This window comes from Mytilus trossulus, chromosome 7 (genome assembly GCF_036588685.1).
Source record: "Mytilus trossulus isolate FHL-02 chromosome 7, PNRI_Mtr1.1.1.hap1, whole genome shotgun sequence".
Classification (NCBI taxonomy): domain Eukaryota; kingdom Metazoa; phylum Mollusca; class Bivalvia; order Mytilida; family Mytilidae; genus Mytilus; species Mytilus trossulus.
This window is the reverse complement of record NC_086379.1, coordinates 46,226,352-46,298,440: the sequence shown is the minus strand read 5'-3', so window position 1 is coordinate 46,298,440 and position 72,089 is coordinate 46,226,352. Positions and strand designations below refer to the sequence as shown.

The following is a 72,089-nucleotide window of genomic DNA, read 5'->3' as shown; positions in this document are numbered from 1 at the left end:
AGCAGTTAGGTAATACAGCTGCTTTTGGATAATAAAAATAGTGTGTGTGTGTCAAGATCGGTTAAATAGGGTAGCAATTGGAAACAACGAAATTAAAATGTTGATTCTTCTTGAAAAATTAGTTTTAAATATTAGGTATTCCGTTTCTTTAATGTCATATAGTAGTATATAACCCTATAACTCGTCAATCTCGGTTGTATAAAAATATGTCTTCATGTCGGACCCTATAATAGATTGCTATAGGTGTCAGACACCAATTACTCCCTCCAATTTCGAACGTATGTAAAAGTAGCCCTACTCTGACACAAAATAGTGCTTTTGATTTCCTTGTTTACTTAAACTAACCAACAAATATGCAGAAATGAAACTTTGGGTGAAAGAGACACATATCTAGATCATTGTGAGCCACAATTTACCTGTCTATGAGTTTGCATTTAAAAATTGAGGATTAATGCGCTCCATAGTATACTAATTTAAGATTTCCAGAAAACCATATTTTTTTAAGTATCTCTGTTTGAATGTCAGTTAATTTGTTAGGAGGCTTTAAAGGTATGATGAAAATTGGCATGTAGAATGCTGATACATGTACTATTCAGGATATACCTGGTTTCTATGAAATTCAACTTAAGGTAAAATATATAGAAAGCTGTGAAAATTGCAAAATTTGGTTGTACAGATAGGGATTTTTAATTGGTGGTCTGACATCAACAGACTTCTCATTTCTTTAGAAGGAAGAACGGTGACCTATAGTTGCTTACATATACGTCTTTTGGTCGCTAGAAGGAAATTTATCTCGTTGGCAATTATAACACAACTTATTGGCATACTGATATATTTCTATTATAATTTTTAAATATAAAACTTACTTTTCTTTTAGATAAAGCAATTCTCTTATCTCTTACTTTATCTGCCTCACCAGGAGTTGGTTTTATCCAAATTATGTATCCTATGTGAATGTATACACATATCATTATTAGTAAAGGCATGAAATACTGAAGCAGTAGTAGTATAACGCTGTAGATGTGTTGAAGTTGCTGATCGTCCCATAATTCAATGCAGAGCCCATGTGATCCTGGCGTATACTGTAGATATATGACTTGAGAGTACCAGGCTGAGGGCAACGCAATAATAAATGCAAGTATCCAGAGAAGAAGCACTAGTAATCTGGCTGTTTTCTTGGTCATTCTCTGTTTCAGCGGTCTAGAAATTACAAAATGCCGATCACATGTTATGGCTACAACTGAAAATGCCCTTTGTAAAACTGCTACAAGTTGAAGATAATGTAGCACATGGCACATGAAGGAACCAAGTACCCAATGTTTATAAATGATATCGCTGATGATAGTAGTCGGAATGCAAAGAATCGTCATCAGAATGTCACTGACAGAAAGACTTGCGAGAAAAAAGTTTGTCACTGTAAGCAGAACTTTGCCATTGCATAAGGTGTAACAAACGGCAATATTCCCGCCAAAACTGATGACAGCTACAATGCCATATAATAACAACACCAGAACAATGAATGATAACGGTAAATCGTAAGTTTCGAAGAATACATCTTCTGCTGGACTCAATAGATCATCATAATTGTCCCAAAAAGATTTATTTTCTAAAGTCAAATTCGATCCTCTAAAATTCATTACATAACTTTGGTTCAAAAAGAAATTTGACATTACTGGTTTCTTTTCCTTGATTTTTCTTTTTTTTTTTTATAAAACAACGTCTTGTCCTTTGGAATTTTTCAAACTAGTATGGAGACAACCTGTGTTTTTATAGTACAGATAGTTTTCTTAAATCAAAAGTTCAAAATACACAATCCTAAGTGTCAATGCTTTACGTCACCTATCATTTTCTTTTTCAAATGTCAGGTAGGTGCCAAGGTCAGCATAATAATTTCTAGATTGAATTATCAGTTGTTGTCAAGACAAAAAAAAAGATAATTGATAACAATTTTCTACGCAACAAAATGCATGTACCAAGTCAGAAATATGACAGCTGTTATCCATTCGCTTGATGTGTTTGAGCTTTTGATTATGCCATTTAGGGACTTTCCTTTCTGAATTTTCCTAGGAGTTCAGTATTTTCGTTATTTTGTTCTGCCAAATGTTTGTATTGCGGTAAATTAAACTCAGTATCTATATACATTATGTACGTAAAGGTTATTGGTAGTCAAAATATTTTAAAAAATCAATTGAATCTCGAAACAAGTTTTTTGTAGTTTCATTCTTTTCAATACATGAAATTTCAAGATAAATACCACATTCACTTTTGTAAATTTCTTTCAAAAATACTTTATGACGGATCTATGCAATTAGTTATGAACGCATTTTGATGAAAAAAAGAGGGATGAAAGATACCAAAGGGACAGCCAAACTCCTAAATCTAAAATAAATTGACAACGCCATGGCTAAAAATGAAAGAGACAAACAGACAAACAATAATACACATGACACAACATAGAAAACTAAAGAATAACCAACACGAAGCCCACCAAACACTAGGGCTGATCTCAGGTGCTCCGCAAGGGTAAGCAGATCCTGCTCTACATGGGACACCCGTAGTGTTGCTTATGTGATAACAAATCCGGTGAATAATCCAAATCCGGTAAATGTCTTATTTGGTAGGTCACATTCATGAAAGGGTAGGGGATTGTAGTTACGACGTAAGGAACATATCCGATATCATTTGTAAAACGGTTATTCTATAACGGTCAACCAACTCGTCATGGCGTCCGTAAAATTTTACGAAGGGATGATTTCAACTTCACCGTTTGGAACTTTTGGTTTGAGGTGTAATACCACCATTAATTTTCCTCTTTTAGTCTTTGTTAAATTTGCACTTTTCATGGCATGAATTAAGTTTTATCCTGTCCAGCACTATAGAAAAAAATACATAACCTTTCAATGCATATAAGAAAATAACCATCATAGGAAGTTAACCAATCAAATTTCTTCCCTTATTTTATCTGTGTACAAGGTTTAGTCACCATGTAACCACAAAATTACAAAATATTCTATAGAAATCCCCCCCCCCCCAAAAAAAAAAAACTAAATGATGTTTTGAAATACCCAAGACATATGTTTATGACACAGAAATGTTTTACTGCAATAACATGTAGGATTAATTACCAACAACTGTCAAATTCAAGGGAATGGTTTTTTCGACTAGACTATTTTTCGACCTACCTTCGTATACAACCGGATATGACGTACCATAATTTAATGGTATTGCACCTTAATAGCTTCCTTGTGAGCAGGAAACTTCTGTCAAAAAAATCATGATAGGAAATGCAAGCACGGGAATATCGTATCAATTGGGAGATATATACCCCGTATGCAGGTGCTGATGGAATTTTGCTACTAAGAAATGAAAAGTTCACAATTGTAAAGCTGAAATCATCTCTTTTGTCGTAAAGTTTTCTTTTCAAACGACCCTCATTATCAATTTCTAGATGTAAGTCAACTTGAAGGTATGAGGCAGACTTAACTGTATCTGTAGTATACAGATGAACCTTCTCATTAGGTTCTTGAAAATAATGTGATTACATGGCCGATTTTATATCAATACTTTGATAACCAGACAAAATATTTCGTGATTATTTGAATATTCGATAATCTAGGACTGTATTTTTTATGTTTGATTATCTTGTTAAAAAAAAGTTAATACGATAAAATTGGCAAACAATTTGTGAATATGTAATAACTTGCTCATCCCTTTGAGGGACCTCTTTAATGTTTACGCAGCCATGTGATACATTAATTGTAATGCGAAATGTTTATCAATTCTGTGTCTCTTATTTGGGAATACATATCAACTTAATTACCTGCGGTTAATAGCAATACCGTGTTATCTATATACCGTTATTTCAGAGCCACATCCTTCTCCTATCTTGTTGGCATTGTATGTACATATTGCTGAGAAAAAATCTAAAAAATGTTAAACCAAGAAAGTGTTTCAGTAGTGGAAAAATTTCATAATAGCTTAATGTTTATTACATTTAAAAAAAAACGACATTAATAGCAGAACCTTGGTCGTTTCACTTAATAACAAATTTGTTTTTTTTTTATACAGAAAGTCATTCTCTATATGAAAAAATAAATTAAAACGGTCGATATATTACAGACTTAAAAATCAAACAAACGTTCGCCTTCAATCCCTGGAAGATTTAATATATCACAATATACGAAGCTGCAAATGTCAGCTTAGAACTTCACTTCAAAAACAAAGTATTAGCCTTATGGTCAACAACCTATTTTAAATAGTCAACCAGTAATGATGTCTTCGGTTAAACACGACACAATTATTATGAAAAACAAACTTGGACAAAAGGTAGAAGAACGTATCCAAAACTCCCACTTGATTCTGTTGGTAAAAAATGAATACTTTGAACATGTTGAAAGATCTGTGATATTCAAAAATTCAAACTAACATGACTAAGTAAACTAAATCAAGAAAGAGTAGAAGAAGAACAAGAAAAAAGTTTGGACTTTAAAATTCACAGTTTGAATTATACCTAGAAAGAAATGATTTGATATGAAATCTGAAATAACTGTAATGTGTTTAAACATTTATTTTTCTTCAAAAAGGCACATCTTACAACAATTCAATGGAAATACAGGGATTCTTGCTTATTAAGAACTAATATAAATCCATCTCCTTTAACAAAATGACAATATTGGGAACATTAAATAAGTAAATCCGAAATACTATAATTGTTAATTACATTACATGTTTATTTGGTAACTTAATCTTAAATCACCGAAATGGGTAGAGACTTGGACGAATGCCAATGAAAGACACGAAAACAACCAGGAGAGACTTACAAGAATAACAATGAACTACACGAAAACAACCAGGAGAGACTTACAAGAATAACAATGAACTACACGAATACAACCAGGAGAGACTTACAAGAATAACAATGAACTACACGAATACAACCAGGAGAGACTTACAAGAATAACAATGAACTACATGAATACAACCCGGAGAGACTTACAAGAATAACAATGAACTACACGAATACAACCAGGAGAGACTTACAAGAATAACAATGAACTACACGAATACAACCAGGAGAGACTTACAAGAATAACAATGAACTACACGAATACAACCAGGAGAGACTTACCAGAATAACAATGAACTACACGAATACAACCAGTAGACACTTACAAGAATAACAATGAACTACACGAATACAACCAGGAGAGACTTACAAGAATAACAATGAACTACACGAATACAACCAGGAGAGACTTACAAGAATAACAATGAACTACACGAATACAACCAGGAGAGACTTACAAGAATAACAATGAACAACATGAATACAACAAAGAAAGACTTACAAGAATAACAATGAACTACATGAATACAACCAGGAGAGACTTACAAGAATAACAATGAACAACATGAATACAACCAGGAAAGACTAACAAGAATAAAAAAGAACTACACGAAAACAAACAGGAGAGAATTACAAGAATAACAATGAACTACACGAATACAACCAGGAGAGACTTACAAGAATAACAATGAACTACACGAATACAACCAGGAGAGACTTACCAGAATAACAATGAACTACACGAATACAACCAGGAGAGACTTACCAGAATAACAATGAACTACACGAATACAACCAGGAGAGACTTACAAGAATAACAATGAACTACATGAATACAACCAGGAGAGACTTACAAGAATAACAATGAACTATCCGAATACAACCAGGAGAGACTTACAAGAATAACAATGAACTACACGAAAACAACCAGGAGAGACTTACATGAATTACAATGAACTACATGAATACAACCCGGAGAGACTTACAAGAATAACAATGAACTACACGAATACAAGCAGGAGAGACTTACAAGAATAACAATGAACTACACGAAAACAACCAGGAGAGACTTACATGAATAACAATGAACTACATGAATACAACCAGGAGAGACTTACAAGAATAACAATGAACTACACGAATACAACCAGGAGAGACTTACAAGAATAACATGAACTACACGAATACAACCAGGAGAGACTTACAAGAATAACAATGAACTACATGAATACAACCCGGAGAGACTTACAAGAATAACAATGAACTACACGAATACAACCAGGAGAGACTTACAAGAATAACAATGAACTACGCGAATACAACCAGGAGAGACTTACAAGAATAACAATGAACTACACGAATCCAACCAGGAGAGACTTACCAGAATAACAATGAACTACACGAATACAACCAGGAGACACTTACAAGAATAAAAATGAACTACACGAATACAACCAGGAGAGACTTACATGAATAACAATGAACTACACGAATACAACCAGGAGAGACTTACAAGAATAACAATGAACTACACGAATACAACCAGGAGAGACTTACAAGAATAACAATGAACTACATGAATACAACCCAGAGAGACTTACAAGAATAACAATGAACTACACGAATACAACCAGGAGAGACTTACAAGAATAACAATGAACAACATGAATACAACCCGGAGAGACTTACAAGAATAACAATGAACAACATGAATACAACCAGGAAAGACTTACAAGAATAACAATGAACTACATGAATACAACCAGGAGAGACTTACAAGAATAACAATGAACAACATGAAAACAAACAGGAGAGACTTACAAGAATAACAATGAACTACACGAATACAACCAGGAGAGACTTACAAGAATAACAATGAACTACACGAATACAACCAGGAGAGACTTACCAGAATAACAATGAACTACACGAATACAACAGGAGAGACTTACAAGAATAACAATGAACTACACGAAAACAACCAGTAGAGACTTACATGAATAACAATGAACTACATGAATACAACCAGGAGAGACTTACAAGAATAACAATGAACTACACGAATACAACCAGGAGAGACTTACAAGAATAACAATGAACTACACGAATACAACCAGGAGAGACTTACAAGAATAACAATGAACTACATGAATACAACCCGGAGAGACTTACAAGAATAACAATGAACTACACGAATACAACCCGGAGAGACTTACAAGAATAACAATGAACTACACGAATACAACCAGGAGAGACTTACAAGAATAACAATGAACTACACGAATACAACCAGGAGAGACTTACCAGAATAACAATGAACTACACGAATACAACCAGGACAGACTTACAAGAATAAAAATGAACTACACGAATACAACCAGGAGAGACTTACAAGAATAACAATGAACTACACGAATACAACCAGGAGAGACTTACAAGAATAACAATGAACTACACAAATACAACCAGGAGAGACTTACAAGAATAACAATGAACTACATGAATACAACCCGGAGAGACTTACAAGAATAAAAATGAACTACACGAATACAACCAGGAGGGACTTACAAGAATAACAATGAACAACATGAATACAACCAGGAAAGACTTACAAGAATAACAATGAACTACATGAATACAACCAGGAGAGACTTACAAGAATAACAATGAACAACATGAATACAACCAGGAAAGACTTACAAGATTAAAAAAGAACTACACGAAAACAAACAGGAGAGACTTACAAGAATAACAATGAACTACACGAATACAACCAGGAGAGACTTACCAGAATAACAATGAACTACACGAATACAACCAGGAGAGACTTACCAGAATAACAATGAACTACACGAATACAACCAGGAGAGACTTACCAGAATAACAATGAACTACATGAATACAACCAGGAGAGACTTACAAGAATAACAATGAACTACACGAATACAAGCAGGAGAGACTTACAAGAATAACAATGAACTACACGAAAACAACCAGGAGAGACTTACATGAATAACAATGAACTACATGAATACAACCAGGAGAGACTTACAAGAATAAAAATGAACTACACGAATACAACCAGGAGGGACTTACAAGAATAACAATGAACAACATGAATACAACCAGGAAAGACTTACAAGAATAACAATGAACTACATGAATACAACCAGGAGAGACTTACAAGAATAACAATGAACAACACGAATACAACCAGGAAAGACTTACAAGATTAAAAAAGAACTACACGAAAACAAACAGAAGAGACTTACAAGAATAACAATGAACTACACGAATACAACCAGGAGAGACTTACAAGAATAACAATGAACTACATGAATACAACCAGGAGAGACTTACAAGAATAACAATGAACAACATGAATACAACCAGGAAAGACTTACAAGATTAAAAAAGAACTACACGAAAACAAACAGGAGAGACTTACAAGAATAACAATGAACTACACGAATACAACCAGGAGAGACTTACAAGAATAACAATGAACTATCCGAATACAACCAGGAGAGACTTACAAGAATAACAATGAACTACACGAAAACAACCAGGAGAGACTTACATGAATAACAATGAACTACATGAATACAACCCGGAGAGACTTACAAGAATAACAATGAACTACACGAAAACAAGCAGGAGAGACTTACAAGAATAACAATGAACTACACGAAAACAACCAGGAGAGACTTACATGAATAACAATGAACTACATGAATATAACCAGGAGAGACTTACAAGAATAACAATGAACAACACGAATACAACCAGGAGAGACTTACAAGAATAACAATGAACTACATGAATACAACCAGGAGAGACTTACAAGAATAACAATGAACTACACGAATACATCCAGGAGAGACTTACAAGAATAACAATGAACTACACGTAAACAACCAGGAGAAACTTACAAGAATAACAATGAACTACACGAATACAACCAGGAGAGACTTACAAGAATAACAATGAACTACACGAATACAACCAGGAGAGACTTACCAGAATAACAATGAACTACATGAATACAACCAGGAGAGACTTACAAGAATAACAATGAACTACACGAATACAACCAGGAGAGACTTACAAGAATAACAATGAACAACATGAATACAACCAGGAAAGACTTACAAGAATAACAATGAACTACACGAATACAACCAGGAGAGACTTACAAGAATAACAATGAACTACACGAATACAACCAGGAGAGACTTACAGGAATAACAATGAACTACACGAATACAACCAGGAGAGACTTACAAGAATAACAATGAACTACACGAATTTAACCAGGAGAGACTTACAAGAATAACAATGAACTACACGAATACAACCAGGAGAGACTTACAAGAATATTAATGAACTACACGAATACAACCAGGAGAGACTTACAAGAATAACAATGAACTACACGAATGCAACCAGGAGAGACTTACAAGAATAACAATGAACTACACGAATAATAAATAAAGACAACAGTAGTATACGGCTGTTCAAAACTCATAAATCCATGGACAAGAAACAAAATCGGGGTAATAAACTAAAACCGAGGGAAACGCATTAAATATAAGAGAAGAACAACGACACAACACTAAAATGTAACACACACAGAAACGGACCAAGCATCAGACAAAATACCACGAGAATAACAAATATAACATCAAAACCAAATACATGAATTTGGGATAGACAAGTCAAGATTCGGTCGATGCTAACCTAACACTCGCGGGAATTACTATGGCAGCAGAAATTAAGAAACAACCACCCCGAAAGGCATTTTACCGATTTTGACAGGTATTGGAAAAAAATAGAGATGTAATAACGTTGGAAAACCAAACCAATTATATGCAGATTCAAAACTATAAGAACAGAGAAATAGTACGGAAATATGCAACTAAGCTTAAGGAAAAACCAATTTGCTGTTTAAGGTGGAATGGGTGTCTTCCTCCATCTTGGATTGTAAAAAACAGAGAACCAAAGGTCCATATTTTCCATCAAGTTAGCAAAATTTGATGCAGGAATGCAGATATTTAATGTGAATTCTCATTTATAAGAACCAATATCTCAGAATAGAACTAATAAATATTAATATTTTTAGAAATGTTAACTATTTTTGGTTGTTTTTATTTTTTTGGTAACTCTAAAACTGCATTTTCTGAAGGATTCTACATGGAATTTTCCTATTTTGTATCTAGCTGGAAACAACGTACGGTGACCCTATCTTTTCTTTGAATATTCTCAAAGCATTGTCTGAAAGCTATCTTTTCCTGAAGTATTTAACAATTCTATCATTTTGTTTGGTTTCTAATCACAAAATGGTGTTTTTCCTGTATAATCCATGCAAAATGTGTCATTTTGTCCCGTCCTGTAGCTTGAGAAAATTCGCGGTGACCTATCAATTGTATTATATTTTTCACAAGAGACCAAAATGACACAGAAATTAACAAATATAAAACATCGTACGGCATTCAACAATGAGCAAAGCCCGTACCGCATAGTAATCTCTAAAAAAAATCAAACGGGAAAAGTGTTTCGGGTTGCTGTCAGATTCCACTTCACAGAGAACGAGAACAAGTATACTAAAACAGTATTGTTAAACTATTATTTTATTCGACATTTAAATATTTAATAAATAGATGGAACTATTGTTTGTTAACCAGAAATATAACGTGATAATATAAACATTAAAGCTTGTGAAAACTTTATTTTCAAGTATAGAAATAGAAATAAAACTGAGAACTACAATTCTGGTAGTATTGCTATAGGTTATAAAAATATGCAGAATGTTGCATATCTGTAAAAGAACCGGAAATTCTATTAAGGTTTAAACCACTTATTCGGGAAGGAAATACAAGAAATTACATATTTTTTAATGAAAATGGTTCCTACGCATAGCTTATCTTTGACAATAGGTGAAATATTTGGGTAGTTTTTGGTTTCAAATAAAAACTTGGGGACTTGGAATCACTGTTGAACCTTTTCTTAAATGTCTCTTGAAGTGAACAAAAACAAATATATAGGATCCTAATAGATGGGCATATTAATCATATTGTTCAGATAACAAGTACCTGTTCTTGTAGTATAAATCTTCCGGGAGCCAGTAAACTATAATATGCAATACAAGATATATTGGAATTTTCATGCATACATCATGTTAAGGTTTAGCTTTTACATAAAAACCATAGTTTATTTAGTATTGGTTTCTGGTTTTATGATAAAAAGGATTTTTCTTTTATTTTCTGGGTCAATTACATTTGCCATTATTTATATAACCCCATGAAATTACAATGCAATCATTATTGACGCCTTTTCCGATACTGTCTTACAATGACAAAATTTGTAAAAATACTGATTTTATCTGTTTATGTGGCGATTTCAATAGTCAAAAAATGTAACACCCAAATATTTCCATCAAACCAATATATATGAAATTCCTGATATAATATAAATGTATTTTTAGACACAATGTTTATGTATTCTTGATAAATTCAAGGTCTATAACAAAAAATTCTGGCACTATTGTTAATAAGTATGTGAGACAACTGATTGAATTTTGTTGAAAAAGAAATATGATTATCTTAAATGGTATGTTTGGGAAAGATGGTATTCATAGAATGACTTACAAAAAGTGTAATTGATTATATGATATGGACTTGTTAGTATGTCTTTTCTTTTAAATATGTTTTGTAAACTTTTTTTCAGATGTTCACTCACCTATTTCATTCACTTTAAACTGTATGAAAAGGAAACTTTCAGATTTGGAGTTAAAAAAAATTCACTGTAAGGACAAGAAGATATACATGTATCAATCATTCTTTCGGGTGACTTTTGTAAAGATTTGAATACAAAAAAGGTCATTCATATGATTTTGAAAATTCAGATGAAGTAAATAAAATAACAAGGAAGTAATGTAGCAGCAAACTGAATCGGAAAGTAGAAAAATCATACAAAACAGGTCTCCTTAAATGAATACATTACATATTCCTTTGATTCTTTAATTGACATTTATATTTATTTATTTAAATTGATTTTTGTTACAGATATTTTACCAATAACATGACTTTTTCGAACTGTTTAATTCTTTTCTTTTAGGATGAGAGTGAAATTGGCCGAAGAAAATATTAACCCATAAGACTTCTGTTTTGTATTTAGGAGATATTCACATCTATTTTGATTGATAGATTAACCCGAATTTTTTTTTGCTTTATCACATTATGACTATTGAACAGCATTATAAAACTGTTGAGTTTATTTAACTACATCTGCATCATTTAAAATGAAATTACAGAAATATTAAGCTGGATTCAGATCCTGATAGTCTATTGACGACAATCATTTTTCTCTGTATGTGTGATTTCAAAAAATGTCATTAAAGATTATCATAATTCTACAGCACAATATAAACGTAGAAAGTATTGTTCAGATACATAATAATGAAAAGTCTAACTTCTTTGCTCGGATTTAGGAGTTTGACAATAGTGAGTAACTCTTCTATTTGTGTTTTTTTCTGAAACCACTTAGACGCCTTTCTCAACACCAGTACTACAAATGGTAACGGTAAGAAAATTTAAGTGTAGATCTGTTATTGTATGGTGACTATTTTGTTGTCCCGATCAAGGTGAGATTTACAATAGATGCTTCACTTAATTTGTACTGTAGTCAATGGAAACTGATAATAAATGTGCTTAAAATAAGTTTTATGATATTCTCAAAAGGTTGACTGCGAAAAAAGTTGATGTTCAACATTAATAATCACGAAATAGAGAAAGCAAATGAATATGAATATCTTCAAATTATACATTTTTTTAAAAGTTGCTAATTTTGAAGGCAAGAACATATTTACAAGAAAAAGCTACAAAATTAATATAAAAGGTTGTTACCAAAATTATGAAAATAAAACCAATCTTTCTTTTGAACATCAATAATACATTGTCGGTGTTCATATGGGAACCAACTGTGTACCTCTCATAAAGTCGAACTATTTTTAATTTCATATGAGTACATGTTCTTTCAGAAACAGGTCAAAAGCTAGAAACCAGATCATTCAATTTCACATTCAGATATATTAATGATGTTCTTTCCATTTACAATCCTTACTTTTATGATTGGGCTACATTAATATATTCTCCAGAAATTACAAATAAAATAAACAAAATACACTTTTCTTCTGCCTCATTTTCAAAACTAATTACATCGAATGTGGCACAAGCGGTCATCTAAATACTAAATCTACGACAATCAACACGATTACAATTTTGAAAAATTATCAATTTCCCCCGCCTTAGTAGCAATGTACCAACTTTACCTATATATGGGATATACATTTTCAAACTCTATCGGTATTTGAGATCTTGCAGCTGCTTCTCAGATTATGTAAAACATCCTTAGTGTCTGAGCAGAAGATGATAAATCAGGACTATATTACAGAACGTCTTGTCCTTTTTGTAAACCAGTTTATCAGAAAATACCACGCTTAAGACATTGTTGATTTAAATTCCGTATCCACTTCACAAATTAAATAATACATGACGGTCTTGAAGCATATTTTCTATGTTCTTACGTTGTTTATCATCTTAAATCCGTATTAAAGTGTTATTAATTTGTCTTTGAAAATTATTACTTTTACTGTTTTGGTAATATCCATTAGACTTTGCTCAGTACCTAAACATCTCGTCATTGTGTAATTGTGTCATAATACAAATTTTGTTTTCTTGTCTTTCGATTTTGCTAATGTATTTTGTTTTATAAGCTTTTTTGTTCTTCTTTGCTGGTATATTTTTTTTATTTTTTATAGTGATTAAGATTATAACACAATGTTGAATGGTGCACCCCTATTTTTGACATTTTAACCGGTTATGTCTGTTTGCTTTGTTCACACGTCGTTGTCAATATCATGGAAATTCATGCGACTGTCATACTTGTGAGATGTTTATCTATCTATAAACCCAGGTTTAATCTACTATTTACTACATTAGAAATTGCTACAACCAAGTCATGAATATAACAGTTGTTTTTCTTTCGTTTGATGTTGATGAGTTTTTGATTAATTATTGCAATTTGATTTGGGCTTTCTGTTTTGAATTTTCAAAGGAGTTCGTTGTTTTTTTTTATTTTACTGGTTACCTTTACTCTTGTATGGGTGTGCTTCATTTGACTTATTCAACACTTACTATTATGATAAACGGAGAGCTGAGTATATATCCCATTTCAGTTCATACTCGAGATCGTATGGATGGAAAATGTTGGTGTCGCCTTTTACAGGGAAAAGAATGTTAACTATCCTTTCTATCATATACTTTTCAATTTGTATTTACAATCTCAATCATTAAAACATTGTACCAACATTGAAACAGTCGATTTTTCGCTCTTTATACCACTATTCCACATACTAAACTTAAAGCTCGACTGAAAGAACAAGTCAGCTTGAGTCAAAAAGGGCACTAGACGTTTTGAATATCTAGTTTTGGGCAGGAATTCAGCTGACTTTGTGGAAAATCATACAGAGTCAAACAAAAAAAAACCCGAAAAAGATATCACTTCCACGCTGAACTTTTTAATTGACAACATATTTGTTGAATATGGAGGTCTGGTCTTCCTACAGACTATTGGAATCGCAATTGGTACCAGTTGCGCTCCTCTTCTTGCAGATTTGTTTTTGTATTCCTATGTATCAGAATTTATCCAAGGGCTTGTAAAGAAATGAGAAAGGAAATTAGCCCAGTCTTTTAATTTCACCTTTCGGTATACTGATGATGTGCTGTCTCTAAATAATAATAGATTCAGTGATCACTCACATTTAATATATCCAGGTGAACTTGAAATAAAAGATACTACCTACAAAGATAAATCTGCTTCATATTTAGACCTTTTTGTCGAAATGACTACTGATTGTAGGTTAAATGTAAAAATTGATGACAAACGCGATGATTTTAAGTTTCCCATAGTCAACTTTCTATTTATGTGTAGCAACATACCATCGGCGCCACCATATGGAGTATATGCGTCTCAATTGATACTGAGATACAGAGGAATACTGTTTTCTCAAAAGTTCTAAGACAGGGCTATGAATCAATCAAACTAACGTCATTTTGAAGGTCGTAATCATGAGCTAATTGGCCATTATGACTAGATTATCAGAAATCATATCTTATATTCTTTCTCAGTCATAATAACCTTCCATCATTACCGAACTGAACAAAGAAATAACACGACGGGTACCGTATATACGGTGCATAAAATGCTCACCCTACCAGAACACCTGTTTTTACAACCGGTTTTTGGTGAAGTTAGCTTAAACATATATATTTATAGTGTATTGAGAAACAAGTTTTGCCACTTATATTAGTCCCTTTTCACTCTGCAGTTGCGAGTGCTGTCTTGAAGCGGCATTAGCCTACTCTTTTTTTAAATCTGCAAGGGTGTCTTTTACGTGCAAAAGATATGGCTCTCTCTTAACACGAGTCAGAGTTGGTAGAGTTCGTGTTGTTTCTTTTTTATTATTTTTAACTGTTGATGTAAATGTCCTTTGGTTTTGTGAGTCTTTGTTTACTCCTTGTTTTGATTGTTATTGTTTTATCTTCTGTTTACTGGTCGCTTATTAAACAATACATCATTATTTCACACATGATCTAGATTTGTGCATTATATTGTGGTATATATTTATCATGCTTATTATTCCTTCAACTACGACATTTGTTTGAGAATAAAAACTTTCAATTGTCATTTGATTATATTTGTCGTTGGTTTGCTGTTCCAATCCATCATTTTTTCCTTTCCTTAAAATGTCCTATATTAAGTTAGGAATATGGCAGTTTATGCAAAGTAGTCCGTTTCTATGTCCGTTGGCATTTGTTTTGCTGCACTTCAGTGTTTCTGTTGTTCTGTTGTTTTCCTCTTATAGTTTCCTTCGATTTTAGTTTGTTACCCTTATATGTTTTCTCTCAATCGGTTCATGATTTTTTAACTTATTACTGTTGCCTTTATTATTCATGGAATTTATTCTTAATATACATCAAAATAGTATGTATGACAAACTTAATAATTGCAACTTTCCAATTGTTAACTTCTAGTTCCCCAAATTATTACTGACAACGACATGTCAAAATAATAAAAAGACCAAAAGACATATATAAGTATCAAAACACAACAAAAAACTTTTCTATCATTCTTGAAGTAAGGTCTTTGGATTGGGCAAAAGATGCCCTTCTTTCGAGGTCTCGAATACAGTAGAGCATGTATAAAGGTTATTACTGTACTGTGCTTCTAGGAAAGTTATCAGATTGTATTGTACGTGCTTCTTTCGAAATAATGGTAGATTTTGAAGATTCATTTAAACGAAAATATCGATGTCCACATAAGTAGACTTATTATTGGAAATATATCTTATTAGAAGATAAATATCGGACGTCCTTGCAATTAACTGTCAATATCCTGTCAATATTTGGATTTGTTACCAAGATGACATTTTGAGAAAGTATAAAGGTCCTTCTTTTACATCTAAACCTTTTACAGCTTTTAATTTCCCTTTTCAAATTGAAAATTTAAAAGTTCAAATAACATCCTGCAGATGTTCACAAGACATAAGTCATCAGTACTTTTTATTTTTATTTTGTTATATATTTGCTTCTGGCTTCATAGATGAGTATTTGATGCGGAAAAAAAGTAAAGAAAATCGCAAAAATACAGAATTCCGCGAAAATTCAGAACGGAAAGTTCCTAATCAATTGACAAAATCAAAACCTCGAACACATCAAACGAATGAACAAAATCAAAACCTCAAACACATCAAACGAATGGACAAAATCAAACCTCAAACACATCAAACGTATGGAAAAAAACTGTCATAAGCCTGATTAGGTACATATCTTTTTCTTGTGTAGAAAATTGTGAATTACACCTGAATTTGTAGCTAGCTAAACCTGTCACTTGTATGCCAGTCGCCTGAAATATGTTAAAATCCCTAATGTTTATATCTTCGTTTATAGAGTAAGTGTTGATCAATATATATAAAAAAAGAAGATGTGGTATGATTACCAATGAGACAACTGTCCGCAAGAGACCAAAATGACACAGACATTACCATCTATAAGTCACTGTACGGCCTTCAACAATGAGCAAAGCCCATACAGCATAGTAAGCTATAGTTTTCTATGTTGTGTTTTGTTAACTGCTGTTTGTCTTAGTTTGTGTTTCATTTTATTCTAAATATTCAGATATAATGCAAACCTATACATAACAAATACTTTGTAACTTGTCTTTTTCAAGGATTAGAATGTAGTAAAAATATCTTTTTTAGTGATACAACCATGTTTAATTTTGTAAAATATCATCATAAATGACTATTTTGGATTTCAATATGGCACTTATGACATCACAACTGACATTCTGTATAATAAATCAATGATAAAACATATTCAATCTTTTTAAAAATAAGCATTATTTCGAAAAATCTGAAAAAGAGAGGCAAAGGGTACAAATGGGATGTTCAAACTCCTGAGTCAAACAACAACTAATAATGCCATGGATAAATACGAAAACAAATTAACCAAAAGACACAGATTATACAACACAACACAGAAAGCTACTTAACAAACCAGTCATACCAAAAATCAAGAATTGTCTCAGGTATTCCAGAAGTTTTACCAGGTCTTGTTGGACATTGGGCACTGTTGATTTTTGTTCAAACACTGAAATTTAACCAATTGTGAAAATGAAACATGTTTTTCATGGCTATTGATACACAAGATAGAAGAAATTAGCAATGGTATTTTTGCCATTTCTGAAGATAGATTATGACACATGTCATACTTTTTTCTGTTTCTACATATGGTATCACTAGATTTATTTCACTTGACTGGGCAGAGTTTAAGAAGTTCGCTCATTTAAGACCAGTCCATCTATAGACAGGTGTGTCGGGAAAAGCTTATCAATGAAGTGTCCATTTATTTGTCCCATATTATACAATTAGTTTTGGAAATGCATTTGGTAACACTGATTAGTGATTAGAATTCAATTAGTATTATTACGGCAATCCTACTTATCACACACATTTGCAAACAGGCTGTCCTTATGCAAATTAAAACATAAGCTCCGCCCAATCAGTTGAAATAACATTGGTAATATCTAAGCAGACTTTGTTACAAAAGTAAAGAATAAGACATATGTCAAGCATGATATTTATTTGACAGATCAACAATGCATATGTAAAAGTAAAAAACAAAATCCTTTTAACGGGATTCCTATAAAATATAAAGCATGATAGAATTATAAATAAAAACAAATCACAGCACCAGTCTGGAAAATTGCTACATTTCCCTAAAAATGACAATAAATCAATGGTCCCTTTCTTAACTGTAAAAAGTAACAATAAATTTTAAAATTTACCTTTTCAGAAGAATAGAATTTTGAAAGACCTTGACAAACATTAGAACTAACTTTACAAAATAGCTAGATAGCTAGATATATAAAATTATATAACTTTAAAAAAAATAATACTTTATTCGATATGCAAATGGATATGGTACAGGCAAAAAAAATTTTTTGATCCACAGCACTAGTCTGGATAATAACTTTTCCTTGACAATATAGCAAATGGTCCCCATGATAAACTTTTTCTTATTTTTTTTTATATGACTTTTTTCTTTGAAAAGAACAAATAGAAGCGTTAAAGTCAACATTCAATTCTCTGAAGACATTTGTAATATACAAATAAACAGCTTCATAGCACTATTCTATGAGGAGTAAATACATTTTGTTTTTATATCTAAAGCACTTATTCATGTTGAGTTAAATGTGGTTCCATTTTCATCAATTGATTATACTCAGTGGAAACCATACAAAGATTGTAATTGTGAAAATTTTTTTTTATGAAACACAAAACATATGTTTAAAATAAAACACATTGAACAAGAACTACAAAATGTTTCTGTTTTTCATAAACCTTATTTTAGCCTAATATGAATCTTTTATATTTCAGCAAAAAATAAGTTTTTAGATTATGAAAAGAATCAATAATTTGCATTTGCCATTAAAACGTTTCTTCCTTTTTCCATTTCCTATAGTTTGTCCTTTTTTTTTTTCATTGTCTATGGCTTTACAGCAATTTTCCTTTTTTCTTGTTCTTTTTCTTTTTCTTGGAATATGAAGCTTCTGTAGATTGGATTGTCACATGACCACTTTCTTGTGTGAGTGCTATAAAGAAAAAGAAACATATATCACTAATTGTTATCAAAAGTACCAGGATTATAAATAATTATATAGAATAACATACAAATCTCCAGTCTAAATATATGATAATAAAGTAAAATCTAAAAAAAACAGAACTCTGCGGAAAATTCAAAAAGGAAATCCTTAAATAGTTATTAAATAGTCATCCTGAAACAAAAAGCAAAATCATAAGCTCAAACACATCAGACAAATGAGTAACAACTGTAATATTCCTGACTTGGTACATGCATTTTCTTATTTAGAAAATGTTGGATTGAACCTAAAAGCTCTCAGACCTTATGGGCAATTAGTAAAACTCAATTTTGACCACTGAACACTGAACATACTTTTTGTTCATAAGTTATTTTTGGCTTTAAATTGGCATACAGTAGCTGTTATAACTCTCAGATCTGTACTTTGTACCTTTTATGATTTTGTAAGTTGTCTAAGGTTTTGGAAGAGGATAAGAAGCCTCAATATATGTTTAACCAGTCACATGCTCCATGAGCCAGTTCCAAGTCGGGGGCCTGTAATTCAGTGATTGTGGTTTGTTGGTTTGTTGGTGTACATAATTTTAGTTTTTAATCTATTGTTTTCTCCACAAATCCGGCCTTCTGTTTTCTAATTTGAATTGATTTAGATTATAATTTTAAGGACTTAGAGCAGGTTGTGTCCTATGGGTTGTGCTCATTGTTGAAAGTCATGTTTTGACATATAGCTGCTACTTGGCAATCAAACCATCCTAAATGTTCATTTGATCTACTTCTAATGTTAAAAGAAATCTATGTTTTTCATTAGTAAATCACAGTAAAGTTACCATGATTTCATACTTATAAATACAAATATCACATCTAAAAAAACTCTCACATAAAAATGTCAAGGTTTTTTATAAAAAATACAACATTATGAACATGCACGAATCAAGGTGACAAAACAAACTGTTATTTTTTTTATTGGAAAAGGTCTTTGTAACAATGTTATGTTGAAATAGGGAGAGTACAGTTGTTGTTTTTTTAGTAAATTGGAGAAAATAGAAAAGTTTAGTTTAAAACAAATTATATAATCAGAATTAATCAGATCATGTTACTGTTTTAATAAACTGTAGACACAGAGATGTGTCTCAACTGTATATCATTTTGAAGGTATAATGCAAATATTGAGCTTTCCAAATTAATGTAAATGAACAAGATTTATAATAATTATGACTTTCTAAGCATTTTTTCTAGTACTGAGTCAATACATCTGCTAGTGGTCACTCACTTTCATTGAAGGCCACAAGAGGGAATAACTTAAAGAGCAAAACTTTTTTTTTATTTGTCCTAAGATCCATTTTGTGGAAGAAGTGTGTACACAACAGTCCAAAATCTATAAAAGCCATTTCTTAGCTTCAAAATATTTTGGATATTCAAGATTCCTGAAAATCAATTTGTTTTTTATAAAAGTTCACCATTTACAAATGTATAAGATAAAATTAGAGAAATTTAATATGAACTGCTTTTTAATATCAGTGTTTTAATAAAAAAAAAAAATTTGAAATTAGTGAATGTGAAAACAAAATTGAGTTGGAAATCTCTCAACATATGTTGCTAATTTGATAATTCCATACTACTAACAAGCTCCCATGCAGGGATGTGCTTTGGTAATAAGTTGCTCAATGAGATGAACAGGGTCCATTATGTGTCCAATTATCTCTTAAACAAAGCAAAACCTAAAGTTTACTTTGGTACTGAAAAGAATGTATTCATAAAAAAAAAACATGAATCCAAAGAACACAAAGATCATCCCTCCCACTCTTATGCTATGTTCAGTGAACCATGAAAACTGGGTCAAAAACCTAATTTGGTATACATTAAGTTTCAATGTGATGTGACCACAAACTTGTAACTCTCAACCAACACTTTAAACTTCGTCAAACCATAACATTAACTTGATCTGGGATAGATGTACTCACAGATCAGAAAATACTCCATTACTTTCATACATTGGACATAAAAATGGGAAAATAAAATTATCCTGAAGGTACAGTTAGTTGGTGATTCATGCAAATTTTTGTGAAATTTTCAACTTGTTAGCTGTAGGTAAAGAGTTCAAATTTACCTGCTTTTAAATGTCATTTACTTTGCCATGAATTGAATCAAAAATCTTAAAACTGTTAAGCAACACATATTCCTCCTTTTATGTGCATTTGTTTTATCTTAAATTAAAGAATGAGATTGATAAGGATGTGGACGTACATTCATAATAATCAAATCAAATAGCAACATGACTTAATCATCAAGGAGACAACTACCCAACAAAACAATAAATCCAATTATGATCATATCTGAAGGTTATTTTTTATGGACATGTGCCTTATCAAGCTAATACAATTGTGACTTCAACTAAAGACTGCATACATCTAACCAGTACACACAAGTAGACCCTAAATACCATTTCTGTATAAACAAATTTTGTTGACACAGAGATATGTCTCCTGTTTTGTAATTTTGATGGAATATTTATTTTGTTGAAATTAAAATGTCAATACTAACATGTAAACTGTGTAACTCATTCAAAGTCAATAAACTTAAATATATATTGCTTATCAAATACCAGTGACTTATCATAAAGTAACCTAAACACAAACTCCCACTGAGAGCAAATTATGTAAAAGTTTCAATGTCAAAGAACTATACCGAGGGTGTGTGGCCATATCTACACGGAGATAAGACTTGTAAATCTTAATACAACTGGATACCTTATATCATTGACCTACCATTACACAGTCATCTTAAGCTAACGTAACCTTTAATATGTAAATAATACAAAACATTCAGAGATAATGAACCAATGTATTACCATATTATGTAGGTCACTTAAGAAATAATTTTTCATACCATACCTCAAAACACCATGAAATGTGACTGACCTAATCATTGCAATTTTTTTTAATATATGTAGGTCACATCTTAAATATTTTTTTCATATCTGACCTCAATTTATATCACAACAAAACACCCTGATATGTGATCAGTGAGTTACTTTTTTTTCACAACATGTAGGTCACTTAACAAATATTTTTCATTTGTCACCTATAAACATAATGAAGTGAGAGTGACACAGTTAATGCCCTTGTTCTCTTTACTATTTGAAGGTCATTTGACAATAGTGATTCATCCAAATATCCAGTTTTTGATTTTGTTTGAGATATAAACACAATAAATGTTGAGTGACACATACAGTTAGGGACATCATCAAAACTTCAATGTAGGATAAAAAACTTAATTCATATAGTTTTTTCACTGACCCCTCTACCCCCCTTCTTAACTTAATTTTGGAAAATTGATTGACCAATAAGGATATATATAAAATTGACATCAATTAAATGAAACTTGCAGTAATTTTGACACCCCCCCTCCCCTCCCCAAACTATTTGAATTGAGTTTTTTATCCTTTGATGATGATTTTTTTATGTCGTCCCTTATTGCTATTTTTTGACATATTTAGTTAAATAATAAAATTGTGTTTTATATCTCAGCTCAAGTATTATCAACAGTTTTTGTTCACTATTGACTATTGATATCAAATTTTTTTAGCAGTCTCTTTGAAAAATTAGTTCAATGGAGAAAAAGATAAAACAACTGTGTGTGAGACAGACAAAAAAAAACTCATTTCAAGTAGGCATATAAGATCATGTAACAAAACTCTGTAATTTATTCTAAAAAGTCTACAAGGACCCAAATAAAATTTACACAGGAGTCATAAAGCACTAATAAAGAAATCTGCATGGCTGTAAATTTGTATTGTGCTCTTACATAAACATGACAAAGTATTCTAGCAATCTACTGGTCAAAGCTTTGTTTAAGGTGTACAATATTGTTCATTGTCAGTTCAAGAAGGCATGCAGAATTATTTAAAAGTTCTATAAGAATTAAACAGTGGAAGCAAGATTGCAATTTCAATTACTTTTGATATTAAATCTACTAGGCTTTGTATGATGCAATATAATGTAATTCAAAATGAAATTTGAGTTTTGGGAAAAGCATAATTATTCTATTGATGAATATAAGCTTACCCTTTACTTTCATAAAATCTATGAAATAAGATTTAAGTTTTATATATATATATGTCATCTATTAAAACATTTGGAACTAAGAAAATCCAACATCATGTGCATTTGCAACTTGTCATCATCATCTCATGCATGCTTTTATTTGTCACTACTTGAGGTTTGGAAGTACAATGTTCCAGTAACATGCATGCAATGACATGTAGATATATTGATTTTAATGGTAATCAGTACTTTTTATCATTTCAAGAAGGTTTGCCATTTGATCAGCATGACAAATAATAAAGAACATTTTTTGTAACAACTATATGTACATACTTCTATAAAATTCAATTGATTTGGCCATTCAGTTTCAGAATACATGAAATTTGGACTTAAAACAGATGGCCAATCTGTATGAAAAATGGAATTTTTTTTAAAATAAATATTAGATAAAACAAAACTTATGACTTCTGAAAAACAATAATTTAGATTGAGGATTTGGTCAAATTGAACACAAGTTTTAAGAGAAAAGAGCATTTAAATTTGCATATGATGATATGATTGAACCACAGCCCCATATATATATATATATAGTCCCCCTCAAACACACAAATGAATTTAAATACAGATTTTACCTGCCATCATTCTGTAAAGTGGCAATGAACTGACATAAGCTTTAGGGAAGAAATTTTAATAATGGAACATTCAGCATTTTTTTTTTGAAGCATAGAAGGATCAGGTATTTTTTTCTTTCTAAGTATGCAACATTTTATTATTGAGATGATCTAAGTCAAACACGGTCTTGCAATGAAATCAAGACCTTTTATTTGCCATTTTACACCTTTTTTTTCTTTTTATTTTACTGTACACATTTGTTGAACAGTTATAAAACCATATGAAACGTTTAACACTTAAAAGTGTGATCTTCCCTTTGTCACATATTTTAACATTTGGTCCATTCCCTCTAAAGACCAGATAGGAGAGCCTTGCACTTTAAACATGTCTTTATCTATATCACTATTATTATCACCTCACTGTTAAAAGATGGGCGAAAGATACCAGAGGGACAGTCAAACTCTTAAATCAAAAAGTAGATATCTTGTCTTGTAAAATTTGACATCATATACAACTTCAAAATTAACGCTTTTTTCTCTCTGCATATTTAGCATGTTTAGCACAAGCTGACAGTAAGACCATGGACCAAGAACTTAATCTTATATGACATCACTGACAAATCCAATATGTGTCAATTAATTTAAAAACCAAGAAGAGTAATATTCGGGTCATTGCATAGAAAAAGTTTCCAACCAAGTGTAAACTAATTCAAAAACTAAAAAGTTAAATACAACATATATTTGGGGTCATTGTTCAGTAACAGTTTTGTATAAGAGGGTTGGTGTGAAATGGTGTGTTTTTTCGCTAACATTAATGTCAAATTAGTCAAAATTTTATAGTGATTCATCTGAATATCCTTATCAAGATTTGTCTGAGGTCTTAAATAATTATCAGTTATTGCCATTCATGGAAAGAATTTAAAGTGATGAGTCAAAATCAGTCTGCACCACAATCTTTTCCAATTGGTAGTCCAAATTTAAGCAATATTCCCGCATTTATCTAACGGGTACAAACAAAGTTTTGCAAAAACTGACTAGGTTAAATAAAACATAACTAGTCTGAGGCATTGGACTAGTGGCTATGTAAAATGTATTATTTGTCATGAAGGTCAGCCCAAATTGACCCTAAAAAAAGTGTCAAAGAATTCAAAAACTGATAAAGGGAGGGTTAATTTACAATATATATTTATTTGATGTAGCTGTTGTGTGTCAATAAATTTAAAAAAAACCCAGAGGTGATCAGTATAACATGAATATGAGTTCAACTTGCAGTAACAACTTTTTTTCATACATTTAGGTGTAAATTATCTGCAAGGGAGGGTTATACATGTATTTGATGTCACTGTACTACAGCTGTTTTATGTGTGTCAATAAATTTAAAAAAACTAAAATGGTGAAAATTTATTTCATAACTGCATGGGAGGGCAATATATTTATTTGATGTCATTGTACTACAGCTGTTTGTGTTTTATGTGTGTCAATCAATTAAAAACTAAATTAAAACTAAAAAGGTCAGTACAACATCTAAATAAGGTCACTGTGCTGTACACGAGTCAAATAAGGATGTTGGCTGATCTTGCCAAGTCTTAGTAATACTCTGGTTTTATCCATATAAGTGCCTTTGAAAATGTTGCATGCTAACCAAATCTTTTCTTTAATTATATTATCATATCAATTTAAATTTAAATTGAAAATGGGAATGTGGAATGTGTCAAAGAGAAAATAACCCAACCAAAGAGAAAACAACAGCCTAAGGCCACCAGTGGGTCTTTAAACAAATCATTTTTTTTTATCTTCAAAAATTCTTGTTATTTTTTCAAAAAGAATGAAAAATAAGGTGCCAATGGTAAATGTATAATAATTCAAGAGAGAATCATATCCCAACAATACAGCTTGATTTATTACAAGCTGTCAACAAATTTTCTTCCAAAAGGCCATGCATGTGTAAGAACCAATAATGTTAATTTTCTGGAAATTTTGCATGAACTAACTTATTATTGTGATTGTTCATGGAATATGGGCAAAATTTGTAGGGTTAATTGTTGCGACTTAAAAAAACTCAGCATACAAATCATGTTATAATGTCTGTAAAACCAATTCTGTAACAATTAAAGCAATGGAGACTTTTTTTATGAATTTACAGTAACTGAATCCATAAACTGTCAACCAATTCATTTTCGTGAGTGATTTATTTTCATGACTTTCAAAAATTTAATAGGACTTTAACGCAAAATTTGAAACCTAGGTCTTGTCCAATAACATGATGATAATTTAAAAATTACCATACCATATTGTTGCTAATATAATTGGGAGAGAAAAAGCTAAATGCCAAAAAAGTATCCATGAAAATAAGTTGGTTTGTAGTTTATGACACCATTGACAATATCTTTTATATCAATACCATTAGAGCCATAAAAACTAAAATGATTGTATGTCAAAATATCTTGTAAGGCCAAAGCAATACATAAAAACTAAAATGATTGTATGTCAAAATACCTTGTAAGGCCAAAGCAATATATTTAAACTAAAATGATTGTATGTCAAAATACCTTGTAAGGCCAGAGCAATATCTTTATCTTCTTCTTCATATCTGAAAATAGATTAAAATAAAAGTTGTTTTACAGCTGTTTTACAGAAAATTCAGATCAAATTGTTGAACTCTCTGTCCAAGAAAATCTAGATATAAAATGTATCATGGTACGAAGTGATGTTACATGGAATAACAGGTCAGAAACATAAATTCTGGATTACAGAATGACCTGGGTGGGTCATTGAGTCAATCTCACATGAGCTTATAAATTCCCTGCAGGTTACACTTGCATACTTTCTATGATTTAGATCAGACTAAGATCAAATTCATCTTGTTTAATGAAATCTATAAAAATAAATTTGACAATTCCTAGGCCAAGGTAAACAAATATGAGGATGAAACAGAAGTTAGCAGTCACAATTAGGAAATCATTAACCTTGTGCTATTCATATTGCACTTATATATCGATAATGTATATAGAAATGTTTTGATAAAAGGTATATCAGACTCATTGTCATTCTACAAAAGATTTGATTTACTTTTCATTACATTTCATTCATGGTCTTCCAATTGGTGTTTTTTAAGGTCACAGAGAAAACATAATCATGTCACAATATCCAATGTTGTGTTTTATGACAAATGACCCCAAGTCCCAAGTTCATTAATAAATATGTATTTGGAATCCTATCTATTGTATCTTAACCTATCTTAAATAATACCTCTTGTTTTATTTTATAGGGTTTCACCTAAACCTTGTGTTTCACCTGCATTTACTGTAAAAATGTAATGTGGATTTTTTGTTTATTTATGTCTAAATTTTTTCTTCATCAATTTTTTCTTGTGTTGAAGATTAGCTTTCGTCCAATCTTTTTAACAATAAACAAAAGTTTAAAATTTGATCAGATAAAATAGGAATTCAAGGCTGTCTGTAAATGTTAATTGCAAAAAAAAGGCCCATATATCAGTTAATTTATAAAAAAGATAAAAAAAATCGTAATTTTGTTTCATCTCTTATCATAAAAAAACATGTGCAAAATTAATAAGGTTCTATGAAGGTTAGACAGTAATTGATGTCTAGCAAACACAAGATTGCATCTACAAATAGCATAGTACTTTTATAAAAGTTTTTTTCTTAAAGGATATTTATTTAATCACATGTTATATAAGTAGGCTAACACTCTCTTATTTAACATGTGTCCTGCGTAATAAAAAATTGACTTTTTTAAAGGGTATAGCTAACGATATTTAGCACTGTAATAACTTTTCAATATTAGGAAAATGACATCAGAAAGACAAATTAACACTTTTTCTAAGTTGATATTGCATTGCTGGTCATTTTTTTCAGTATAGACATTTTTTTGTTTACTAAATATTTTCGACTAAATATATTTATTCTTTTATTTTTCGGCTGAAAACTGACATATTTATAGTTCTTGTCATTCTTATCATTTTTGATAGTAACATTTGTTCCCATTTCCATTCTTTTCCCAAAAAACACAAACATGAGAGAGAAAAAAGGGATGACAACACTGAATTACAACAGACAACAGAAGATGGTCACCTAGAGCCAGCAAAAGTTCATTCTGGCTCTTTGGACCAGATAAGCTTTAAAAATGTTGTTTCCCTTTCAGCTCCTTATCATTATAATGGTGTCAGACCACCAATTAATGAGAAAGAAGCCCTACTCTGACATCTTTGTTTACTTAAACTAACCAACAAATCTGCAGAAATGAAACTTTTTTGTGAAAAAGAAATATATTTAGATCAATATGACCCAATATTTACTTTTCAACGAGTTTGCAGGATTAATGGGCTCCATAATATATGAATTTAAGATTCTCAGAAAACCTGGGGTTATTATTATGGTAGTACATGTGTGTTCTTATTTTTCCTTATAAGATTTAGATTTAAGATAAGGTAGGTTGAAAATTGGCATGTAGAAAAGTGATACATGAAAAATTCAGGATATACCTGGTTTCTTAGAAGTTAAACTTAAGGTTGAATATTCAGATCACTGAGAAAATTGCAAAATTTGGTTGAACAGATAGGGATTTTTAATTGGTGGTCTGACACCTATAAAGAATTACTGAAACAAATAATATACATGTTTGGTGTCCAGCACCACTTTCAGTTCTATTGACTATTTTGCATCAGCCTGTTTTTATTGGTGGAGAAAGTACTAGAGTATCTAGAGGAATAACCTACCATCAGCAGGAAATACGGCAATCCTAGTCAATTAACAGGACGTTAATCTTTTGGACTTAATCAATTAAGATTAAAAGATAAAGTTATAATAAATACATTTATAAAAATGATTTGATGAAACATTTAAAAAAAATCGTCAGAACTACGTTGCATGAACAAGTATATGTGTGCGCATGTGCACAGGTATGAAATTTCGGGAAATTTAAATATATGCATCCTACATTTCTTCAGAAATGCTAAAATTATAATTGATACCTGTATCTAACGCTCATTTCAAGTATTTTGTTGAAGAAATAACGTGGAAAGAGCTTCTTCGCTCAGTGGTGCTTTGTTAACGTACACGGATTTTACTTATCTGATTTTGTTCCATGTTTTACCATTGACAAGTCAACATCCGGTTTGGGAAAATGTGACTTTAAAAACCAAATAAAGTTGTTATTTTGCACAAACAAAGAGCTTAAGGCAGATATGAGCACGCTGATGTGTACACTTTGAATGAATTGCACTGCCAATTTTAACAGTTTACTTCCTAACATCGAATCCATATCAAAGTAAAGTGTAATATCGGTTTTTTTTTAATCTAGATTAATGTCAATCATTGGGATGGCCATCTGATTACCATAATTGCCTTTTGTGACGTAGTCTTAGATACTAAAATCGGGATCATAAATAAAATGTCCGGCTGGCTCAAAAATATTTTGGAAGCCTTGGTGTGGTGTACCACTTTTGGGACACAAATGATATAAATCTGCACAAGCTCTTACTCAAAATATGCATAATTTTATGTTTGTCAAGGGGGTTTTGAATTCATTTTGTCAGCTTTGGACGTACTAATTTTGAACCTTTTTCAAATTGATAAAATCACTGCTTCACCTAAAAAATTCATTACCCATGCATTGTTTTCAGTGTAATTTCACACCCCTTTTTGGTTCAAGAAGTATAAATAATGAAAAAATAATGTAACCACAAAATCCATAAATTAGTATCCCACAGATAATAATGAATGGTACATGAACTAAATACCATTTATTTATTTCTTACCTGATTCTATCTTCATCAATACTGTCAACAATTATATTTCTTTGGTTTACAACATCTAGTAACTTCTGTATTAATTGCTCTTCTTCAACTTTATCTTTTTCAGTTTTGTATTTTTCTACAATAAAAAAGAATAACATTAATAATTTCAAATGAATTTAAATGCTTTACAAATTGTGAAATGATAAAAAGTAAAATCGAACTTGAACTACAGATTGTATACTGTGGATTCATTATTTTTTGTTGGATACCAATTTTCAAGGATTTTGTTGATTTTGTGTTAACAAGTCAACCACAAATTTCAATGGTCAAAAGATTTCAAATTTTCCATATCATTAACTTGTATGCAGATTTTGGCAGAACCATGAGATTAAATGTTTTCAAAAGTGTAAGCTTTGTTCAATCAACCAAAATTTGTATTCACAAAAATAAATGAATCGACAGTAGAGAAAGTAAAAAAGACCATTACTTAGTCAAGACCTGTGTTGTTGTGTGTGATTGATTTAAATTTCAAACAAAATCAGCTGCATGGCAGATCTAAAACTTGCTTCTATCCTACAACTCAATATGGATCAACCCCCAAATCAATATAAGATACATTTATAACTAGAGTGGGATGCTCATTTTTGCCATATCTTTCCATGTTTTCTACAGTTTATGTTCAGGTCTTTATGTTTTTTGAAGTATACTGATATTTCTATATGAAGATAACTTCAAATGCAAAACATTCCTAAGCTTGAAAACATGTTTGTGTGAAAAAAAATCATCTGTAAAGTTGGGTTAAAGGGTGTTTGAAATTTCCTGATATTTTGTCAATGGGGGACACATATTCGCCGTTTTTACACATCTTTTTAAAACCAAATAACTGCAGCTTCATATAATATTTATCAAATAAATTTCATTATAGATGAACAGCACCCATTCAAAGGTGTAAAAAACAGAAATGTAGGCCAATCAGTAAAAAAAATACAGAGAAAAAGTTCTTTGAAAAACCTGTTTTCTTTCAGGAAATTGACCGAAATTCGTTGTCCGTATTTCGACCCTTTTGCAGTAAGTGCCGTAATCTTATCTAAGTTTAAAAAATAATCATATTTGTTATAAAATCCTAATTAATCGGCATATTTATTCCATTTCAGCCATCCTTTGACATTTTTACACCTCAAAATCATAAAAAGGCGAAATTGTGTCCCCGGCGAATATGAGCCCCCCACTCTACATGTCAGAAATACCACCTCTCGTTCCATTATTGTATCTTAATTTACTTAACTAGATGCATAATTTCTAAGATAATAAAAATTGGTTCAGTATTTATCATCTCGCTCATTACTGTGAATTCATTTACTTTGGCTGGTATTATTTTCATGGATTGAGGAAAACTGGCATTATCACGGAAAGTTGTTTCTGTAGTTTTGCCAATCTTTGCATACAAAGCCTATAGAAAATTTTATGAATTTGTTTTCCATGGAACATGTAAATTCGATTTTCACCTGTACCCACAAAACCCACAAAAATTTGGTATTCCATAAATAATAATAAATTTCCAGTATAGAATTCATCATTAACTTTTAAAACCTACATTCCTTTGCAATTTAAATTTAATCAATTATCACTGTAGGCATGTATGTACATTTACAATTAACACTTGTCATCATTTGTAGAAAAAAAATTAATTTGTATCTCTGCATATGTTAATTTTTAAGACTTAACATCTGTTGTATTGAATAATTTCAATTTTAATTTTCACCTCAGCATTTGTTTACCAACATTTAAATTTGGGAGATAACATTTGTCATACTAAATATGTATATTTTCTAGACCTCAGCATGTTTACATAAGTTGCATGTATCTTTTCAGGGACTAATTTTAATTGACACCTCAGCATTTATCTATTGACACCTCAGCATTTATCTACATCACCAACATTTATTTATATTCATGATATTTGGGATCTAGCATCTATTATTTTGAATGCATTTATATCTTAATTACCCTTAGGACCTATTTTATACATCAGTACCAGGTGAATTTTAGACCTTACATTTCTTATATTCAATACAAATAGATTCCACAACTGCAACAAGTGTGTTACAATATTTCTCCAATCAAGACAGTTAAATTTTAATATTTAAAGCGTGAGGCTTTGCCGAGCTTTTTAAATAGTTAAAATTTAACTGTTGAGAGTGGAGAAATATCATAATACACGAGTTATAGTGGTGGAATCTGTTTCTCTAATGATTTGTATTCTTCTTTTTCAAAGATTTGAAGAAAGTTGTGTACTTTTTATGTGACGTCATCAGGCATGTTATGCATTTTCTTTTCCACATTGGCTAGAGGTATAGGGGGAGGGTTGAGATCTCATTAACATGTTTAACCCAGCCGCATTTTTGCACCTGTCCCAAGTCAGAAGCCTCTGGTCTTTGTTAGTCTTGTATTATTCTAATTTTAGTTTCTTGTGTACAATTTGGAAATTAGTATGGCATTCATTATCACTGGACTAGTATATATTTGTAATGGGGACAGCTGAAGGACGCCTCCGGGTGCAGGAATTTTTGGTTACATTGAAGACCTGTTGGTGACCTTCTGCTGTTGTTTTTTCTATGGTCGGGTTGTTGTCTCTTTGATACATTCCCCATATCCATTCTCAATTTTATGGTCACTTTTTATCATGACGTCACAATAGGAAACAAAGAAAATTTAACATCACAATAAAATCTCGACCAATCATTTGCTGAGAACAAATTTTGCACTAGAGATTAGAAATATTTTTCTCACACCATTCAGGAAATGTGAAAATAGCATGAAAATTAGAGAAATGCATATCCAGACCTGAACATTGTTGGACATCTTTTTACATTCAGTAGAATTGTATTAAACCTTTTATATCTTAGCATTAGGATCATTTTACATTAGTAGCAAGTATACGTACGTACGTTGGACCCAAGATCTGTTCTACTACATATATTGAGATTTAGACCTGAGTGCCTTTTAAATGAGTAGCATGTGTATTTTGGACCTAACTTTTGTTATATTCAATAAATTTATATTAAGATTAAAACATCTTATTACATCAGTAGAAGTGTTTTTCTTTTAGGTCCTACCAGTAACAACTGTTGTATTGAGTAAAAAAATAGTTTTAAATCTTAGTCTTAGGATCTGTTTTAACCTCAGTTGCAAAGTATATTTTGAACCTAACATATTGTTTGGTGTAATAAATAAATTCCTATCAAGGCATTAACATCTTTTTACATCAGTAGACTTGTTTTCCTTTTGTGAACTAACAACTGTTGTATATATTGGTATATATACTATATTTTTAAACTGTTGTATTAAACCTTGATACCTTAGCCTTAGGATCTGTTTCAAGTATATTTTGGACCTAACATTTATATTGTTGTATTATGTTAAGATTTGGACTTTGGTATCTGTTTTCATTTGACAGTAGAATATTTTTCTTTTGAGTACTTTCAACTGTGAATTCAATCTTCATATTTAGACTTGAATATTTGTTTACATCAGTAGAAATGAGGGGTTTATTTTGGGACCTTACAACTGTTGTATGACACCTTTTATATTTACACCTTGGTATCTGTTGACAGTTTACACAGCAAAATTTATATTTAGGAACTAACAATTATTGTATTAATAAAAACTGTTGTATTAATAAAAATTACCATTTACACCTTATCATGTTTTTACAATTTAGTAGGAAGTATATTTGGGAACTAACATTTATCCAATTAAACACATTTATATCTAGACCCAAACATTTGTTAACATCAGTAAAACATATTTTGGGACCTAATATCATGTAGCTAGTATTTAATATGCTTATAATTAGACCTAAGAATCTGTTCATATCAGCAGCATGTATTTTGGAACCAAACATTGTTGTATTAAATGAATTTATACCTAGACCTTAATATCTGTTTGTAGTCATGAACCTGTTGTTCAGTGGTTCATGAGTGTTTCGCGTTGCTTGTTTGTTTATATAGATTAAACTGTATGATTTGTTATAGATGTAGTTAATTTTTTGGGCCCTTTATAGCTTGCTGTTCAATGTGAGCCGGGGGCCCTTTATAGCTTGCTGTTCAATGTGAGCCAATACTCTGTGAGTCTGTGTTGCAGACCTTACTTTGACCTATAATTGTTTACTTTTTACACATTGTGGCTTGAATGGAGGGTTGTCTCATTGGCACTCATACCACATCTTCTTATATCTATATAGTATACACAGCATTGTTTATATTTGGAACCTAGGTTCATTTTGCATCCTACTTTTTTAAGTATCAGCCTCCTATTTTATTATTGTCATCCAGAACAAGGAACCTACCATTCTTTAGTAATAATTCCCTCAGCTGTCTGTCGATTTCATTCTGTTCACCTTCCAGTTCTTGAGCTCTGGATCTGTAATTAAATATGTAAAATTGATAACAAATATCTGGAGAAATTGTAAAGCTTTTATTGTGGTTTTTTTTACAAGGACAGTGGCAAAAAAGATTTTGTTTGATGATATTGTTGCATAATTGTTTCTAGCTTTTGTTTATATTTTATACAAATTAGATCGTTGGGTTTCCTGTTTGAATGGTTTTACACTAGTCATTTTTTTAGCCTTTTATGGACAGCCTTACTTTGTCCTACTCTTTTAACTAGTTGTGACTTGGATGGAGAGTTGTCTCATTGGCACTCATACCAACTCTTCTTATATCTATTTGAATTTAATTCAAAGTCAAGCATTTGATTTTAATTTTATGTTTTTTTTTTATATATTTCAGAGTTTAGAATGACGTCCATTATCCCTGAACTACATGTAGTACATATCTTTGATTAGGGGCTAGCAGAAGCACGCCCCAAGATGTAGAATTTTTCTTGCTGTATTGAAGACCCATTGGGTGGCCTTGGACTGTTTCTGCTCTTTGGTAGGGTTGTTGTCTCTTTAACACATTCCCATTCTCAATTTTATCTCAATGTGATTAGTTATAATATCTAGCTCAAGTGTAAAACCTAATAAAAATGTATTTGCATTAAAAAAAATCTAACAGATTTTTTTTTACAAATTATCTAAAATGAGCCATGGTTTCCTCTATTCAGTTATGTCTTTGTCATTGAAGAGACATTTCTTGTCTAAATGTGCACCTGGTTCAGTGAAAATAGAACCATTAATTGTGTTATACTGTATCATTGTCCCCCTTAACATGCTAAAGGAAAATTAAATGACTGACTTTTCAAAAGGTAGTTATTATTCTTCTGTGCTTATTTTAAAAATTCCAATAGAGAACATATTTTACATTATTGTAATTATAAACCAATTTTCAAGAAATTTCGGCAATTAATCTTCTGTGTACAAAGATTGCTGACAAGAGTTATTTCTCTTACTTACAGGAATGTCAAGAGTTATTTCCCTTACTTACAAATATGTCAAGTTATTTCCCTTACTTACAGATGTGTATAGTTATTTCCCTTACTTACAGATGTGTCAAGAGTTATTTCCCTTACTTACAGGAATGTCAAGAGTTATTTCCCTTACTTACATATATGTCAAAAGTTTTTTTCCCTTACTTACAGGAATGTCAAGAGTTATTTCCCTTACTTACAGCAATGTCAAGAGTTATTTCCCTTACTTACAGATATGTCAAAAGTTATTTCCCTTACTTACAGGAATGTCAAGAGTTATTTCCCTTACTGACAGGAATGTCAAGAGTTATTTCCCTTACTTACAGGAATGTCAAGAGTTATTTCCCTTACTGACAGGAATGTCAAGAGTTATTTCCCATACTTACTGATATGTCAAGTTTTATTTCCCTTACTTACAGAAATGCCAAGAGTTATTTCCCTTACTTACAGATATGTCGAGATATTTCCCTTACTTACAGATATGTCAAGAGTTATTTCCCTTACTTACAGTTATGTCAAGAGTAATTTCCCTTACTCACAGTTATGTCAAGAGTAATTTCCCTTACTTACAGTTATGTCAAGAGTTATTTCCCTTACTTACAGTAATGTCAAGAGTAATTTCCCTTACTTACAGTTATGTCAAGATATATTTCCCTTACTTACAGTTATGTCAAGAGTTATTTACCTTACTAACAGATATGTCAAGAGTTATTTCCCTTACTTACAGATATGTCAAGAGTTATTTCCCTTACTTACAGTTATGTCAAGATATATTTCCCTTACTTACAGTTATGTCAAGAGTTATTTCCCTTACTTACAGATATGTCAAGAGTTATTTCCCTTACTTACAGTTATGTCAAGATATATTTCCCTTACTTACAGTTATGTCAAGAGTTATTTACCTTACTAACAGATATGTCAAGAGTAATTTCCCTTACTTACAGTTATGTCAAGATATATTTCCCTTACTTACAGTTATGTCAAGAGTTATTTACCTTACTAACAGATATGTCAAGAGTTATTTCCCTTACTTACAGATATGTCAAGAGTTATTTCCCTTACTTACAGTTATGTCAAGATATATTTCCCTTACTTACAGTTATGTCAAGAGTTATTTACCTTACTAACAGATATGTCAAGATATATTTCCCTTACTTACAGTTATGTCAAGAGTTATTTCCCTTACTTACAGATATGTCAAGAGTTATTTCCCTTACTTACAGGAATGTCAAGAGTTATTTCCCTTACTTACAGGAATGTCAAGAGTTATTTCCCTTACTTACAGATATGTCAAGAGTTATTTCCCTTATTACAGATATGTCAAGAGTTATTTCCCTTACTTACAGATATGTCAAGAGTTATTTCCCTTACTAACAGATATGTCAAGAGTTATTTCCCTTACTTACAGATATATCAGATCAGCCTCCTTCCTGACCAGCTCATTTTTGTTGTTGACCAATTCAAACCATTCTACCATCATCTTATCATCTTCTTCTTCTTGAACTGAAAAAAATATATATTTCAATGACTCTAAGAATAAGGGCAAAAACATTTTCTTTTATTTCCCCTTAATTAATTGCTCTGTATACTTTAGGACATTAAAGCTGTCAATGATTTGGCCCATGAAATATATACTGCATTCTGTTTTAAAATGTTTTTAATTCATTGTGAAAACAATGTAGTATCTAGACATTAACTTACATTAAGGTTTTGTAACACACTTAATTTGTCTTTTCAAATGGAAGGAACCACGTTATTAATTAAAATGAAAGATTTTTAAGGTATAAATTCTGGTTTATTTGTGACAAATTAAAAGGCTTTTTTATTTTATTTTAACCCAAATACTTTGAAGGGTTTGAAAACCATACACATTTAAAATATGCAAGAAATATTGGGGTTGTATGACCAGTCACCACAAATACTGACGATTGTGCACACCGATTAATTCTCCGACTACCCTTCACCATATATTTTAATAGTACAACATTAATGCAATTCAGAATTAATGTTATAAGCTCTGGGTTTTTTTTAAGTTAGAATTCATTAGGTTTTATTTTGCAATATTAATTATTTAAAAAAAGTTTGAAAGTTGAAAAAAAAATTAATACTGCTACATATCTATAATGTATGAGTGTCAATCATTATTAGCTAGCAAAATTTAAAAATAAAAAAAAACTAGAGGCTCTAAAGAGCCTGTGTCGCTCACCTTGGTCTATGTTAATATTAAACATTGTACACAAATGAATTCATGACAAAATTGTGTTTTGGTGATGGTGATGTGTTTGAAGATCTTACTTTACTAAATATTTTTGCTGCTTACAATTATCTCTATCTATAACAGTAGTTTCTGTGGAAAATGTTAGTGAAAATCTACAAATTTTGTGAAAATTGTTAAAAAATGACTATGAAGGGCAATAACTCCTCAGGGGGTCAATTGACTATTTTGGTCATGTTGACTCATTTTTAGTTCTTACTTTACTGTACATTATTGCTGTTTACAGTTTATCTCTATCTATAATAATATTCAAGATAACAACAAAAAAACAGCAAAATTTCCTCAAAATTACCAATTTAGGGGCAGCAACCTAACAACCGATGATCCAATTCATCTGAAAATTCCTGGGCAGATAGATCTTGACCTGATCAACAATTTCAACTCTGTCAGATTTGCTCTTAATGCTTTGTTTTTTGGGTTATAAGCCAAAAACTGCATTTTACTCCCATGTTCTATTTTTAGCCATGGCCGCCATCTTGGTTGGTTGGCCAAGTTACTGGACACAATTTTTATACTAGATACCCCAAAGATGATTGTGGCCAAGTTTCAATTAATTTGGCCCAGTAGTTTCAGAGGAGAAGATTTTTCTAAAAGATAACTAAGATTTACGTAAAATGGTTAAAAATTGACTATAAAGAGCAATAACTCCTCTACAGTGGTCAACTGACCATTTTGGTCATGTTGACTCATTTTTAGTTCTTACTTTACTGTACATTATTGCTGTTTACAGTTTATCTCTATCTATAATAATATTCAAGATAACAACAAAAAAACAGCAAAATTTCCTCAAAATTACCAATTTAGGGGCAGCAACCTAACAACCGATGATCCAATTCATCTGAAAATTCCTGGGCAGATAGATCTTGACCTGATCAACAATTTCAACTCTGTCAGATTTGCTCTTAATGCTTTGTTTTTTGGGTTATAAGCCAAAAACTGCATTTTACTCCCATGTTCTATTTTTAGCCATGGCCGCCATCTTGGTTGGTTGGCCAAGTTACTGGACACAATTGTTATACTAGATACCCCAAAGATGATTGTGGCCAAGTTTCAATTAATTTGGCCCAGTAGTTTCAGAGGAGAAGATTTTTCTAAAAGATAACTAAGATTTACGTAAAATGGTTAAAAATTGACTATAAAGAGCAATAACTCCTCTACAGTGGTCAACTGACCATTTTGGTCATGTTGACTTATTTGTAGATCTTACTTTGCTGAACATTATTGCTGTTTACAGTTTTTCTCTATCTATAATAATATTCAAGATAATAACCAAAAACAGCAAAATTTCCTTAAAATTACTGATTCAGGGGCAGCAACCTAACAACGGAATGTCAGATTCATCTGAAAATTTCAAGGCAGATAGATCTTAGGATAGACGCAGGACGACGACGACGGACGACGACAGACGACGGACGCCAAGTGAAGAGAAAAGCTCACTTGGCCCTTCAGGCCAGGTGAGCTAAAAATAAATAAAAGTAACATTAAAACTACAAAAATTTTAATAAGTCACTTCTTGTTTTCTTCAATAATTTTAATTTTCTAAGTAAATTTGAATTGCTACAAAAATAAGAGAAATCAAGTAAAAACTGTTTACAGGAGGCGTATAAACACAAAAAAGAAATCTAAAATAGTAAAATATTAAATGATAATAAAGTGCAAATATGTATTTTTCCATAAATACATTACTAAACCAAATAAAATATTTTTAATCCATCTTTCCATTTTATGATTTTTTTATCTCTAAACCAAACTAAAATATCGCTTTTTGCCCATTCCATGCAATAATTTGAAAATGTAAAATTTACTGTTAGTGGTTTTCACTGCATACCCACACTGTGAAAGGCGTTTATCTCTTACCCATGGGAGTAATGTCTAACTCATCTAAGTCTGCAAGGAATGTAATAAAGTCAGCATGGTTTTGGTATTGGTCACCTAAAGGGAGTTGAGTTCATAACAAGAAAAAATGTTTGCCATAAAACCATATAACAGAGTTTTCAAAAGTGGTGGTCCATTAAGTTCATGATTCCTAGCCATCAAAATTTTTCAAAGGCCAACGCAATTTCGTTATTTAGCAATAAAAACAATAGTGAGATCAAGCAGATTTCTTTAAGAACTATCAGCATGATCAGCATTAAAGATTTAAAAAAATTGAAAGAAGGTTGACATCCAATTTTGGAATTTTGTAAGTTATCTGTTGTTGCATCCATGTATACGTACATACACTTTTTATATCTTTGCATTTTGACATAATAAAGATCGAGTTTTAATTCATATAGGGTTTTTGTGTTGTTGAAATATTGTCCCCTGTATCTAAATTCTATTTAATGTTTTTAGCGAGATCATGGCATGATTATGGCAATATCATGACAATAGCATGGCAATATCATGGCAAGAGCATGGCAAAAAGACAAAATTCTCTTCTTGGTAAGAACTCTTCCCTCACATATAGGAATTTTGTTGTTTTGATACATGGGTATTTAACAATGTGTATTCACTAGCAACAAGCTATATGACTATAATGGCCTACGGAAATGACTAGCATCAAGCAATAATGAAAACATGAAGTACATAATAAGCTAAAATCTAGCTTCAAATTTTTCAAATAATTATAATGTTTTATCTTAATTCCCTATATTAAATAACCTTTTAATATAAATCTGTTGAATGAACTTAAACGAGTTTGATAAACACCATAATAGTTACACAATAACCATAAATAAATAAATTTCTTCACATTAATATCAAGGTTTTCCAATGACCCCTTATTCATTTCTTCAGATGAGAAGCATGGTCCTTATAAAACAATTCAATGAGATTCTAGCTCTGATGGAACATTGATTACATTGTACAGCACTCATTGTTGAAACAGAAAAAAAAAGACATACAAAAAAATTAGAAAATACAGTCGTGACAGTGAAAAAGTGACTTGTGACTCATGACCCCCTTTAGCTCCTTTCTAGACAAAAAAGTTAAATATTGATATCTCTTATTTTCTAATCAAGACCATGAAAAACAAAAAAAACAAAAAAATGAAATATTAGTTTTTGATCTTTTATGCATCCCTACTAAAATTTTTGTTTCAAGTTTAAATAAGTATCACATATAACTCAATTAATTATATTTAACAACCATTGCCATGAGAGCTACCATTGACTTTGAAAAAATATAAAAATCTTAAAATTTTTTTGAAATGTCAACCAATCGTGCACTGCATGGTATAACGCAATAAAAAATTTACAGGGGAAATATGAAAAGCACGCCTTTGCTGTAATGTTGTTATATTACAGATTTTTTTATCCAAATGAAATGTATAAACTTTATTGTATTTCAAAAAAGCATAATATGGCTGATCTGCTTGTTAAGCTGAATGGCTTTGCATTAAATTAAGCTGCAGCTTGGCGATGACCTATTGCTTTAATTTCTATACGAACTCTAGATGTTTAATGATCAAGGCACACAAAGTGCAAAAGTTACAACATTTATACAACTTAAAATTCCTTCCAAAAATGTCAAAGATCACAAAAATCTAACCAAATGTTTCTTGTCAGAAAATCATGAATACATAAATATTATGAACATAATAAATTTTTCATTATAGATGCATAGATGCACAGTGTGTCTAAAATTCATCTTGAAAATTCTTGCTAAATTCTTTCACTTTTTATTGAAAGTCTTATATATGTCTAAGTTTTAAGAACTAGTTTTAGGATTCAATTTTTTCCTGTTAGTTTTTACAAGAATTACACTGCGAAATTTACCTATTTTTTAAAACATTAACAATAGAATATGAACATTTCTGAACCTTCTGACAAGAAATCCGATAAATTTTGCCGTTATCTCTGATTTTCATTTCTACAACTTCTGCAGCTAACGTTACTGCCTAAACTGCCCAGAATCTGGACTGATTAAAACCCTTTGTTAGTGAAAGTGACTACATATGTTAGTGAACATCTACTCAAGGTCATTACCATAGCAACCGACATTAAATGAAATGATTGGCTAAAGCCATGTATTACCCTACTGAATCCCAACAATTCCATGGCATGGTAGGCTGTGATCTGTTTCAGCGAAAAAAGCATAATACACATTTATTAATTTGCATGATATAATGATATAATGATTGTTAATTCATATTCATGATCTAATTTTGTTCTTCAAAAAAATATGTTATAAATGACTCATTCTGTCAAATCTCGACCAACTTGCAATTTTGGCAAATGGCAAGAATGAACTGTGAATGTGAATGGCAAAGTTTTCTGTACAAAAAATTACTTTTATAATCTTCAGTAACAATGCTCTGTACAGAGAGTTACTTGTCACCTGTACAGGGAATTGCTTGTCACCTGTACAGGGAATTGCTTGTCACCTGTACAGGGACTTGCTGGTCAGCTGTATAGGTAGTTACTGATCATGATCAACTAAAGGAAAAATTGAACAAGATATCAGAAACTATGTTACAGTGTGATCAATAAACTTAGAACATGTACATGAATTAACAATGTTTTGAATTTTGACTGCTGATATCTTTAAATATTTCTGAAAATAGATAATTATTAAAAAATCATCAAGTTCTAAAAAAAATTTCTCATTAATGATTTCTTGAAAACTCAACAATCAAAATGATGAAATACAGCATTAGTAATATCTTCTGTCTGAATTCCATGGCAACCAATATTTTATGTAATGTCAGAAATCGGCATTTCCAAAGTGTAACTTATTTACAATATTTCAACTTGGTATTTTTCAAATATTTTGATTTTATCATTAAAAATTTCCGTCAAGATATAAAAGATTTTGGTCAGACTACTAATGCTGTATTTTGCAACGTGAATTTTGTTAGTTATGATAATGATATATATACCTTACCTAAGTACCACTACAGAGAAAAAGTTTACTAATGATCTCATGTACTAATCTACTGGTGACAGGACTATTCCAGAGAGACTAATCCAAAAAACTTTAATTGCCCAGCCAAACCCCCCTTTTTAATCATTGATCATATTTTTCTTTCTTTCAGAATACAAATTTGATTCAAATCATTTAAATATTCTGGAATAGTCCAAAACAAATTTGCCTACTGGGAAACTGAGTGTAATTCAAAAAGAAAAATAATATAAGCATCATCCTCTACTTTTTTCAAGTTCTTATTTCATAAAATGCTCAACCTTCATTTTCAAACAACTAACTTAAAAAAATATGTCATTTTACATAATAATACAAGTAACAATTCTTTTTTCTTAAATTGAATCTTAACTTTCAAATGATCTAGCAAAGAATTTGTTTTAAATGAATTGAATTATAAAGCATCAAATTGCTCACACATGAAGAATTTCTCTGGCTACATGTATATAAAAGCTTATGTTCTTGCCAAACTGACTATAGCCTAGATGTTAAACAAATATGTGCAATGATAAGAGCATTAGTAAATTTACAGAAGATAAAATTTCAAATATTCACTCTTAGTAAAAAAGAGAGACATGTTAAGACATGGTCTCACATGGACAAATAACAAATACTTCTAGATAAGTAGAGTTATGTCCCTTTATACTAATACTGGGTCTTTTTAGAATGACAAATTTTTATTTTAAAACCTTTTCTGCTAAATTTTAATTATTGCTTAATGAAATTGTTTTGGTACAAAAGGTCATTAAACCACTACATAATAAAATTAGTATGCTGCAATGCATTAAACACTGAAAATCACTATGACTCTAATCACATCAAAAAGCTATATAAAAATATCTGACCTAAAGAATGTAAAAAAAAAATTTGGTCAATGGCTGCAAAACTACAATTATATAATCAGAATAAATAACCAGTACAACTACGTGTTTACATTTAGTGACATAACTTTTCAAATGTTATATAATGTGTATTCCAATATAGATATATTTAGTACTACTGTATAATATCCCAAACATACAATAAAGATGCATATATGAAAAGTACAGAACACCACAAAAGTGTTAAATGTGTATGAAATGTATATATTTAGAGGGTGTTTAAAGGCAGTCCTTAAGTTTTAAAGAGAGTGTTGAAGGCTTCAATAATAAAATATATTTTAGATATTTCTAAATTTCTTATTGATTATCAAAAATTATAATTAATAATCGTCCAATTTCTTTCTTTCTAATAACTGATAAATGAAAAATCACTAAAAAACAAACCTTTTCTGATTGAATCTTCGAGTTGGCGTCCTCTGATTTCTAGTTCTGTAAGTCGGGAATCTATCTGTGTTAACTGTTTCTGTATCTCAGATGGTGACAATCTTCTCTGGTCTCCCTAATATTAAATATTATAATGATGATTTTTATATTCAAAGATTTTGAAAATATACACGATTAATATAGAAGAACCTCCTGACCTGCTTTTTAGTTATTTTTTACGATTCCTAGCATTCAATAGTTTGGACAAATATACACTAACAACGAACATTTAGATACTATAAATCTCATCATGTTTTTAATGCTAACTAATGCTTACAGATCTCACCTCATTTAGACAAGATCTATGGCATGTATGGTAAATGTGTATAGTTATCAAAGCAGTAGTTCTTTTTTTTTGGTGAACATTTTTTTCTTTTTTCTCTATTAAAATTAAAATATCTCAACTTCAAAAACAATAAATGACCAAGCTTACAACAAAATTTAATCATTGAAAAGAAGAAAATACAAAATATGAAAGAGAGGTAACGAAATAAACTTACATCTTTTAAGGGTGGAGGTGGTCTGCTTGGTTTGTGTGGTGAACCTGCTTTAGGACTACCATGAATATATGTTGGTGGTCTAGGAGGCTTTGATTTCTCATCTTTTTCTTCCTCCTTTTTGCCTTGTGAGAAATTAAATTTAACATTCACAGAAATTTTCTTTTTATCATTATCTTTGTTATCTCCCTTTTCTATTTGACTTGGAACAGCTGGTAAAATTCTTTTCTGAACATTTGCACTTTCCCGTTTATCCTCTGTGATTGTAATATCAACCCTACTTGGTTTTAAAGGAGCACTGATTCTATCATTTGGAAGTTTTGTCTCCTCTTTTGGCCTAAGTTGATCTTTGGCGACATCTATTTGAGGTTTTGCTTTTTCAGGATCAACATATCCCCCCTTTCTTGCTTCCATTCTTTTTTCAGCTTCTATTTGCCACTGTGGTTTCTGTTCCAATTTAAACTTATCAGATAGTACGTCCACAGTTTTTGGACGCGGAGACACTTTGGACATTTCTGTTTTAGGTCTTAAATGTGGATCCTTTTCAAATTGTGTCTTTGGAGTTTCAGAAGTCTTTTTATCAGATAATAAGTCTGCTGATTTTGGTCGTACATTTTTATTTTTTTCTAGCTGACGTTTCCATTCAGGAATGTCTGTATCCATTTTAGAAATATTTTTAAGATGAGATTCTTTGTTTCCAGAGTGTTTATTTTGATCATTATCACTGAGAGGCTTTGTCAATATTGCACTTTTCACACGGCCTTTTTGGTCTTGACTTTGATTATCCAGAACTCCAGTTGTGTTTCGCTGATTAAACAAATCTTCACTTGGACTAGTATCGCTTGATTTCTGTTTTCTTCGGATATTGGCAAGATTTGACAACAATCCACCAAGAACTTGTTTCTCATCTTCCTTCGGACTAGGGGTAAACACAACTGCTACCATTTCATTTTTATTTGCGTCATTTTTTGTTAAATCAATGGCTTCTTCCACACTCATTTGTCGATTGTCACCAAATTTAGGTTTGGATAAAGGTGGAGAAAGGTTTGATGATCTTTGATGTGTAGTTTTGGGAGAAGTTTTATTCTCCTTAGAACTGGAACTGAATTTTGAACTATCTGACGATGCACTGGAATCTGAGAATGTCGGGGAGAACTGTTTTGCCCTTGGAGAAATAAACAAATTACTTCCTCTATCAGGAGAATTGGAATTTCTTGAAGAACTTGCTTCATTTTTAGCACTAATCTGTGGAGATCGTCTCCCTTTGGATTTATCTCCAAAATTGACCGTCACTTTAGCACTTGTACCTACAGCATCTGATTCAGGTGATAATAAATTAGACTTGGTTAGTTGTGGAGGGGGTGGTTGGGATGGTAAAGGGGGTGGGGATAAAGGGGATATGTCACTACTTGAAGATAATTTCAGTCCAGTAGACAAAAGGTGACTTTTGCCAGGAGACTTTTCTCTCTTTTTAGATAAAATTCCATTTAATTGTGATTTCTCCTTTTCATCTCGCCCAGTTCTAGGAGTTGGCACAGGTTTTAACTTGACCTCATTTATTTCACTAGTGTCCATAGGTTCAATGTGGGTTTTTGGTTTCCTTGGTGATGGAATAGGACTTGATTTTTTAGTGTCTATTTTTGTTTCCAGATTCAATTCTGAGGGTCTTTCTTTCTTACTTTTAGCAGCATCCTTGGAAATAGTTTTATCACTGATAACAGTTATATCTGGTTTACTTATATCTTTGTTCGTCGACTTAGAACTGTGTTTGTCCTGATTGGCTGTTGCTTTGGATGGCACTGAATCTTCTGTATCCATTTTCACAATTTTTCTAGCTTCATTCCTACGTTGCCAAAAATCCGGTTGTTTTTCAGATTTTGCAGCCTTATTTGTGTCATTTTCACTTTTAACTTTATCACTCTGTTTCTTTGCCTCATTTTCACTTTTCACTTTGTCGCTTATTTTTTTCAGTTCAGACTTATTAAATACTTTGCTTGTAGGTGAGAGTTCACTATGCCTAAAACAATGGCGATGGAAGAGTTTATTTTTGTCCACATGGCGTTCCATTAAATACACTTTGTCTCCACAGATGTGACACTTATCTCCCATTGATGGTCGGTCTTTTGACTGAAATTAAATAACATATTGAATAATTATATTACACAACCTTAATAACTTCTTATATAATAATTCCAGTTTACAAACAAAACAAACTAGAATACTGTTTTCTGCTCTTTTGTCAAGTTGTTGTCTCTTAAAGTTAAACACATTCCCCATCTCCATTCTCAATTTTATGTTTTTATGATTCTCAAAACACTCTTGTGTCGAGAGTTTTTATTTGTGATTTTTTTTCTCAAAAACAAATTCTGAAACTGTTATTTGTCACATCATTTATCCTTTTTCAGTTTCAAATTCTAATTTACATTTTTGGGCAAAATTGTGTGCTTTTAAATTGTACTTAAAGTTAATAGACCACTTTCAAGTTCATCCGTCACCGGAAAAAACTCTTCAATTATATGCCCCTTTATGACGTCATTTACCAGATACAGGGGGTTGCCTGTATCCCTGCACTATTTATGTTTATCAAGGGTCTTGGTGATCCTCATTAGGCAGGATAAACAAGAAATAATGGTTGTTCTCTAGTTACTTAACGACAATTCCCTAATGACAGCAATGCTGATAGTCAATTTTGAGAATTCAATTTGTCGAATAATTCGTACAATTTAGAATTACAGTTTTTAAACCACTCACTCAACATTGGAATGGAAGTGACGACGCCCCTAGACGCACAAATGACGTTCACTAAAACCAGAGTTTTTGACGGATATGTATCGAACTGGAAAGTTGTCTATTCTGTCTGTCTTCTGTTAAATATATATATATAACCTGCTGATCTGTCTTTTGGTTGTTTGTGTACATGTTTTTGCTTCAGTATCAACTTTTACAATTTGAAAGCTGACTTTTACAATTAAAAAACTTCCACAGTTGTTATATATAAAACATTTGATCCTAAGAGTTTTATTTTTGTGTTGATGTTTCACTAATATGATTCTCACATGGCAACTCAGTTTATCAAATTATATCTATAAAAGGAGTACTTCTTAAACTTCTATTAAGGTGTTTAAAGAGTATATTTTGTGAAAACAACCATGGAAATCTTACAGGTGTTTTAGCATTTTGATGACTGGGTGTTAGTCTCTTGGCCTCAGGTCCACCAGGCTCTATGTCTGGTTGGTGACGTTTTGTAGCTACAGTTTTCTTCACATCTGGACCTCCTACTACAATAAAGAACAGGGAATATTATCTTTGAGATTAAATAATATTTCAAACAGTAGTGATTGATCAGATTTCATGATTGGGTGTGTGGATTAGATTTATAAAGTAGAAAAAAGTGGACAAAAGATGTAGAATGGCAAAAAAAATAAGAAAATAGGAAAAAAGGATGAAAAAAGAACAGGAAATTATCATTGAGAAGAAATATTTGTTTTACTAAAGCAATCTCCATATGTGTTTATGACTAGTGTCAACATTCATAGGTCATAAGTCTTTCACAACTTGTAAAGTTCCCTATATAACTTCATATAATTACAGATTTATTTTTCAAACATTGTCAACAACTTATTTTTTATTACCTCATTTTTAAATATATGCATTTTTTTTATGGTTATACGGAAATATTTTTATGAAATGTCAGTACTGAAGACTCATTCTTTCTTAGCAAATATTGAAATTGACATGTCATTTCCCCCTAGATAACCTGATATTTTTATCATACAGAAATGCATATTTGTTTTTAAACAGTGATTACCTTAAAAGAGAGGCAACATATACCAAAGTATGCAAACTCAAAATACTTTTTAAAATTAAAAATCACAAGTATTTTTCATAATTATTGCAAGAAAAGGCAGACATTTCTGAATTCAATGGTACATTGTCTTATCAGGGCCTTTTGTAGCTGACTATGCGGTATGATCTTTGCTCATTGTTGAAGGCAGTATGGTGACCTGTAGTTGTTAATGTCTGTGTCATTTTGGTCTTTTGTGGATAGTTGTCTCATTGGCAATCATACCACATCTTCTTTTTTATATAATAATCCCAATAGATTGATTTGGACAAGACATATTTTTTTTTTTTAAATAAGTTTTCAAACAAAATATATAGTGAAATTTTCAAATGGTAAAACACGTTTGACACCAAACTGTATAGCATGTTTTTCTTTTTTAAATGTAGGGGGAAAATCAAGTAAGTATAAGCTATATATGAGACATTATTTTCAATTACATAAGATTTTAATGATCATATTTTAACTATCCTAGAAATTGATTCCTATGGTGATTGGTATGCATGGTCATTTTTTTTTATCAAATAGATATAGGAAGATGTGGTGTGAGTGCCAATGAGACAACTCTCCATCCGAATAACAATTTAAAAAAAAAGTAAACCATTATAGGTCAATGTACAGCCTTCGTCACAGAGCCTTGGCTCACACCGAACAACAAGCAAAGACTATTTTTTAAATATTTCAAATGTCAACACTGAAGGATAATTTTCAGCATACTTTGCATTGCGGACCAGATAGATTACCTTCAGGATTACATTAACTAGACAAATTCAAGCTTATACCTTATAATGCTCTCGAATTGTTTTTTAATAAAAAAAAATGTTTTATTTCAATTGTCAATGATTGTGATTCCATAATAAAAATTTTTATCAAATATAAAATCAAATATATATAATAGTGACACAAGCCTATCTTGTTAAGAACAGTGAATCATTCAGTTTTCCATGTCTAGTTTGTTATTTGTTTTGTTAAAAAAACATCATTTGTCACTTCAGGATATTCATATATTTTTCACATTAGGAAAGATTTATACAAGACATCTTTCATCTAGCAACAAGTATAAACCAGTATTGACTATGTATCATGAATATCCAAAGAGGGGTTTGTTGGACTCACAAACTCGACTTTAAAAGTCACAATTCAAACAGAACATTGACTTGAACAGTGCTTATTTGTTTTCAAGGGGGGTTCCCCCCTGGCCCCTGGCTACGGCTATGTTAAAAGCTGACATTAGTTGAAAGTTTTTACACCATGTGATCTTTACACCATGTGATCTAGATTCTGACATACAAATATGAAATCATATATTCAAACTACAAAAAAAAGGTTCTATAATGGAATGTGAAAATACTTAGGGTTGAATTTAGCTATCTGATATTCAAAACTCAGTAAACAAAAAAAAGAAAATTTGAGGTTTTTCACCATCTTACAAATATATTAGCATGTTCAGTGGTTGTCGTATGTTGATGTGGTTCATAAATGTTTCTTGTTTCTTGTTTTTCATATAGACAAGACCGTTGTCTTCTTAGTTTGAAAGGTTTGCCCTTTAAAGCTTACTGTTGGGTGTGAGCCAAGGCTCCATATTGAAGACCTTTCTTTTACCTATAAACATGATAATGTTTTACTTGTACAAATTGTGACTTGAATGGAGAGTTGTCTCATTGGCACTCATACCACATCTTCTTATATTTATATTTTTTGACAAAATATTTGCATCTATCACATTCACATTATTTTTTACCACACCATGTGACTTATAACAGCTACAGCATGACCTTTGAACTCACACTGAGGTTTATCATGTAGGTTGTTATAGTACTGAGATACATAGGTGACAACACTGAGTCTGTCGAGAACTTTAATGGCCACCATGTCTGGGGCATCTAGAAATGCTGGGATATTTAGCTCTCTTTACTTACACTGAGGTTTATCATGTAGGTTGTTATAGTACTGAGATACATAGGTGACAACACTGAGTCTGTCAGGAACTTTAATGGCAACCATGTCTGGGGCATCTAGAAATGCTGGGATATTTAGCTCTCTTTCTGCCACTTCAAAAGCCTGAAAAATAAATAATTTATTCTTTCACTCAGTATTTTTAAATTCGAAATATGCTGCAAATTTTGCTGTTTTATGTTTTATTAATACAGGGTGATAAAGGGTTATTGTTGTGCAACATGTTTTGCTATTTTTATTTCACATGCAGCCGTGATAAAGGTTCGTTATTCATCGTGTTTCGTTAAATAGAAAAATTAATCAATGTGCAAGATTTTTTATATTTTGCTTTACTTGAGAAACTTTATGTGTAATCTCCATACAATTAATTCATTGATGAAAATCACAGCAAATTAACACATAAAGATCCAATCATGTCAAATATGCACTTTTTACAAGTAATCAATCTTATTTCAAGTAAAAGGAAAACTTGAACAAATTAAGAAATAAATTATTCAACATTCTGTCATATGTTTTTCATTCACACAATTCTTGTCTTTGTGTCCAGTGGTTTTATGAAATGCATAAAGATATCACTTTTTTTTTTACCAATGAGCCATATTATCTGAAAAATGTGATGAAAACAGATTTATCAATATTGATGCTTTATATTTATACATATAATTGTGTCAGAATCCAAGATATTAAACAATAAAAAAAATTGAGAATGGAAATGGGGAAATTATATATATGCCAAAGAGACATCAACCCAAACAAAGGGCAAATAACAGCCAAAGGCAACCAATATACTTGATATACATGTATTCATACACATACATGTAAATGACATTCTCAATAAATAACGGAGGAAGCAAAGGTGTTCATTCGGAACAACTAATTTTCTTCAATTGAGCTCTTAGTCATACCAGGAAAAAGTTAGTACCTGTCATTTTTTACATGACTGGATGAAATTGTGAACCCATAGGCACCTAGTGGTGACATTTCAGTGGTCACATTTCAATGGTGAAGTTTCTTAGTCCTGTATTAGGTTAAAAATGTTGACAAACTATCATAGCCATTGCATTATCATGTAAATATATTTTCTTTCTGTTATCATTTTTTTAATGAACTAAACTTTCCATAAGGCAATTTTGTGTGTTGAAGAAATTTGTTTTTTATTAAGAACATGTCAATGCGGTTATGGATTACTTCAGAGATGCAAAATGCTCAAACTGTTATCATATTTGCTTGCAAGGTGGAGATAATTTTACACAATGTATCTATAATACTGTTGATAACCAATCTTATGTTTCAATAACAGATTAATAAAAAACATCACTGGCATTGAATTCCTTTTCATTTATCCTACATATCACGTTAATATATGATATTATAGAAACTAGAGGCTCTTGATAGATCTTGACCTGATAAACACTTTAACCCCATGTTAGATTTGCTCTAAATGCCTTGGTTTTTGAGTTATAAGCCAAAAACTGCATTTTACCCTGAAGTTCTATTTTTAGCTGTGGCGGCCATCTTGGTTGGTATGACGAGTCACCGGACACAATTTTTAAACTGATACCCCATAACCCCAATGATGACTGTGGCTAAGTTTGGTTAAATTTGGCCCCGTAGTTTCAGAAAAGAAGATTTTTGTAAAAGTTTACAGACGCTGGGTCAGGTGAGCTAAAAACTCAGGAATACCAACATATTTTCAAAGGTTTTTTTTTTTTCTATTTCTATGCCTACATTTGTATCTATAGCTACAAATGTCACTTTTTCATGTTTGTGGTGATTTTTTTTTTACATCATTGGTGTATTCCTGTTACACTAGCCCTTAGGTCACAATGCTGCATGTGTTTAAAAAAAGCCTAATGTCACCAAGCTTCTTTTAAACCAATAAATATTTACACTGTTTTAAAAGTTCACTGGTGCTTTAAAGTTAAACATCAGGTCAAAATGTTCCCCATTTAACACCTCTTGGGATACAGGTCTGATTGCACCATGTTGGGGACACTGTTCTTAGAATAGAAGTTCAAAACTTGACAATTTATATGATTCTTTTTTGCAAGTAAAATAAGTTGCTCATGTGCCAATTAAATTACCAGACTTTACCATATTTCCATGACTTACCAATTGGTTGTTTTCAAATACATTTTCCTTGGACAATGAGTCATAATCTCTGTAAAAAATAAACAAAAATATTAAAATTATAGGTAATTATATAACCCTTCAACCGTTTTTACTGTAGAAAACATGAAGAAAAAGCAAAGAACTAGAATTAGGTTTAATTTCAGTTGTTTCTTTGCATATTATAAGAGTCACATCTAGTTGATATCCAATATGTAGTATTTGATTCAGCATCTTAAATTCACTTTTCAACACAAATATAATTATAAGCCTCTAGATATAGCTGGTCTTTGTTAGTCTTGTATATTTGTTTAATATCATCAGTTCATTTATATGTTTTGAAGTTTAATATGACGTCCATTTTCACTGAACTAGAACACAATTTTATATAGGAGCCAGCAAAGACCACCTCTGGATGCAGGATTTTCTTGCTGCCTTGAAAACCCAGTGGTGGCTGTTGTCTCCTTTTATGTGCGGTTGTTGTCTCTTTGACATATTCCCAATTTCCATTCTAAATCTCATATATATTTATCTATTGTAACCCTTGACCTTCATAATATGTCACTATATATAAACGCTTGCAATACAAAACAAAATCTTTACAAAAGAATCTAAAAAAGAAAATAACTGACGACCCATTCAGGTAAAAAATTTGTACAGAAAAAGGGATTAACCTGGACACTGGTAGAGAATCTTTCTTGCTTTGCTGTCAGTCAAACGCATTCTCTTTCAACTTAAAAGAGTAAAACCAAATATGTGATTTTCAGTTAATCGGTCACTTAGTCATGTTAGTTGATAAAATACATTATTTTTTCATAAATTAAAACAACAAATATAATTTAAAATTTTAGTTTAAATTTCCTTGTGCATATACTTGTCATTTTGAAGTACTTATATTAAGAGGAACAAGATTATAAGCTGCTGTTTACACATGATATAGAGTATCATATATCTAGTCTATGTCAACATATAGGCAAAATGTCAACAAGTCAAATGACAAAATGTTAACTACTAAATGTCAAAGTTGTCAAAATTATCTAACAGATTGAAAATTAAAGTTTATAGAAAAGATTGATGGGTGATAGACATTTTATAACAGACAGCTGGGCTTATTTTATTTAATCATAAAGTGCTTCCTGCAGATAATGTCAAGTTGTACTACTATATTATTCAAGATAGGCCATTCTAAGTTTGGAACAACTTTAAAAGGCTCAATTTTGCACACCATGTTACCTATAGACACTTAAAACAACTTAACATGTATGCTAAATGTGATCTGTAAAGACAAATGATTTCTATTGCAGAACTGCTAATAAATATCTTCAACAATGTTAACTGGAAAACACTTTTTCTTTCTAAATACTCAAATTGAATTATTTTCAAACATATCCCTGTTTCTATTTTCAGTAATTATTCTGACTATAAATGAAGGACCTTTCCTAGAAATATTGAGTGGTTTTTGCAGACATTTTTTTATCTAAATCACAAGATTCCAGAGATTTATCTAAATTTTAGAAACCAAATTATAAATGTGTAATTTTATAAACCTATAATACTTTTTCCTAAAACCAAGGATTTGTATAGTATACAAATCCTTGCTAAAACATTGTATAAATTAAGCAAACAAAAATACTGTTTTGAAAATAATCCATTTATCATTTTTATCTAGAATATTTACATTCCTTAATTCACAGTCATTTACAGGGAAAATTAAACTTACAACTGCATTTTATGGTCATGATGGTTGAAAGTTTTTCGTTAAATTCTATTGTCAAGAAACTATAAGCCTGATAAGGGGGGAAATACTTTTTATTGTTTGATTTTGGATCATAAAAGCAAATTTAAACATACTCTAAAAAAAATTTGGACCATTTTAAGGGGAAAAATATTTTTGATTGTTTTAATGTGAATGGAGAGAGCATTTTGTCTAAACATCCTCATCCAAATCTTTGAACCATATAACAGTAAAAAGTTAAATGTTAAATTTCATTTTCTATCAAATAAACAACTTAAGACCAAGGTTACCTGTTATCTTACATAACGCTACTTTTTAAAATCATGCCTTAGTAATACACAAGGGAGGCAACAGATGGTATCAGGTTTGGTAGTTGATTAATTTATGGTGAATAATTTATAAAGTATGAAACTTGACAACAGAGGGATTATATACCGTTATCTGATGTAGACTGTTCAATTGAGTTACAAGTATCCTGATTATACGTAACTGTATCTTACAGGGTGGAGCACCTCAGTAAGGTACAAGCAGGTCGAAATAAACTAGAATAAGGTAAACTTGTGATCATGGACTCCTTACTTGAAGAAAAAATCTTGAACAGTATATGCCAAAACAAAAAATAAAAATCACAAAAAAACTGAACTCTGAGGATAATTCAAAAAGGAAAGTCCCTAATCAAATGGCAAAATCAAAAGCTCAAACAAATGGATAACAATGTAATATTCCTGACTTCATTGGTACAGGCATTTTCTTATGTAGAAAATGGTGGATTTCGGTAAATCTTGCTTTTTACAAAAATGCATTTTGAACCTCCATCTACTACCGTAGTTTAATAACTCAACCACAACTTTCTATACCAGTGTCCTTATATTCTATCATTACAATTTGCCACAAAAAATATGCTTTTATCTGATGTAGACCTTACAATAGAATTGTTTTTTATAATATATCCATGGTGTCCTTGACACAAGAAACCATGAAATAAACCAAATTGTCAATATTTTTTTTTTTTTCGCAGTGTTGTATATTGCCATAAAGCATTTCTTTTGTACATACATTTTTTTATCAAATAAAATTAACAATCAGTTAATTGTGTATGTATGTAATTACGTATTAAAAACCTCTGGTGGACCTCAAACCTTTGTTTATCACTTCAAAGCAGGAAACTAGTTGTTTATAATCTTAACAAGACAGGTGAAAAAATAGACTAACTGTACTTCCTTTGAGGACTTTTAAGTCGAAATATTCACCTAACGTTTGTTGCACTTTGTACTGCATGCCAAATGCATAGACAAGTGAGGAAAAATGTGAACAATTTATAAATGCATGTACTCTTTGCTAAAATATATTATTGTCCTTTAATTTGACGTTAGTTTTCTCAATTGAATTGTTTTGTATTTTCTGTCAGAGCCTTTCATAGCAGATTAATTGTATGTTTTTTTCTCATTGTTAAAGGCAGTACAGTTGCCTATAATTGCTTAAATCCACTTCATTTGTACTTTGGTGGATAGAAAATAAAATCTGTTGGAAGTGTCAAGATTGATGCCTAGGCCAGCCAGCCGACAGACACTGATACACATTTTTAAATATAAGATTTATGTTTTACTAACATATGAAAATCTACTCCATTTTTAGTTAGGGAGTTATGTTATGCAATGTGAAACCCAATCTACTTAACTCATATTTTGACTTCTATTCCCTAAATTAGCGTATTTCAAAATAAGAGTAGCTCTGAACTTATGCTTACATCAAATCAGGTCTGAATTTGTGTATAAGAGCACAGAAGGCCAGACCATTCTTCCAAGACGTCGTCATGTCTTTAACCTCCACATCTCTGTAGCCATCAGTCATCTTCTTACACCACAGTTGTAAACTCTTTACTTTCGTCATCGCCATGGTGATTGTCAACTATCAGAGCAAGATGTCACCAAATAGTTCCTGCAAAAAAAGTCAACAGAAATTTAGCCTGAAGCAAAATAAACAATATTTATAAGCAAAATCTAGTCTGAGTCAATATGGTTTTTATTTACATATTGTAAATTTAGAAATTAATTTATGTACATGCATTTATCATTGCAAGTTTAGGACAACAACAAAAATGTGGAAAAATAAAAGTCAGTATATGATCATCCACATTTGAAATGATATTTGAAATGATATGATAAATATAAAATCTGCCTTTCAAAATCAAATTCCCTGAAGGACAAATGACATTACAATATTACATAACTATATATAAATGCAAAAATATGAATTCAAAAATTTTCAAATCAAGTTGGTGTACTACTTTTGATAATGCATTCTTTAAATACTTTACCTATTACATTCATATAAAGACCAAGAAATAATAATCCAACATAATTTAGTCCAAATTTATTTGTGCACAAATGATCTATTTAAAAATATCAAAGAATAATCTTCTAATAACTATATAATGTCTCATGAATTCAGCGAAACTGCATTCCACGTGAATCGTGTCAATATCATATTAGGAAACAAGCCCTTTATCTGACCAAATATTTCCTGTTCCACGATGTTTACAAACATACACGAGACTTTGTTATCAAACAAATGATATCATAGTTATCTAACTTTTATTTTTAAAGATAAAGTAAATACTCTTGCGTTGGTGTTCCAAAGAGGTAGAAAATTTACTAAGTCACACCAAACTTTAACTTCAGGATTTCTTAGTGTAACCAATTAATAAATATATGATATCTGAGTCAGGTCCCTGTCAAGTCCTTTCACGAAATTATCACAACTAACTTGAATATAGCCATATTAGCAACAAGTTCTAATGAATTGATTAATTCACAATTACTTAACGAATACTGGGAAATCTGAATGTATTGACTAAATTCTGATGTTTTTCCCAAAAACCTAATTACTTTATTCATTTTGTAATTTCCCAAGAACAAAATTGTGCTTGAACGTAATGACTTTTGGAAGGTTGAATAAAGTTCAATATTATGCTTAAAATAATTTTGTGTGCTTTTCTTATTTATCATGAGGACATATAAGTTTGATACTAAAATTGACTATCAGATGGTCTTTCTTTCTAACAAACACTATTTTTCTTTTGCCAAGTACCTAAAACTTAAAATAAGAAGAAGTTGTATGATGGGCAATGAGACAATTCTACCATTCTAGACCAAATGATATTGAAATGAACAACCAAAGTCACTGTAAAGCCTTCAACAATGAGCAAACCTGCACTGCATTATAGTCAACTATAAACGAAACAAAAATGACAAATGTAAAATAATTCAAAAAGAAAATTAATGGTCCGTCTATATATGGTTCAAAACTGTATGTTGCCCTATTTTTGATCCTTTTAAAAAAAAATAGCACTTTCTTTATTTTTCTACAATTACTGAATAAACAAGACTTGAAAATATTCATTTTTCATTTATTGGGATCAGTTTCAATCAAAACTTTTGTTACTCAAGCTGTGAAAATGCACGTAATAAAAATAGACCAAAATTAGTTTTAAAAATCTAATTAATTTGTCTAAAAGTAAGAGTTTGTCTCAACCACTTCCTTATATTTAAAACTGCTGACTCAGTCAAATTTAGATAAATATCAAACATGCATGCCAAATTCAACACCAATCTTTCAAAATTTTAATCTGTGAAAGATATCGTCATAAAAACTTCATATAGTACCTATAGATCTAACAGTATAAGGACTAGTTCTTTATGATATAAATTACAGATCAAAAGGTCAAACCTACATAAAGGTGAAATTGACATCAATCTTTGATTATGAATGAAATTGATTAGAAAATAATCTATTTGACACCAGGTGTTACAAGAGGCCAGCAAATTGTAAATAAAATGCAGTAGCTCAAATCAAAAATGTATGTTCTAGTTTAAAATGATTCACCCTTACATTGTTAAAGATTTTTTAAGTAATTATATACTAAACTATTAGTTTTTTAACCTTGAGAATTATTAAGGCTAAATTTCATACATATTTCACATAACTTCTATTCATGTGAAACTGTCTGAGTTATGAGAAAGAATGATAAATGCATATATGTGGGATCCTAATTACTGTCTCATTAACCTATTATGTCTGTTTGGGTAAATGCTAACCCAATTTTGTCAATATAACTGAACTTACTATAAATCACCACCAAACCAGTGCCGGAGTGGAAGGTTTAGCTTGCTTTAAAACCAGATTGCCATCAATCGTACATTTTGACCCTGCCACATTCTTTATGTGCCTGTCCTAATAAATGTCAGCAGCCACAAGGAGTTGATCCAGGATTTTAGGTTAGGGGGTCATAAACTTCAATTTCCACAGTGCACTGACTGAGGTGAAATTGTTTTTATTGAGGTAAAATTATTGAAATAAGGACAACTTTTGCTTTCTAAATTTTAGAAGGGGGGTGCCTTCCCCAATGCCCCAATAAATCCACCCCTGGCCATTAGTTAAATGGTTGTCGTCCGTTCAAGTCTGTCATATTTGGTTTTTTTTGTAAAATTTTTATTATAAATAAGGCCCTTAGTTTGAATTGAATCCTTTCATAATTTTCCTGTCACAACATTTAATTGACAACCATATACAGTATGGAGTTGTTTCATTGTTGAAGGCTGTACAACTGCCTATACTAGTAATTGCTTTTAAGGACTTTACATGAACTTCGGTGAAGGGAACTAAGTAGTCTCATTGGAAATCAAACAAGATCTTATCATTTTCATAATAATCCACCAAGACAATTGTTTTTCACTTCTTCCATTGGTTTATAACATTTGATTCTGTCATTGTTTATGGACTTCAATCCCCTTTTTTAATTTACCTTGAAATTTGGTATTTCAGGTATACACTTTTTTTTTATATCATTTGTAACCTATACAAGATAAAGTTAGGACTGGGACCAGTAACCACCAAGCTGTAAATCCTTTGCAATAGTTCTTCCAAAAAGAGATGACCTCAAATCTCAATAACTGCATTATATCACAACTAAGAAAGGTCACTGTAAGTGCAAGATAATGCCTATAATGAAATTTTAAAGGTTTTTTTATGACAAATGCTGGTGTCGTAACATGCAAATATGATAAAGAAATCTTGGACTAAAGAAAAGGTGCCAAAAAAAGAAGTTATTAATTCAATCTAAAATTTTCATTCCTACCTTTAATAACCATGCACCAAACACCTTTAATATGTATTCCCAATGATTCAAACACAAAACTATATAATCCTTTTACATCACTATAATATGAACATTGAACAAATACAGTAACAATCCAACATCACAACAAGGCCAATAAATCAATAAAACTCTCTATCGCATCTTTGATCTTTCTTAAAACCAACCCCCTCAAAAGGTGATAACAAAATGAAACAATTTATATTTAATGAGGTAATTCCTTACTAAAATCAGTGATTTCCCATAGGTAACAAAAGAAGATGTTTATTACCTACATCTCTATACAGGTGTGAATCAGCTGATTTTTACCTACATACTTACATGTAAGATTTGTATTGCTACACCTACACTTCGCACGGATTTAAAAAGGTTCTTTCAAAATAAATCCTCTCATTTCTTTATGAAGTTTTGTTTTAGGTTGGGTTTTTATGTGGGGTTTATATATTATTTTTACATATTTATATCTATATTTCAGATAAACAATCCCATCTAAATCGAGCAATTGTAGATCTGTATAGAAAATATATCATTGTTCTATATGAAAGCATATGTATTTATCTATTATTTTTTTTAATGTCTATAGCTTATGGCTTATATTTTATGTGGTTCTAAAAGCTTTTATAATTTTAATACTTTTAATATATGTATGTCTAGAAGCCAGACTGGAATTTAAAACTGCATTTCATTTTTAATCTGCATGAATTCATTTTTCACAAATTGTTGAGTCTGCACATAACTTCAAAAGCCTTATTTATGATACATAATAACAATTTAGTTCAATTACACAAATTTTAATGTAGAAACAGCACAAAAGACAGATTTCTAAATAGACATAGGCTGGTACTGTTTTCTTGTAGAAACAATTTGATCTAAAGTTTAGGGTACAATGTGTGTGCAATCCACCCCTCATTTAATGATTTGAGATTTGAGAACCAATAATTCCTTGTCAACTTTAAATAATGCATAAATAACCAAACTTTTTTTAAAGCTTTGTTTCCAATAGTTTGTCTCTGTTAGTTTAATATGTAACATGCTGTATACATGCAAACATTGCTATTTGATACCATGCATGTACATATCTGCACAATTTCCCATGATACAACCATTTTTAAAAACACTTTGCTACATGAAATAAACCCCTAATTTATTTGTTTTTGATACAAAAAGACCCAAATCAATATCCAACAACATGTTGTAGACTTGGAATTCAATATATAATGGATTATCATACCTACATCATAATTATTTACCTATGCATGTGAGCACTGATTTACAATTGCATTATTGTTAAAAAATCCTATGAAAAACTTAATAATGTTAACTATATAAAGATGCTATTTGTTGTATCAAAACTAGAATGCATATTAGTTTTCATGAAGATGAAACCCTGCTTAAAATTGGTACCAAATACGTCTTATGTATGTCTACTATGAAGTGAAATGGATATTTAGCATGTTTAGGACAAAAACAAAAGAACAAATAGAATCAAGTATAAACACTAACCTAAACTTAACATGGCCTGACTAAAGGTTGTAACAGACCCATAGCCAGGACATTCTAAGGGGGGTGTTTGATACAATCATACTCAACTTAAACAGTTACAATTCAAACAGAACCTTGACTTTTACAGTGCTTATTTGTTTTCAAGGGGGTGGTCGTACAAACTCCTCAACCCCCCCACCCCCCTGTCTACTGGTGTGTTTATAGAATAGCAATCCTCCTGATATATAAATATAACTGTTAAAAATACCAATTAAGTCAGACAATGATTTTGGACTTCCACTGTCAATTTTATTCAGCTGCTTTAAATAGATTGTAATAAGTAAGCTATCTGAAAGGACAAATCTTCTTAAGAAATTAAATTCACTTTTTTCCTTTAAGTTTTTGAAATATAATCATAAAATAAGCTTATAATAACTTACCGATTGTTGTGTGTATTCTTTGTCTCATTTGGTTACACAAGTATCAATAACACACTTAACATACACGACATATATGCGATTTAAATATTGAACAGGTATTTGGGAACTTTACTGTCTATTATTAACTCAAAGTTTAAATATTGTTGTGTACTTATGAACTTTATTGTTTGTTATTTACTTCAATACGTGTAAACAATCACGATTTATTGACGGTCAGATGATCATGAATTGAAAAAGTAATATAAAAACAAATCTGACGAATTTATATACTTATTCATGTAATAACGACACTTCATATTATTAATCATTTAAATTTTAAAATGGTTATGAAAATATTTTCTTTGTTCATAAGAAAAAAATCTTGTTAGCTTTTTAAATAATTAGCTTTTTTAAAGTAGCATTATGCAGGATTAAAATAAGCTGATAAGACAAATTTCATGCTGATTTTACTTAACTATATATAAAGTCATTGTTTTAACTAGTATCTCAATTGTTTGTAAAACAATTGAAAGGTCTTTCCTGTAAAAGTGATGCTTTCATAATGTACTTTGTACGACCTTTCGTTTGATATACGACAAGCATACCTTCTGAAACTTTTTACTTTTATCACTTAATGACCTCATCCGCCTACATTTTTGAGATCAGAATTATTATATATGTAACATAGAGTAGATGAGCTTTCATTTGATATGCGACAACGCCATATTCTAGAAAGTTTGATTTTTGCACTCAATAACCCTATCTTACTAATTTTTGGAGGTCAGGAATTTGCTATTTGAAATGTACACATCATGACCTTTCATTTGATTTACAACAACCCTACCTTAAAAGAACATTTATTTTTTGCACTCAATGACCCCATCCAACTCATTTTTGGGAGACGTCAATTTGAAATTTGAAATGTTCGCTTTATGTTCTTTCATTTGATATGCGACAACCTTACCATCTGAGAAATTTGAATGTTTGCACTAAATGACCCCACCCGTCTCCCTTGGATGAAAAGGGGGTTTCAAATTTTCATTTTTAAGTAGAGTTTATTAAGACCTTCAATTTGATATATCAGATGACCCCATTTGACAAAGTGCAAATAATGATGCAATATCAACTATATAAATAGAAATTATGAAACTTACAAAGTCAATGCAAAACATGAAAATTTCAAATTGAATTTTTGGTGTTTTTTTCCATGGAATGTTTTTGGTATTTGGTCAAACATATAACTATGTCAACCTCTTCAATTTCTTAAACATTTTAAGTGGTAAGCTCTTGATGATTCAGAAATACATGCCTCCGCTCGCAAAACTTAAAACTGCATTATCTCTAAAACGACAATAGATATCTCAAATCTGTTTAATAATAAATGATCTACAGTTAAAGGACAACATTATAGAAAAAGAATTAAGACAATTTTAAAGTTCACTAAGGTCACAATTAATCATCAAATATATGATGCAATACAAAACTTGAGAACCGGAAGTCGTAAAGACATGGGACTATCACCATTCAACTCAGGACCACTTGACCTTTTAAATATCACAAGGTCAAGGTCATAGTATAATGTGAAGGTCAAGGTGAAATTTCATCATGACCTGACATTGACCTCAAATTGAAGGTCTTGAATTACTGATCATCTTTTCAGTTTATAGTAGGTTGATATCTGTTACCTTTAAAAAGATATACACACAATACTATACTTTTAATAATCATCCTGTTGTAACTTTTGAACAGACGGTCGGATATTTTTGGGCTTATTATATAAAATGTAGAGTTCGTCGAGAGGAACATTTTATACGCTGTATGTAGGCAGCAAAGTCTTATCGTTTTCCTAATATGTAAGCTTGAAATTGCAGCGTATTTTTTTTTTGCACTCTGTGACCTTTGACCTTGGGTGCATATTGAAGGTCACATGAATTAAAGATTATTGGTGAAGGTCCCCAGTCTCTACGACTTCTGGTTCTGGAAATACAGTTTTTCTAAAATTATGTACATTTTTTCAAGTGGAATAACTCCTTATAAGGGTTAATAACAAAACGAGTGTACATGTTTATTAGCATTGCCATCTGTTCATGTACATGTTGCCGTTTTCAAATCGATTCTATCTCTTATACTTTATATGAAAAATGCAAAAGAAAGAAATTGTTTCAAGGGGATATAACTCTCAAAGGGAATGATGAAATCCTTAGCAGCCTTATATGGTAACACATCATGATGAGATCTAGCTATTGTTTAAATAAGGTCATGATATCTTTTAAAACATTTAAGGGGGGCCATGTTGAAAAAAATCAATAAAAGGGAGATAACTACTAAAGGGGATGGTGAAATCCTACAAAAGTTCATCTGGTAAAAGTTCATGATGAGGTCTATCAATGATCCATATTTGGTCTTGATAACTTCAACAGAAAGGGGACGAGGCCTTGTCAAACAAATGTTGGAAGAAAAAAAAGAAAAAAAAGAAAAAGAAAAAAAAACATTAGAAAAACAATAAGGTCTTTCCTCACGTAGGGGAAAGACCTTAATTATTCAGTGACTGAGCCAAAATCGTTTAACACTTTCAGTATTTGGTCAACATTACACCATTATAGTTTTCATGATAATGGGCAAAAATATCAAAAATATTGGTACTAATTTACCATTTAAGAGCAGTAACTCCTATAAAGAGCCACCCAACAATTATGAAGTAACTTATCAGTGTGTAGATCTCATTGCATTCTGAAAATTTCGTTGAGCCATCACATGCAGACTTTCTCTTTCAGTTATATTGGTGGGAGGGGGTACTCACTACCCTGAGAAGGGGCTATTCCAGTCATGCTTCAGTGATTCCCTATTACACTAACCAAATTTTAACATCCGGGGCCCCATGGATCCGCCTATTCATGCTACATGTATTTGTTACATCAGACACATTTTCGATACTATAAGATATCCCAAAGATTATTGTGGTCAGATTTGGTTCAAATTGACCCAGTAGTTTCAAAGTAAAAAAGCAAAGAGAAAGAGTGAATCGTATGGTGTGAATCTTATGGTGCATAATACACAAGTTTAAAAAACATGCATCTAATAAAACAATAACCTGGACCATAAGCACTAAAGAATCATTTAAAGTTCCTTCTTATCATTTAGCAAACCTTAATAATTTATTACAACTTTCATTATTCTTTTCCTTATTGAAGTTCAGTGTTTATTGACATTCAGAGGCTTTGCTCAGCAAATACCAAACAAGGAAATATTTTACAATGACAATGCGGTATTGCCAATTTTTCAGTATTCTAATATTAAGAAACAATAAAACATGGGTGAGACATTACTTTTATTGATTAGGTAATTTTTGTGTTTAATTATTTAAGACAATCAAATCAGTTGGAAGGTAAGTTCAGGAATGGGGATAATAAGAAATATAGTATACATCATGAAAAAAAATATATATAAAAGTGGGAATTCTCGCTACATCGAAGACCCATTGGTGGCCTTTGGCTGTTGTCTGCTCTATGGTCGGGTTGTTGTCGCTTTGACACATTCACCATTTCCTTTCTCAATGTTATAATATATATATAAATTTCAATTGATATTTTTAGTGTGTCTTTCTATGTAATGGTGTTACAATATTATTTCAGATAAGGGTAAAGGTTTGGTACCATTTAAACTTTGACTTATAATGGTTTACTTTTATAAATTGTGACTTGGATGGAAAGTTGTCTCATTGGCACTTATACCACATCCTCTTATATATCTATATAGAACTACATGTATACAATAATGCTCAATATAGCAGCACTTTCATAATATCATACCACATCTTCTTACTATTATGTTAGATTGTATTGTGGTTAGGAAGAGGTTACTTTTTAGACCACTCTGCCACCAAGGCCCAATCCCAACAAGTTTCATTTGACACATATTATAACATATAGCAAGGGCAGATCCAGCCATTTTCAAAAAAGGGTACCCAACCCAGGATAAAGGGGTGGTTCCAACTATGTTCCAATTCACCCAATACATTGATTGACAAAAAAGAGGGATCCAATGGGTGAACCCCAGTATCCAAATACATGTATACTCACATTTTTTTTCCTTCAAATTTAAGTGCCAATCGATGAAGAGGCCCTGCAATAGCTTTCCTTTTTCAAAATTTAGATTTTTAGTAATAAGTGGTAAATATGGCACTTAATAATCTTAATTATTTATCTTAAAAAAAAATATGTTTTTCATAAAATTATTAACAGTTAGCAAATCAGGCAAACCTCAAATCTGTATGAAGTAAAAATGACATGACAAGTTTCATGAATCTACATGAGGTATTTTAATGTGACACCGGCAGCAACTGCCACTCATATCTTATACATGTACGATGAGGTCATTATGTACCTATATATCCCTTCATAAAGTATAAGTAATTTTTTTTAATGAATGAAGTTATTTTTCATAATTACATACCTATCTTTGCTCCATGCATTTTGTGCAATTTTTGTTAATCCAGGTGTGTACAAAGACCACAAAACCTAAAGGTGTTCACCATGCACTTTTTTTAACATGTAAATATTTGAATGTCTGTCTGTAACACAATCCTCACAATATTACATGTTGACAGGGAACACAGGTCAATTACATCAATTGTGTAAATAATGTATTTTGTTTACAGTATTTTAGGACTAGAGGCCAACATTTGATTGATTTATTTATAATCAGATCTAGACTTGTAATTTGATTGACACATGGTCTTTTCACTGAGATTACAAGATTCACAAGATTTTAGTGTTGGATTAACAAATCATTAAATTGTTATCAACTTATTATTTTATCATTATTTTACCCCTTTTAAATTTTCATAGCTGCTTCTCTTAAATGATATGACGATTCTTCTTCTTTAAAAATTTGATAAATTGAATTTGTAAATCCAAACTAAATCCGTTCTTAATCTGTGCACCATGAAGCAACTACAGAAAAGATCAGCTTAAAACTTTGGAGAAATCTTATTTGTAGAGCATACAATATGAATAAAAAGAAATATAGGATAAAGTTAAAGTTCAATGAAATTTAAGACATGATTTTTTTTAACTAATATATATACATGATTCAAACTCTTAAGTAATACCCTATAGAGGGAAATATTGGCTATTGGAATTACAAGTTATATTTTCTTATCTACCAGCACTTTATAACAAACATACAAATGATACGATATAGCACTCAGAATAATGCTGGTTGCTTACTTAATTCTCTGCATTTTAGTCAATGGTAGAAGCTAGGTTATTTGGTAAAAGTCTTCTTAATCTAATATATGAACATCTAGTACATTGTAGTAGTAGAAGTTTTTCTTAAGTTACAATTTGTACAAGGACACACTCACGTCTCAGAATTGTATTGATCAAGATTTCATCTTCACAAATAGTATCAAGAAGAACCTTGGCCACTTAAAGTTGTTGACATCTCTCAACTATTTGTATGCAATATTTGCTAAATTTGCTGTAATTAATATGAACCTTCTGTCTGAGTTCATTGCAATTAATAAGTAGTGAAAGTGTTACTTTTTTAATATGGATTGCAAGTGTTTTGAAAAAAATAAGTGAACATGTAAAATCATTTTTCTGAAGAAAGATGAACATCATGGACAAAAAAAATATGTTTTCAATAGTCTTAGTTTTTCTTCATTTTTTTTATTTTGTTATAAAGGTCATTTATGTGGCTGACCAAAATCATGGGTTTTTTTGCTCACTTTGAAATGAAGCTGGAAAAATTGGTCTTTATTTACTTTTAAGGGTCCCCAAAAGTAAATAAACGTGATATGTACCCAAATGAATCATTTTCATTTCAATTTTCTTTAAATTCAAATGTCATTAAGTGCTATATATATTATCCATAACAGGATAAAACTGAAGTTTAATACATTTACATACATTGTGAATTATTGAACACCCATTTAAATTCTATTAGGAAGCAATTGACAATGTCAATGTATAAAGAGCCTCAGGAACTTGTGACAATTTTCACATCATAAAAATCTATTGTGTATTGAAATGTTAAGTGATTATATGTTCCAATACATATTTGTGACTTTTCTAATACACATGATACAAGAATTCGAGGAAATAAATCCACAAGTATATGTGTATAGTTTCCAAATTTTTCACTTGTTTTGAGTAATTTTTTTTTTGAGATAGTTTAAATAGTTTTAAAAACATTTATTTTAGACCGCAAGTCCCTCAAAAAAATCTGTCAAATTTCACAAAAGTATGCTTAGATTTATAACCCTCCCCCCCCAAAAAAAAACCAAACAAAACAACCCAACCCAACCCAACAACAAATGCCAGTATCAAACAAATGATTTTCCACCAAAACACCACATTTTAAACTACCATCATTATTTTTTATCAGGGAATGAAAGCCCCTCGTATACCATGTATACAAACCTTGTACAAGGTGAAACTTTTATGTCTATAAACAAAAACTTTTTTATCTATACAAAGAATACAAGTCTTTCTATTTCACTGTTAGACATTTAAAAAACCTTTCACCAGCAAAGCATGACAATATGTGTAATGGTTATAGAAAGTGAAGGTTATCATGGTTATAAACATTTATAATTTATTACTATTATGTCACAATATTTTTTATGTGTCTAACGGAATTTGAATCCTATTTTACTTCCCCATTCCAATGTCCATTGTCTCAGTCCAAATATTTTACATTTCTAATATCATATATGTGCCGAAATTTTCAACTTTCTAATCCAATTATAATTTAATTTGTTCCTTACAGATCAAGAGATTATAACTACATGTACATGCATAATCTACTAATATACTTACAATTTCACTAGAATGTTAATCCTATTGAAGAACACAAATATACACTTTCATCTGTTTCATTTCAATATTTCAGCTCCATATGTAATCCTTAACTGCACACATACAAGTAATTTATATTTCCTAAAATAAACAATAACAAGGGAGATAATCCCAAATAATTAATTTGTCAAATTCTTCCAAACAATTACACATAAATATCATAAATATAATCACATGTGATCATGCATACTAAACAGTAAATAATAAATGCTTGGCTAGTTCACAGAGTCACACGCACCTACTTTAAATTACAACCTCTCGAAATGAACGCAACCTTAAATAACTTCAGGTAATTCCCTTGACACGACTTACCTGAAATATACCTTCAGGTAAAAAAACTTTAAATTTGTCATTTGTAGTATCATTAAAATTTTTCCGTATCTACTTTCTTTTTGATTTCTGAACTGTACCTAAATATAAATGTCTAGTAAATTCATCATTTAGGAATTTCAAAAATATGCACTTGAAAATGTTAAATGTATGCGAATTAAATGTACCTTTCTTCAGTACTAGTAATTAATTAAAAAATAACGTAATAAATAGTCCCAATTTAAAATCATATTTAGCGTTCAATTTTGTTTGTACTGATAAAAAATGTTAATCAATCATGCATATATCATGTATATTCATCTCAAAAATATGCAAGGTTTGCTTATTTAATGTTATTGTAAGTTTGAATTTTGTAATTAGATATATTGTCTTTGTGATCCTGTTTACAGAATTAATGAGGCAAAGAGTCATTTAAATAAATTTGTAAATTGTAATAAACAATGCCTTTCAAGCATCAATTATTTCAGCTACATCGGCAAGCATGATCATGTAAATGAAAATAGTTGCTGATAATTATTATTGAACACAACTTCTAAATTACAATATTTTCTTGGTTAATTCATCTATCAACATGATCAATACAATAAAATTTCCTACCAAGCATAACAGAATTTCTTTAGAATTCACAATTAATTATTTGTCACATTTTTGGGGTTAATTATGAATATTTGTGTGTCTTTAAATTTTTGGTATTTTTTTAATTACTTAAAAGATTTTGAAGTATTATCATATCCTGATGTTGCAACTGCACAAATATGAAAAAAAAAATTAAACATGAATGACACATTTCTAGGTATTTTCACCAAAATGTGATATTGTTTTTTTTAAGATCGATTTATTAATAATACAGCACCAAATCTTGTGAAAAAATAAATGGCAAAAAACACCTTACTAAAATAACCCTATCAACTCTTTAAACAAAATCAATCCTAATTCAAGGCATACCTCCTAGAGCAATGTACATAATTTTTAATGTTGTTGGATTGCTGTCTTTAAAAATTGATTTATAATTCATGCATCTTTTTATTCACAATTATATTTAACATGGTTGAAGTGCAGCTTGAAAAGAGACATTAGTTCAATTATCTCCCAGTTTAACCACATAACAAAGTTGATTAAAGATGTACCCATCCCTTACGACCACAAACATGACACAATAAATAAATAACCTTAGCTAATACTTACATGTACATGTACTTGTAAAAATCTCCATACACAAGAAATTCAGATTGAATATTTCATCCAATTTATCCTCAAATATTGCATTCACTTTTTTGTTTTCAAATAATCACTTCAAGTCCAAGTTGTTATGAAATAATTACTACAAGAACAAAATGGGAAATGATTAATAACTGGTCAAGTAAAAATGGGGTCAAGTAAAACTCTGGTCTTGATGGATGTATGTTACATCATATTGAGTGGTCAAATAATATTTGTTTATCATTACAGAGATGAAACAAGATTGTCACTAGACGTCAAAAATCATACTTCACGTTGACACCTTTTAATGTACCAGAACACCTGGAAGGGGTAATCATTTTTTTTATAAATAAATATTTAAAGTTAAGAGGATTAATGGTATTAATGACCTGAGATAATCCTAGATTAGTTTGACTAAGTATACAAATGATACATAACTCTGTAGTTAGTTATGATTTACGATTATTATTAATAGGATTATTTGGTTTAAAATAAATACTTTTTTTTTAATTTTGATGGAGGTTTATTACTATTAAATGAACAAACCCTTGCACAAACAATGTACATTGTAGCAGGTGCCTTTGACTATAAACACTCCATATTCCCCAAATATATAAATTCAACTACCACTAAATAACCAACAGTACTGAATGTGGCAGTATTTAACTTCAAATTCAGGGACTAAACTTGGGAATTTCAAGCTAGGAGCCCAGACCAGATATTTCATAATTAGTTTGTATATGTTCAACTAAAATTTAACTGAAAGTTTAGGGGCCCAGCTCAAAATCTAGGAGCCATGGGCGACTGGGCCCCCTTTAAGTTTTGTCTCTGAAATTGCATTTTATATTGAATTGTGGTCATGATAGGAACTTTAAAAAAGATTTTGAAACATTCAAAATGAAAAATGTTCTCTAACCCTAAATATATTAACAGAACAATACATAAATTTCACTAAAAACAGAACTTAAAAATTTTCCTTAGATTCATAAAGTCAAAGGTATAATCTGAGACTACTATTAGTCTCAGGTATAATATAATAGTTTTATCTTTATCACTGATCTCTCCACGGTCAATTAAAAACAAAGCTTTGTTATCCTTTTGATCTGGTTTAACATTGCTTAAAGTTGTAACTGACTATTCACTGTTCACATGCTTTCTGGTATCTTTATAATGGTACAAGGACACAGTTATCTTCCTTTGATTTTTGTTGTCTGTGTTTAACTTACATTTTTTTTCATACACTTTATTAATTTATTTCTTGAAATTTTATGCATGAAATATTACAAAATATGAAATGATGAAACAACATGTTAAAATAGTACATGTATTTTGAAGCTGTCAAACTGAATTTTAAACCACCTTAACACAGGATTGGCAATATTTTGAGTCAGAGATGGTAGCATTTCCTATAATTTTGATATTATTTGTCCCAATAGTAGTACACTTCTCTGTAAAAAATCTTTTTTGAGATAGAGCAGGTGCGATAATGTATGTATTGTCTTCAAGAAATGCACTACGAAATCACTGTGTTCTCAGGCTAAATAATTCATCATTTGTAATTAACCAATACTAATTAGTAAAGAAAAACAAAAGTATAATGAACAAGATTATGAATAAAACACTGGCAGATCTAGAAATTTTCATAAGTGGGGGCCCACTGACTGCCTTAAGAGGAAGACCTCTCCTGTCATGCTTCAGTGATTCCCTAAATAAGCAACCACTTTTTTACCAAAAAGGGGGGGGGGGCTGGGCCCTCCCCCTTAATCAGCCTCTATAAAGGAGATTTAAAGTAAACTTCAATATTTTAACATATGTCAGTGAAACTGTAAAACCAAAAACATAAATTAAAGGGGTAAAAAAATAGTGGTGAACCTAACTCTGACATCTGAACTAATAATTCAATTCATATTCAAATATTTACTGTCATATAAACTCTGAACAATAAGTTTGTGACAAATAATATAAACATACACAAAATACATTTAACAAACAAAACCATGAAAACAAAAAAAGCAAAACAATCTATCTTTATGATATATAAATATATTTTATAAATAAATCAAGAGTCCCCTGTCCTCAGTTCTAATGACAGTTTAAAATAGGACCCTAAGCTTTCTACTTCTTTTGAGGTTGATGGACAAAGAAGATATTTAACTTTTTCATTTTCTTGCCAGGACGTAAAATCTGGCATGTTTAATTACATTTGCTATAAAGTTATCTCTTAGTTTAGCAATTTTTTTGCAGTATAAAATAAATTGGGCTTCATCCTCGATTGTATTACAGGATGTGCATAGTCTTTTCTTCTCTAGGTATTTTTAAATGTCTTCCTTTTTCTATCATTAAATTATGATGGCTAATTCTCATTTTTGTTAATGTTAATTTTCTTTTCAAAAGATTTACAGTTTAAGTAGTTTTCCATTTCTAAATTTTGCTTTAAACTTTTTCTAATATATAAATACAATTTACTTTTTTGATCTTTTTTTCAAATTTTTGTTCAAATATATTTGTGTAGAAATTTAAGAATTGATGTTTTAAGTTTTTTTTTAACAACTTTGAGTAATTTTTTCTTTTGTTTCCCTCAAGAATGAATGTGTCCATGTTTACCTCTTTCAAAATATTTTAACATATGTAAACCAGGTATAACAACCTGAATTATCTAAACTTTAAGAAAGTAAAAAGGATTCGTATAATAATGAATTAAATTCAGAATTTAGTAATCTTGATAAGTAAAGTATCCTTTGAGTTTTTATATGCATCTCTAGTGTTCTCACAGCTATGTTTGATGAAGATTTTCTTGTTCTGAGGATATATTTACAGAAAGACAAATGTAATTTTTCTAAACTTGATTTATCAAAAATTAAGTGACATCTCAAACATGTGGAAAGGCTTTTTAAAAAAATATTCTGTGATGTTGATGCCATCAAAATGATCAACAAAGGCTTAAAAGAAATAAAAAAATTACATGATTATCTGGACTCCCAGAATCAGGTGTTTTTAAGCTCGGGATTTCAGATTTTATTTCAAAATTTCGAAATGGCAAGATTTGAATTTCTTTACATTCAGGATTTCTGAATTTCATGTTTTAAGTCAGAGATTCTTCACTCCTCCCCAAATTTTATGGACAAGGGCTAGTCTCTG

The 72,089-nt window shown here is 30.8% G+C and overlaps 2 protein-coding genes across 14 annotated transcripts in view; both read right to left on the bottom strand.

Annotated features, from left to right (window-relative positions):
- Nucleotides 1-1,269, bottom strand: part of LOC134726443 (tachykinin-like peptides receptor 86C) — a 2,529-nt gene extending 1,260 nt beyond the window's left edge. Inside the window, exon 1 of the mRNA XM_063590846.1 lies at nt 867-1,269. Within this exon, the coding sequence (XP_063446916.1) occupies nt 867-1,184 (318 nt within the window). The 5' untranslated portion in view covers nt 1,185-1,269. The remainder of the gene's footprint in view (nt 1-866) is intronic.
- Nucleotides 1,270-18,033: 16,764 nt separating this feature from the next.
- On the bottom strand, nt 18,034-67,587 carry LOC134725171 (MICAL-like protein 1). Of its 13 annotated transcripts, none has more exons than XM_063588777.1 (14): nt 67,383-67,587; nt 55,250-55,440; nt 51,771-51,819; nt 49,622-49,763; nt 47,024-47,139; nt 43,865-45,988; nt 43,326-43,440; nt 39,016-39,045; nt 36,290-36,386; nt 33,823-33,896; nt 29,496-29,610; nt 26,269-26,309; nt 23,130-23,147; nt 18,034-19,060 (listed from the first exon to the last, which is right to left on the bottom strand). In XM_063588777.1, exons 2-14 carry the CDS (start codon nt 55,396-55,398, stop codon nt 18,963-18,965), a joined length of 3,168 nt encoding a protein of 1,055 aa, XP_063444847.1. In that variant the 5' UTR covers nt 55,399-55,440; nt 67,383-67,587; the 3' UTR covers nt 18,034-18,962. The 13 variants fall into 13 exon arrangements, 8 of the variants coding, with proteins under 8 accessions (XP_063444847.1, XP_063444853.1, XP_063444850.1 ...); XM_063588783.1 differs by lacking the exon at nt 23,130-23,147 and adding an exon at nt 21,173-21,269; XM_063588780.1 differs by lacking the exon at nt 67,383-67,587 and adding an exon at nt 65,011-65,173.
- Nucleotides 67,588-72,089: the final 4,502 nt, after the last annotated feature.

Coding starts and splice junctions, on each gene's coding strand:
- LOC134725171 (XM_063588777.1), bottom strand. CDS start 55,398: ATGGCGATGACGAAAGTAAAGAGTTTACAACTGTGGTGTAAGAAGATG. Junction 47,140..49,621: donor CCTACATGATAAACCTCAGT/GTAAGTAAAGAG, acceptor TCTTTATTGTAG/TAGGAGGTCCAGATGTGAAG. Junction 33,897..36,289: donor GAGGCTGATCTGATATATCT/GTAAGTAAGGGA, acceptor ATTTAATTACAG/ATCCAGAGCTCAAGAACTGG.